At 33.0% G+C, this 72,089-nt stretch overlaps 3 protein-coding genes and 1 long non-coding RNA gene across 4 annotated transcripts in view; all 4 read right to left on the bottom strand.

Annotated features, from left to right (window-relative positions):
• Positions 1–3,460, bottom strand: part of LOC116114066 (putative receptor-like protein kinase At3g47110) — a 3,811-nt gene extending 351 nt beyond the window's left edge. Inside the window, exons 1-4 of the mRNA XM_031400220.1 lie at positions 2,833–3,460; positions 2,364–2,726; positions 284–2,269; positions 1–150 (exon numbers count right to left, since the gene is read on the bottom strand). The exon at positions 1–150 is cut by the window's left edge and continues 351 nt beyond it. Of these exons, the coding sequence (XP_031256080.1) occupies positions 1–150; positions 284–2,269; positions 2,364–2,726; positions 2,833–3,460 (3,127 nt within the window). The remainder of the gene's footprint in view (positions 151–283; positions 2,270–2,363; positions 2,727–2,832) is intronic.
• A 9,305-nt stretch (positions 3,461–12,765) lies between these two features.
• Positions 12,766–14,596, bottom strand: LOC116114041 (flavonoid 3'-monooxygenase-like). The gene has a single exon (XM_031400194.1). The coding sequence runs from the start codon at positions 14,467–14,469 to the stop codon at positions 12,955–12,957; it is 1,515 nt and encodes a 504-aa protein (XP_031256054.1). The 5' UTR covers positions 14,470–14,596; the 3' UTR covers positions 12,766–12,954.
• A 2,930-nt stretch (positions 14,597–17,526) lies between these two features.
• Positions 17,527–60,587, bottom strand: LOC116114040 (receptor kinase-like protein Xa21). Its single transcript, XM_031400193.1, has 3 exons — positions 59,916–60,587; positions 18,363–20,345; positions 17,527–18,229 (listed from the first exon to the last, which is right to left on the bottom strand). The coding sequence occupies exons 1-3, from the start codon at positions 60,544–60,546 to the stop codon at positions 17,850–17,852; spliced, it is 2,994 nt and encodes a 997-aa protein (XP_031256053.1). The 5' UTR covers positions 60,547–60,587; the 3' UTR covers positions 17,527–17,849.
• A 4,120-nt stretch (positions 60,588–64,707) lies between these two features.
• On the bottom strand, positions 64,708–65,543 carry LOC116114043. The gene is made up of 2 exons (XR_004125502.1): positions 65,328–65,543; positions 64,708–65,054 (listed from the first exon to the last, which is right to left on the bottom strand). It is a non-coding gene; the product is annotated as an uncharacterized LOC116114043 (long non-coding RNA).
• Positions 65,544–72,089: the final 6,546 nt, after the last annotated feature.

The following is a 72,089-nucleotide window of genomic DNA, read 5'->3' as shown; positions in this document are numbered from 1 at the left end:
TGCATAATGATTCACCTACCCAACTCCTTAAACTCATATCTTCAGTAAATATTTCGTCCGTTGGCTTCTTCCTTGTAAATGTTTCCATTAGCATGATACCATAGCTGTACACATCTCCTTTTCTAGATACTTTTCCTTCTCTTCCATATTCTGATAGTGATCACATGCACTTTCATTGTTAGACTTATAAATCATTAATTTTGTTTTTCTTCTAGTAAGAAAAATGAAACAGTGCCAAAGACGACGTTTTAATGAAAAAAATAATTAAATTAGAAATGATTACCTGGCGCCATATAACCAATGGTGGCAAGGGTCTGTGTTTGTGTCATAGACTCTTCTTCACCTAAGAGCTTAGTGATGCCAAAATCACTTAAATGTGCAACCATGTTTTCGTCTAGTAGGACGTTGCTTGGCTTTAAGTCACAATGAACAATTGAGAATGAATAACCAAAATGGAGATATTCCAAAGCTGATGCAACATCAATCATTATATTCAACCTCTGTGAAATGTCCAAAACATTGTCGTTAGAATACAAACATTTCTCTAGGCTCCCATTTGGCAGATACTCCAATACCAGTGCTTTAAAATCATCGCTAGAGCAACAAGTGATGATTTTGACAAGATTTCGATGACGAATACGACTCATTACTTCACATTCAACTTCAAAACTAGTAAAAGCTTCTTCAAATTGCAGGTGGAATACTTTTACTGCAAGCTCCATGCCGTCACCAAGTCTTCCTTTGTAAACTGAACCAAAACTCCCCTTGCCGAGTAGGTTGTGCTCATTGAATCCATCTGTTGCTCTCACAAGTTCATGGTAAGAAATTCTTCTCCATGTTTCTTGTGGAGACATATCGATATTACTAGGTAGCTTTTTGTCCTTTTTGCGGCATTTCAGCAACACAAATAAAAGAACTAGCACAACTAATGTGACCGCAATGCTTAGTGACAAGACAATCAATAAGAGAACTTTTGATTTGCGATGAGTGCTACTTTTGCATGGTGGAACTTTTAGTTGGGGATCAAAACCACATAATGCAAGATTCCCCATAAATGAGTCACCCGAAAGATTTGCAAAACATCCTCTTGTAGGAATTTCACCTCTTAATTGGTTGAAAGACAAATTTAGATATTTGAGGTACAAGAGGTTCTCCAAAGACTTTGGAATAACTCCTGAGAGTTTGTTACTAGACAAATCCAAGAATTCTAAGCTTGTCAAGTGATCAAACATTTCAGGAATTGAGCCTGCTAATCTATTATATCCTAAAGAGAGATTTTGTAGATTTTGTAGGCTTCCGATAACAACTGGAATATTTCCAGAAAAAAGATTCCTTGACAAATCTATATTTATCGCAACCTTAAGATTTCCAATGTTTGATGGAAGAGATCCATTGAGATAATTTGACGACAAATCAAAGTACAAGATATCCTCAAGATTCCACAAAGTTGATGGTATAAAAGATGTTAACTTATTTGAACCTAAATACAATTTTCTCAGTGTGGTGAGATTACCTAAGCATGTAGGTATGGTTCCATGGAACTTGTTTCCCCCCAAATGCAACTCAGCCAATTCATTTAATCGACAGAGATTATTTGGGCTGAATCCTTCAAGTTTATTATTTTGAAGATACAAACGTTGGAGATTCTGCAATCCATCGATCGTAACTGGAATTGATCCAGTCAATTCATTGTCTTGTAATTGTAATTCTATCAAGTTGTTTAATTTTCCGATTTCTTTGGGAATGTTGCCACTAATATTGCAATCATTTATGTTAAGATATTCCAAAGAAATAGGCAAATTCCCTATTGAACTTGGAATGATGCTATTTAGTGGATTTTGGCCTAATCTTAGAACTCTTAAACTCTCGCAATTCGCCAAAGATGAAAGAAAGTTCATATCTAGAGTAGAAGATGTGAAGTAATTAGATTTTAAATCTAGTATCTCAAGATTTTTTAAATTACCAATTGTACTAGGAATGAAGCCTGAGAATGAATTATATGATATATCTAGCAAGGAGAGCTTGGAAGCATTGGTGATGAAAGCAGGAAACGACCCACTGAAATTATTACCGAACAAGGGAAGTTGCTCAAGATTTGGCAACTCTGCAGTTGATGGAAGAATTCCCGAGAGTTGATTGCCACACAGTGAAAGTATTTTAATTGTTGAGATGTTGAATATAGCAGCTGGGACAGGGCCAATTAGGTGGTTAAATTGAAGGACCAAACACTCCAGATTATGAAGATTGCCAATTTCGTATGGTACTTCGCCTGAAAATATGATAGCTCAATTAGTGAATTGGATTACAACAAAACGAAATTATTCTATTATAACATAAAAAACTGAGAGAGGTTTATCGTGTACCTATCAAGTGATTCTCACTAAGATATAGGTTCTTGATTAATGTCAAGTTTCCAATTTCTCTTGGAATACGTTCTCCGAATTGGTTATTGGACAACATAACAGAATCAAGCATTCTACATTGCCCCAAACTGTGTGGAATTGGACCAGTGAGTTGATTATAAGACATGTAAAACTCTTCAAGATTAGGAAGATGTTGGCACATGTTATCCAGAAGGCTACCACTTAGGCTATTATTTGAAAAGTCCATGGAAATTAAAGAAGAAAGATTGAAGATAAGCGAAGGAATAGTTCCCATTAAGGAATTATTTGCCAAGGATAATATCTCCAATTCTGAAAGTTTGCCCAGCTCTTTTGGAATTTCTCCTATAAAATCAATATGAAGAAGCAATATAATATGTTGTTTAGAAAATTTCTAAAAAGAAAATTTGTAAAAGCAACTAATCAAAAACAAGGTTCATTTATATCATACCTTGGAGTTTATTGTTATTAAGCAATAGCCGCTTAAGCTGAGTCAAGTTTCTGATTTCTTTGGGAATGACTCCTGTGAAATAATTGAAAGATAGGGACAAGATTTGCAATTTTTTGCATTTTGATAAAGCGGATGGTAATTTGCCCTGGAGCATATTAAAAGGCAAGGAAAAGAATTCCAAATTGGGAAGATTATAAAAAATGCTTTCAGGGAGTCCGCCAGATAATCCATTAAAACCGAAAGAAAGGTATTTCAGTCGATGTAAATGAGCCAACTCCTCAGGGAGAGAGCCATAAAAGCTGTTGTTCTTGATGACCAGCGTTGCAAGGAAAGATAGATTCCCTAGTTGAGGAGGAAGGGTGCCTGTGAGAGCCAAGTTAGAAATATTCAAAGCTGTGACTCTGTGGTGACGGCCAGCACAAGTGATGCCAGTCCAACTACAAACAGAGGTAGTTGTGGACCAATTATTGGCCAATAAATTGCTAGGATCATGGCTTATACGAGCTTTCAGAGCAAGAAGAGCTTGTTTGTCTGTGGAAATGTCGGTTACTTCTGCATTAACAAAGGAAAGTGTTGAAAAAGGAACTAAGAAAGCTAAGACAATGCAAAGGGAAAGGTTTCTCTCCATGAGATTAGAATGTTGTGTGGTTATAGTGCGGGCTTGGCGACATGTACAATTAAACCGGACTGATATTTATAAATATACAACGAGATGATTAATATTCTATTTTGTGTGACAACTTCATGACTAAGACTCTGATTTCAAGATTGAACTCTATTATCTCATTGGCCGAGAAATCAAATTGTTTTTGGTAAAGTGAGTCAATCAAAATTAGCTGTGATCCATCAAGCTATGAGACCGAAGACAATTTTGTTGAAGCCCTTATCAGAAAGGAGCAATCTTGATACAATAAAGAAAAACATTAATAATTCCACATAATTGGCATTGTCTAGTGAGCCAGCTGTTACAAGCTAGTCCCAAATTACATAAAAGAAAAGGGTTGGCGGCGTTGTTCCTGTTTATACATTAAGCAAGTCCCCATCTAATTTTTCTACAATTTGCCGTGGCAGTTAGGGCAAGAAAATATTCAAAACAAGCTGCTCCACGACTGACCGTGGGAATGTGTTGTTAGGTATCATATTTGAAAATTAGAAACTAAGTTGGAAATATTAATTGTACCCTCCAATAAAATTTTATACTTGTTTGATCTTGTGCCGCAACTAGTCAACTTAACAGGGGCCCAATTTGTATTGATGGACGACTATTGACTTGCATTTTATTTGAACTTTCTTTGAGTAGAATAATCTCTTAACTCTTCACTGTTTAGGTGATGACTAATTTGTTTTTCTGGATAACAATTCAACGTATAGCCAGTTGACTGAGTTTCTTTCTTTGCGTAGTTAAAGTCTTGTACTTGTTCATATAACATATTCAAAAAATGTTTAATTTAACCACAATGATATTGATATTGTACCCTATTGTAGAATATCTCTACTGTGGATTCAACTTCTTTCTCTCACTTCAGCATCAGAATTCAAACGACTGACTTATCAATTTCAATTTGACTTCCACTATCAGCGGCATTAGAGGACTGCAAGTTGTAAATACAAAGACTAAAATTAAAAGTGAAAAGAAAAGTGCTACTCTCGAGCGTTATTATTTCTACCATTTGAATTTTGGGGATTATACAGCTTGAATTTTCTATATGCAGCATTTCAGTTTGAGGATAAGTGGAACACATTTGTGTAAGACCTGAAATACATCTTAAAGCTAATTTCCAGCTGATTTAAAAGCTAATTTCTACCAATCACAGCGTCTACAATTTTCCATGTAAAAGCTAATTTCTAGACTTCTTATAAAATTAATCCGTAAACTTATGACTTTGAACACAGACTTATTAAATAGAGATAGTAAAAAGGAATATGCCATATTGATAACATATTACAAATTTGATGTTAAATGCCCCAAGCAAAACAATGAAAAATGCAAAGGCATTAGGGGTAACGTTATTCTTATAGCGTAAGTGATCCCAGACAATAAATGCATGGGTTTAGAGGGCCTTTTCTAATTTGAAAAGAGTTAATGACATTTACCCACCCAAAGTTTGGCAAATCTACAAGTTTCCGCCTGTGGTTTCGTAAATTGCAAATTCAAAACCAGAACTTTCAAGCGTAACGTGTTGATGGAAAGTATTACCTATTAATTGACTGATTGCTTCCTTGTTGATTTGTTAATAAAGATTCAGTCGAAACTGATGCTACTCAATTACATCTACCCAAAGTTGATTTATTTGAAAGCTGGAAAAAACTACAGTATTTCACTATTTTATCAATGGGCAACCATAGGAATTCACACTTTAAAGAGACATTTTTTTTTTTTAATTTTTGTTCTGTTTTCTACGTTTATGTTATGGAATAGTCAACTCCCTTTTCCAGCACCTTTAATGATTCTTTCCATATTCTGTTTTCTGTATTTATGTTATGCAATAGTCATATCCCTTTTCCAGCAGCTTTAATGATTCTTTTCATAAGTTTAAATAAGCTTAAAGCAAAATCCTAAAATTTGAGCTTAATGAGTTGCTGAATGATAATTTTCAATCAAATGCCTGGTGTTATAAAGTTATGTTCTTAGTATGATTATAAAGATGGTCATATAAATGAACACTAATAGAAAAGAAAGTATTCATATAAATTATAAAGATGGTCATCACTCGTCAGACCGAGAATAACTTGGCATATCTCTTGTTTAATTAAAGGTACACAATTCCTAACACAATACATGAATATAAATCCATAAAACACAAGACTCTCAAACTCAGTATTACCATAAACATATTTTGAACGACTTTCTCTCTCAACTTATTCTTGGAGACACAATTTGTTGAGCTACAACCGAATGATATCTCAGCTGGAATTGAATAGAGAATAATTTTACTAAGACCCCACAATATCTCATCTCAATTACGACTTCTCGTCATTGAGGGCTTTGCTATATGGTGGCAGCGGCGGAGGATCCGGCCCTGGATAATTCTGAAGAAGCCGCCTTGCTGCATGCGTGCACCATAAGTTGAAAACATGGTTAATTATTATAATATCAATATATATGAGTGAAATGATAATTTCACAGAGCTTTATTGTAGTATTTGGACTCGAAATTACAATGTTGCGTTTGGAAGTGCAAGAGAGGAGAAAAGTACAGAGAAAAGAGATCGAGGTTGAATTATCAGTGACTTAGTTTTCCTCCTATGCGTATTCTCTTAAACTAGTATGTTGGTTAATAAAAGAAAATTGATAGCAATTACTTACCGAATTTAAGTAGTGGGAGTGTATCATCAAATTCAGAGGCTGCAGAAGCCAACTGAATAGACATCATGAGAAATATGATAGCTACAAAAACTACCACCATTCCAACTTGGGAGGACTTAGCAGGAGCGATTTTTGCCATTGTCAAAATGAAATATAGGCGCAATGTAATTAACAACTCAAGAAAGAGAGGCAAGAAAGGATTGAGAAATGGCGAGTATAACTTGAAGCTCAGTATTTATAGACAACAACAATGTTATATTTTAATCAATAATTATTAATTGAGTAATGCGAGGTTTACTCACTCCTCCTACTCACTTCTTTTACTTACTTTTGTAAATATAAAAAATAGTAAATGTACTATACACATAGTATGAGTATCATATGTCATTTTAACAAAAGTGAGTAGGGAGAGTGAGTAAGACTAGCATTTTTCTTACTAATTAGATGGTGACGCAAATGAGTCTTAGTTAATTTGTTGGTAAAACGACAATATGATTGTATGAAAGTCAGGTGAATAATTTCTAATATACTTCCTTCTAATTTATAATTACTAGAAGATGTTTCGCCCAAACGAAAATTATATAAAACTGCATGATTTATTCCTTGTAATATGTGTGAAATGGCTTAATAAACTTAATTATTTTGGCTTTAACCCAATAATTTACTTAAAACCTCTAGATAAAGTTAAAGGAAAAGGGTAAACATTTCCCTTGTTTCAGTTAATATATATATTGTTGAAATAAAGAAGACTTTGACCTGTTAGAGGAAAAAAAAATTAAGAAACCTTGACATAACAGGGAAATTTTATCGAATTAAAAGAAAAAGGATTACACTTGAAAGAGGGGACGTAATGAAACTTAAAGAAAAATGCATGAGATACATGAAATTATATCAAATCAAAATTGAAAAAAATGATGTATGACATCAAGCAAAAACAAAATCGAAAAATACCCAATCTCATGGCGAAACAAAAACAAGCACAAGAAGAGTCTTGATGATCTCTAAAAATACCTCCACAAGCAGATAAACCAGGATTACCTTTCAAATAAGCCATCAATATGACCTTAATCCAACCTAAAGGGGCATAATGAGAGAAAAAATTTACCTAACTGGCTTTGTCCATTTCAACAAAAATAAAAATAGACTTTTTCTAACGAGAAGACCTAGAAAATTAAGCTGCTACTTTATTACTATTTCATTTTGTCACTACAATTCTTAAAAGGTTGTAATTCTGTCGTAAAGCTTAAGCTAGTGTTGTTATGTCATATTCCAACTCAATTGTAAGGAAAACAGGATACAATTTTGACTATAAAAAGTATTAGTAGTCATCATCAATTTTGCCGGAAAGAGTTGATTAATTTGAACCCATTTTTACTTTTTTATTTATTTTAATATAATACTATTAATATTCTTAGGGTTAATGAAACAAAGGATAAATTTCAACAAAGAAAATATCATAAAGTGTTCTTTGAGATTGAGGTTTTAAATTAAGTAGAAAAGAAATATCCACAGATACTTTAAGATCTGTGTTTAAATATCTTTAAAATGCATTCGATTGTTTATTTTTAAGGGGTTAATTCTATTTTCTAAAGTGTTATTTAATTAATCCCTAGTATGATCTCTTGATTTGCATCCACGAAATCTGATAATTGCTATTATTTTTGGACAAATATTTGCATAACATATATGGTGTTTCAATTTATTTAAAACTTGATAGTGTAATAGGGTGCACTTCCCTGACCAAAGCCCCTTAGAATTACGGAGAAAATTCAATGATTCCTAAATGGGTGCAAAGACCTTGCATAAGCTTTGATGTAATAGCTACTGTATTGTCATATTCCTACTTAATCGTGGAAAGTTACGAAACAATTTTGACTCTCATTTATTTCTTCACCAGCCTCCATCACCATCTCCCTGTTATATATTATTTTTATTTACAATGTCACTATTATTAAAATCACAAATGAGGGACATTAATGAAACAAAGATAACTTCAACCTAGAAAGGTTCATAGACTGCCTTATGTGAGTTGATTGCTATTCTTTTTTTAAAAGTAGAAGGTGACGTTGCCAGTATACCATCTATAGATACTTTAAGACTTGTAAATGTCTTACCAAACGGGGTTTCTTGTTTGTTTTTGTTATTGTGACGTCTTGAAGTGGTGACGTTTTATGATTAAATGAAAACAACGTCGTTTTGAGCAAATGGGGAGTTGATTATGAGCATTGATTAACTGAAGATCCACTGGTTGGAAGAGTCCCTTGGTCAACCATATAAAAGCATACCAACATGGCAAATTGACAACTACATCGTTTATATCTCTTCTTCATCGAGCAAGATTGGGTCTATTGGGTTACGAATTTTGTAGATTGAATCTTGTAACTGGTGATTTAGTGGGGTGGTTTCAGGTCATTTGGGTGTATTAGTATACATGATCATTAGGGATTCCAAGGATAGGTCTCTAGGGTGAGTTACAAATTAGAGAATGATTGAGAGGTTAGATAAATGTGTGTAATCTAAACTGAGTTTTGATAAACTTTAGTGTAGCGAGCTCGCTTGTTTCCCGAGCCCAACGAGATGTAGCTACTCGAACTGAGTAAGTGAACCACGTAAATCTTGGCGTTCTTTTGTGTGTGTGGGTTGTGTGATTTGTTTGGTTCTTAATTTATGTTTGTTTGGGTGTTTAAGGCGTGAGATATAATAGTGGTATTAGAGCTTAGGGACGAGATTTGGGGAAAAAAATCAGGTCTCAAATTCTATCTGAAATTTCTAGGGTTCTCTTGTGGCTATCAAAAATTTCGGGCTTTCTCAATTTTAGGGTTTCGAAATCCAATTGGGAGCTCGTAGTGTGTGAATCCTGATCGAATTAGCTTAGATTTCATAAGGGTAGAAATCTGGGGTTCTCTGATTCTTGAAGTTCAAGAACAGTCCTAAATCCTGTAACTTGTAATCTCACATACAAAACCAAACAATCTACCATGACAAACACCAGCACCGAATGGAAATCTCCCAATATAATATGAAGATCGACTTTGGGAGCTAGAAGAAAAAGATGAAAGCATGCTCTCTCTTAACAAGGTGAAAAATTAAAATCACTATTCATAGACTATCCTAACTCAATCTAGGTTTATTTCATTTTTTTGTTTGTTTTGTTTTTTCTGTGTTCTATTTATTCTGAAAAATGTAAATACTTGTTCAAATATCTTTTTATTTACATAAACAAAATATATATAAAAATTGAAACACACGAAACGTAAAATATTAGTAATTTTTTTTTTTTTTTATGGCACTATACTATGCAAAACAGCCACCAATATAAAATTTGTAAAATGGCAGCAAAAAAAGAGTTAATTATTATTCCCTTTCAGAAGTCGCTTAAGATATAATAAATCCTCTTTCATAAGATTTGGCGAAATCATTATAAAAGTGAAAGGAGGTGGCGAATGATTTATAATAACTTTTGGGTCTTGGTAATATTCTTTAAACCTCATGGGAGGTCAGCAATAAAGCAACCTTGTCTCGACATTATTTTCCAAACGTGTGAAAAAAAATAGAAAAATCTAGAGCCCTTGTTGTGGATGCTGCTTGCTGAGACTAGTGATAAAGATCAAGATTTAATAAAATATATGGATCTTGTTAATATCAAGAAGATCCTTGGACTATGGTCTGATGAACTCTTGAATCATTTTAAATAGAGTGAGAACAAGACATGATGTATTGAGCTCTTGTGATAAATACAAAGAAGCTTTAGACGTCTAAACCAATGTCAACTTAGCGGAGGAGCACTACTTATATTCTCTTTTAGGTACGTAAGGAAGCATGAATGCTAGCAAATGTAATCAACTACGCATTTGCCTTAGTGTGTGGGTATGAGGTAGTTTAACTATTAAGAAGGATTTTTTTTTTTTTTTTTTTTTTTTTTTTTTTTTTTTAACACAGGTGTCCAGGTCAACTTTCTTGTACTTTAACTAATCTCTTGGAGCTTAGAACTGTCGTCGGGTAAGAGCCCTAATGACCACCTTCTTAATACTGGTGGAATCTAACTCAAGAGCTCATGGAATATCTTTTGCTCTTTACCATCAAAGCACCAGTGGTGGTTAACTTATTAAAAAGTTGTACAAAACTTATTGAGATATATTCTGTTCAGACTAATAAGTACGATGAAATTAAGTTTTCTTGAGAGTGAGAGAGAGTTAGGTAAATCCTCTAATGTGGCTACATTGGGTGCAATTCTTCATATAAAATATGGGTAATATTATTCACTTTATTTTTACCATCGAATCAGTCCGTATGCATGCTATCACTTTTTTTTCGAGTTTATTCGATGGTAAAAATCGGGAAGTAAGGTTACATATACTGTAATTATTCCTAAACATTATAAAACGACATAGGACAAAGCAACATTTGTTGATATATAATTTTAGAATGGAAAAAAAATAATATTTTTTAATTACAATTATATCTCACCTAAAGTAAGATAGAGAATATTTTTTTTTTTTTTTGACACAATGAAACTTCCATTCCATAACAAAAATAGCATACATATGAAAGCCATAAGATAGAAACCAAGCAAACTAATCCAAACAGATATTAACATAGCTTATCCTGAAGACAAATTCTCAAGATACTCATTGGGCAAAAAGTCAAACAATTCATAGGTACAAAATCTAATACCAGTAACCCAACAATCTCATGTGTCAACAAATTAGCTTTCCTTCTGGTCTATTGAAAACCAACTGAAGAATAACTGTGGGTTAGGTTGTGAATATCTCTCATAATTCCATCATTTCTCTTGAAAAACCTTTTCCTTCCTGTAAGCCTTAATAAAGATTTGGCTTGCATAATTCGACTTCCACATTTAGCATTTTAACTTGCTGAACTATCTGCATTGGATTATTTTTTCCTCCCCTATCCTTTTCCATATCATTTCCCCTTATTTTGTTACGAAAGCCCAATATATGCGAGTAATTTTGTGAAATGCGTTTATGGACTTCAATGTAAGAAAGCCCAAACAGCTATTGAGGCAATTGGGCCCAATTAGATGGAGAATAGACTTGGGGTAGCAATAATAAAATTTTTTATAACAGTTTGGTTTGATCACCCCATCTAATGATCGCCACGTGTTGATTAGGGTTTCTAGAAGAAGTAATTTGATGTTTTGCTTGATGGATTTTTTACAGGGAACCGAAGTTTATCATAATAATGTACTTTTACCATCACACCATCCAATTGTGGTTAAAATATAGAGTCAACTCTTATTGTTTACATATCTCCAAATTATTTGAAAGTTGATTCAAATCATTATAATAATCTAGGCCCAGTTTTCTTGATTCCTCGCAATAAGTATTTATTAATTAACAAAATTAAATTAATCTTTTCTTATCTTAACATTGCATATATTAATGAGCATACTTGGTTGTAAAAAAAATTAATATTTTTAGGCTTATTCATGTTAATGAAGGTACTAAAATATATCTTAATCAGCAGATGGATACAAATAGATAAATATAATTAGTTTTAATCTAACATAAATTAAAGGAGTTTTGGTGAATTACACATTATGCGTACATATGAAATTAATAATGGATAATTCATAAATTAATGACATTTTTTTTTTCTCTATATATAATTCATAGAGTAATTCAATGTGCACTAATAAATTTGTACTAATCCAAGTACTAATAGTTATAATTTAAATTTTTTTTTTTTAGTTTTTGGGAGGAACTGACATGGCAATAACAGAGGTCTGCCATGTCAGTTAGTACTTAGGTTGTATGGTTTTTGGTTAGTACACATAACATTATTCTAATTCATTACTTCTGGACAGATATTTTGTTAGTGTATTATATGTCTATTGACATGACAATCACTTGGATTGCAGGCATGGACGTAGCCAAAATATACTCAGTGGATCATTACGCCCAAATATACTCAGTTGACCCTACTGAAATTATGAAATTATTAATAATAGGTATGTATTTTATAATAATTAATAATTTTGATCCCATTAAAATTACTCATATTTTATTGATCCCATTATGATATTTTTATATTTTATTGATTTTAGGATTCGAAAATACCCATATTTTTTCTTACGTTTTCTCTCTTCCCTTATTCCTCTCCTTTGAAGGTCATAAGGTAAGATGATGCTTATTTTTATTTATTTTGCTTAAAAAATCTCTTTTTATGTATTTCTTAATTGATAAAATATCAGAAACTATGTTATCCTACCCTTAGTCTATTTTTATCATTTTATACATGTAATTGACATAATTCAATTATGGTGTAACCAAAGTATAATTTGGTATGTATAACTTTTAAAATTAATTTTTTAGATAACATTTTTTTATCCTTATTACTCTAATATATATTTTATTATAAATTTACTGATTTAGATCTTTTGACCCCCTTTGACTAGAAATCTAGACTATGCCTGTAATTGCAAGCATCAATATGCTACTATATAACTTCATTAAATCTGAAAAAGTTTAGAAACTTTTTTGCCTTTTGTTTTTCTTTTTCTCTGAAATGGCAATGGAGGCACAACTTTTCTTTATTATAGAGGACTTGAATCATGATAATATCTTACCCTATGATGCTGCCATTGCCATTTGGGAATTTCTTAAATTGATTTCTACCTCGCTGGAATAATTTTATTTTTTCCTTCTCCTTTATTTGGAAAATAGAGTACAGAAGTAATAGAATACAAAAGTAAGATCTGACCCAACCCTGCAGTGGCTTATTTGGCCTACCAGAAGTAGTATCACAAACTCTACCCTTCATACCACAAGGAAAATGCTAATGCATCTTCTGTCTTCAGTAGTAAAGCTCTGAATTAGACAGTCTTGGAGTTGGAATAGCAATCAAAGGCTGCGATTTCTTTATAACAATCCCAAATTTTTCAGTTAAGTTCAATTCTGCGCCATCTGGTAATTTCCACTCAAACGAGTGCAACAATGTAGCCAATATGAGCATCAAAACCCTCTCTGCTAGAGGAATCCCTGCGCACATTCTCCTTCCAGAACCAAATGGCATATACTTAAAATTGTTTCCCAAGTAATCAAATTTCTCAGGATCATCCAAGAACCTCTCAGGTTTAAATTCCAAAGGATTTTCCCAAAGCGTGGGATCTCTATGGATCGCCCAAACGTTCAACATCACACTCGTGCCTTTTGGTATGGTATAGCCACCGATTGTGCTCGATTGGCTTGGAGAACGAGGTACTAGAAGAGGCAGAGCTGGGTGCAGACGTAATGTCTCTTTCACAACAGCATCTAAATACCTTAATTCCCGCAAGTGAAACTCTTCAACTGAGCTGAACATGCCAACAACTTCTGCTAATTCTTGCTGAACTTTCCTCATTACTTCCTGATGTTGCAGCAGCTCTGCCATTGTCCATTCCACCATCGTTGTTGAGGTGTCTGTTCCTCCCACGATTATATCCATCAGCAATGCCTTCAGTTGGATCATGGTAATGGAGTTTTCTCTATCTTCATGTTCCTTGAGCTCCAAGAGGAATTGCAAGAAGTCCTTTTGTTTATCGTTCACCATATTGGTACGCTGTTCAATAGCAGAATAAACAATCTTTTCAAACCATGAAAGAATATGCTTCGTTTTCCTTTCTATTCCTTGAATATCAAGCCATGAAAGCGCCGGAAAAATGTCTGAAAGATTTGGAGTTCCTAACAACACCATCAATTCTGCAAGCATCTTTCGAAGCTCAACCCCAAGATTTGTCCCTTTCTGTCCCAACTCAAAACTGGCACCCCACAGCATGTTCTCGACTACATTGGTCGAAGTTACAGTTGATAATTCACCAATGTCTACCGCCTTCCCAATTCTGTTGCTATACACATCTCTAATAGTATTCCTAATCTCTCCTTTTCGCAGAGTGTAGCAGGCATCAAGGCTTGCATTACTCATCATCTTGCCCACAAATATTTTGCGCAACTTTCTCCATTTAGCGCCATAGGGGCACCAAGCGATATCGTTTGCATCATGTGTGATCACCCTTGCAGCGATGGATGCATCACGGTTGGCAAAAACTGTATCATTGTCACGAACCACTTCTTTAGCCAGCGATGGCGAGCTCACGACAACACATAATTTGTTTCCGAGCCAAAGCTTGTAGATAGGACCATAGACTTCTCCCAATTCTGTGAATTTCCTGTGAAGATGAGTGCCAAGGAAAGGAAGGTATCCGACTAGAGGCAAGCCACAGGGACCTGGTGGCAGTGTAGCATTAATATTTCTTGATTTCTTGACTTTCCACGACAACCAGATCACAGCCAGCATCCCAACTAAAGAAGTGAGAATTGCCATGAAATCCATCTTAGAATTTAGAATCTGTGAATGAAGAGAAAAATGCCTTGACTATAGAATTGTTTAACTAAAACAAGCTCTTGGCAAAGTAGAAAATGTTCGATAAGAAGGAAGTTTGCTGGTGTGTGGTGACGTCCTGATACTTATCTAGTTTTAATGGTTCACATTAAAACAGCTGTCTTCCTCCAGGAGATATCTTTTCTAGTGGAACGCATTTTGTTTCCTTGATGACCACAATAATTGCCTTTGGCTTTATCATATATGCAAGGTAAAGGAAAATCAATTCAAGCAATTTTCTCTAGATATTTTAAGAAACACTTAATTGACAAACAAAGTATACTCTTCAAGTGAATTACGTATCTATGTTGTGTCTCTTTTTATTGAGTTACGGTATTTTCTGAAAAGGTTTAGAAACTATATATTTTGCCTTTTGTTTATCTTTTCATCTAAAATGGCAGTGGAGACTCACCTTTTCTTTTCTTTTCTTTTCTTTTTAAGAGGACTTGGAGCATGATGCTCTTTAAGTCAATTACCTATTTATGTTTTACCTATGAGAAATAAAACTTTATGTTATGTGCCCTTACAGATTTGCTCAACATGATATATTGAAGAAAGATTAAGAAATGGGTATATCAGTAAAATAAGGTAATTGAGTATGTGCCTTTTGGTATAGTTGAGTTACCAAATTTATTGGGTTCGTTAATTAATTCTATCTTGTTTTCACTTTCAATCTTAATAATATATGTTTTTTGTAAGGATTATTGTCAAGTACTGGCAAACACTAGCTATCTGATAAGGAACCTATACACAAAAGAAAGGTTTTTGCCTTGGAGAAGTTATTAGTTGGTAAAATTCATAAGCAGGCAAAAATAAGAATGTTGTTAAGTACACCCACTCATTTACTAAGTTTCGCTTATTATAAATTTTATTACAATTTTGTCCTTTAAATAGGGCCGACTAATAAAATCAGTGACGTTGGGAAATCTCTTATATATATATAAGGTTACGGGAAATGACTTTTAGCTCCCATCTTCTATTGTAAGTGAGTATATAATTGTATTGAAAAAAATTATTCTTCTTTCTCCATCGTTTGATTTCAAAGTTTTATATTTACAGTTCACGAAATAATAAATGAAATTTAAGTCTATAAGAATTCACAATTTTACAAGTAAATTGAAGCTCATGGTAATTATCAAAATTACTTATAATGTTTTATATCTTAATCCTTTTAGGCCCAAAAGCAAACTAAACTATTGTTGAATCTGCATTTAGAGAGTTCTTTATTAATTTCTTTCTTCTTCTCGTTTCTTTTATAAGTTTTATATTTGAGAAAACTATTACAAATCTCATTGTTTAAATGGAAAACTATTTATGTAACTAAAAAATAACTAGAACTTGAATCATCTAAGTTATTTCAACTAATCCTTTGAGACCTTAAAGTTAACGGTTATATAAGACTTCAGTGGCTACCCTTTATTAGTAGTCATGGAGATTCGAACTTGGGACCTCTTGAATAATACATCAAAGAGTTTCGAGTGAATCGCAAAACTATCCAAAGGTAGTTAATATGTTCATTATTTTACTTTAGATCTGAGTTTGTTTTATGTTTTAGTATCTACAAAGTTGTCAACTTAAAAAACACCTCAAAAACAATATAAATTTTTCGAAAATTTTTGAATATGTATAAGAGCTATTTTAAATACTATTATACCCCTATCTAAGGCTATTTTAAATACTATTATACCCCTATCTAAGGTAAAAGATGGGGGATAAAGACTAATGTATATACATATATAACGTAACCCATGCCATAAATTATTCCCAAATGCCCAATATGAGTAATAAGAGGAAATGGGTTATATGGGCTCAACTCTGAAAATCCGAAGAAAGCCCAAAAGAGGAAATTCACAAGAATTGCAAGAGAGCTCAATATACATGAGCAGTATAAGGTTACTCTCAGAAAGTGTACTTAGGAGTCGGGCTCAATTAAATGGCAGTGGGCTTGGGTCTCCAAATTGATTGGCAATTGGGCTCAATAGAATAATCTTACTATTTTTGTATGATAATGTTAAACACATATTTATTATTAGAAGATAACATATTACAGTGAAGGACAAATCGGAAATTTATTTTAATATGAATATTGTAAAATTTGCATTAAAAAGGGAGCTAATTTTTTTTTTTTTTAAATTTCAAAATTAATACTAATTTAAAATCAGTTTATTATGATATATATTATTTTAAATTGACTAATAAATTTTATTTTTTAAATGTTGACCACCTTGAGGGACGGCTAAGGGTTGGTTACGCCCTTTTTTGAGTGGGTTTAACTTCATAGTTATATAAATATCTACATATTGTATGTTGAAATGATTTTGGACTTAATGAAATGTGTCCCCTAACAAATTTATGAGAAAATAGGACCCTGGAAGTATATTTTCATATAGCTTGGGCATAAGTTAGACACAATTGTGGAGGACCTAAATGCATCTAAAAGCTAATTTTCAGCTGATTTATCTACAAATCATAGTGCCCACAAATTTTCATGTAAAAGCTGATTTCTAGTCTTACTATCAAGGGTCGTTAAATTATAAAATCATGAGAACATTTCTCTTTGTATTGATAGAACAACAACAATAATAACACCATTAGACTTGTACATAATAATAATACATAAACTTATAATGTTGAAAAATAGACTTCTGAAAATAAGACAATAGACAATGAATGCATGGATAGGCCTTTTCAAATTTGAAAACCATCCATGTCCTAAAAAGCCTTGGGCCAATAATGGTGGGCTTTAATCATATTGCATACGTCTTATTGAGAAGTGATAGATCATCACTGGCTATACCATGTACATTAATTTAGTAAGAAATTTGATAGATAGTCTTGTCTTTTAATAGTTTTTTTTTTTATGTTTTCATGGTGAGATAGCTTAATCGGTGTTAAAATCAAAATGAACAAACAATAACGATTATAATATATAGAGGGACTTTTATTGAAAATGATTAGTCATTTTTATTAGCAAAAATAAAAAAAGAAAGTTTAATAAAAGAAAATTAATTCATCTTTATTAGAAATGGGAAACTTTTCAAACCCCTTAAACTTTGTCCTCAGTACATTAAGGTCTATCAAATTCAAAAACTCAATACAAGTGCTTCTTGTCATCATAGGCTTAGAAAAAGTTAAAGGTTGCTTCATCTTTACACATAGCTTCTCTGAAACTCAGGCCGTTCAATTTATGGGCAGTTGGCAGCAAGCTCATCCATTTCTCTCTACAAATCAAAAGAGCCAATAGTTAAATAACATAACATAAGCCCAAAAAAGGTTCAAGGGTATGGCTGATCACCTGAACAGACTTTATTATCAATGACAATAGAAGGACATTAATGTAAATTTAAAACCCTTTTGCCTCTTCTTGTTCCGATTTTTGCAAATTCAACTCTAATTTTGATGAGTCTTGTTCCTACTTCTTTTATGCTCATCCTATCCTCAGGTGACTCTCTTGTACACTCCATAGCCAAACTTAAGATAGATGACATGCATTCCTCCTTGCTAGAGAAATGTTCATCATCCCTTCTTAGCAAATTTGTGTCCAAGACTTGCATCAATGTGCTGCATAATGATTCACCGACCCAATTCCTTAAACTCATATCTTCGGTAAATATTTCGTCCGTTGGCTTCTTCCTTGTAAATGTTTCCATTAGCATGATACCATAGCTGTACACATCTCCTTTTCTAGATATTTTTCCTTCTCTTCCATATTCTGATAGTGATCACATGCACTTTCATTGTTAGACTTATAAATCATTAATTTTGTTTTTCTTCTAGTAAGAAAAATGAAACAATGCCAAAGACGACGTTTTAATGAAAAAAATAATTAAATTAGAAATGATTACCTGGAGCCATATAACCAATGGTGGCAAGGGTCTGTGTTTGTGTCATAGACTGTTCTTCACCTAAGAGCTTAGTGATGCCAAAATCACTTAAATGTGCAACCATGTTTTCGTCTAGGAGGACGTTGCTTGGCTTTAAGTCACAATGAACAATTGAGAATGAATAACCAAAATGGAGATATTCCAAAGCTGATGCAACATCAATCATTATATTCAACCTCTGTGAAATGTCCAAAACATTGTCGTTAGAATACAAACATTTGTCTAGGCTCCCATTTGGCAGATACTCCAATACCAGTGCTTTAAAATCATCGCTAGAGCAACAAGTGATGATTTTGACAAGATTTCGATGACGAATACGACTCATTACTTCACATTCAACTTCAAAACTAGTAAAAGCTTCTTCAAATTGCAGGTGGAATACTTTTACTGCAAGCTCCGTGCCGTCACCAAGTCTTCCTTTGTAAACTGAACCAAAACTCCCTTTGCCGAGTAGGTTGTGCTCATTGAATCCATCTGTTGCTCTCACAAGTTCATGGTAAGAAATTCTTCTCCATGTTTCTTGTGGAGACATATCGATATTACTAGGTAGCTTTTTGTCCTTTTTGCGGCATTTCAGCAACACAAATAAAAGAACTAGCACAACTAATGTGACCGCAATGCTTAGTGACAAGACAATCAATAAGAGAACTTTTGATTTGCGATGAGTGCTACTTTGGCATGGTGGAACTTTTAGTTGGGGATCAAAACCACATAATGCAAGATTGCCCATGAATGAGTCACCCGAAAGATTTGCAAAACATCCTCTTGTAGGAATTTCACCTCTTAATTGGTTGAAAGACAAGTTTAGATATTTGAGGGACAAGAGGTTCTCTAAAGACTTTGGAATAACCCCTGAGAGTTTGTTACTAGACAAATCCAAGAATTCTATGCTTGTCAAGTGATCAAATGTTGTAGGAATTGAGCCTTCTAATCTATTGTATCCTAAAGAGAGATATTGTAGATTTTCTAGGCTTCCAATAACAACTGGAATATTTCCAGAAAAAAGATTCCTCGACAGATCAATATTTATTGCAACCTTAAGATTTCCAATGTTTGATGGAAGAGATCCATTGAGATAATTTGATGACAAATCAAAGTACAAGATATCCTCAAGGTTCCACAAAGTTGATGGTATAACAGACGTTAACTTGTTTGAACCTAAATACAATTTTCTCAGTGTCGTGAGATTACCTAAGCATGTAGGTATGGTTCCATGGAACTTGTTTCCCCCCAAATGCAACTCAGCCAATTTACTTAATTGACAGAGATTATTTGGGCTGAATCCTTCAAGTTTATTATTTTGAAGATACAAACGTTGGAGATTCTGCAATCCATCGATCGTATTTGGAATTGATCCAGTCAGTTCATTGTCTTGTAATTGTAATTCTATCACGTTTAATTTTCCGATTTCTTTGGGAATGTTGCCACTAATGTTGCAATCATTTATGTTAAGATATTCCAAAGAAATAGAGAAATTCCCTATTGAACTTGGAATGATGCTATTTAGTGGATTTTTGCCTAATCTTAGAACTCTTAAAACCTCGCAATTTGCCAAAGATGAAAGAAAGTTCATATCTGGAGTAGAAGATGTGAAGTAATTAGATTTTACATCTAGTATCTCAAGATTTTTTAAATTACCAAGTGTACTAGGAATGAAGCCTGAGAATGAGTTGTCTGACATATCTAGCATGGAGAGCTTGGAAGCATTGGTGATGAAATGAGGAAACGACCCACTGAAATTATTACTCCACAAGACAATTTCCTTAAGATTTGGAAGCTGTGCAGTTGATGAAAGAATTTCGGAGAGTTGATTGTCATACAATGAAAGTGTTTTAATTGTTGAGATGTTCAATATAGCAGCTGAGACAGGGCCAATTAGTTGGTTAGATGGAAGTTCCAAATCCTCCAGATTATGAAGATTGCCAATTTCATATGGTATCTCACCTAAAAATATGATAGTTCAATTAGTGAATTGGATTACGACAAAATGAAATTATTCTATTATAACAAAAAAAATTTGAGAGAGGTATATCTTGTACCTATCAATTTGTTGTCACCAATAAGTAGGTACTTGATTAATGTCAAATTCCCAATTTCTTTCGGAATTTCTCCTGCAAGATCAATATAAAAAAGCAATTGTATTGTTCAGAAAATTTGTAAAAGGAAAATTTGTAAAAACATTTATAAACAAAGTTTCATATAAAATAGCTTGGAGGTTATTGTATCCAAAGATAGATCTCTTTAAGCTAAGTCAAGTTTCCAATTTCTTTCTGAATGGTTCCTATGAAACAATTGAAAACAGGGATAAGCCTTGCAAATTTTTACAATTTGATAAGGAGGATGGAAGGCTACCGCTTAGGCTATTATTTGAAAAGTCCATGAAAATCAAAGAAGAAAGGTTGAAGATAAGCGAAGGAACAGTTCCCATTAAGAAATTATCTGCGAGTGATAATGTCTCCAGTATTTTCAGATTGCCAAGCTCTTTTGGAATCTCTCCTACAAAATCAATATAAACAAGCAATTGAGCTATTTAGAAAATTTCTTAAAACGAAATTAAAAAAAAAAAAAAAAATTGTATAAACAAGATTGCTTTTATCTATACACATAGATATATATAAATATATATACCTTGGAGTTTATTGTCGCAAAGATACATCTCCTTAAGCTGGGTCAAACTTTCGATTTCTTTGGGAATGACACCTGTGAAATAATTGAAAGACAGGGATAAGGATTACAACAAAGAGAAGATTCACTCATAATAGGACTTCTACAATTCATTCATTTAATCTATTTTCTAGCATTGCAGTTTCTTTATTATAATGTTTAAGCACATTAGTTGTTGGGATCAAATGTTTTCTGTTACGTTCGTATTAATATCTTTATTGTAGTGGTAAACTATATTTGACAATTAATTAAATATATATATTGTAACCAGTATCTGTATATATATTTATTTTATAATTAATTATATTTTTTATAAAAAGATTGCATGAGTCATACCTTGGAGATTATTGTTCGAAAGATATAATTGCTCAAGCAGAGTCAACTTTCCGATTTCTTTTGGTATGGCTCCTGTGAATTAATTCAGTTACAACCTCATTTAATTTAACAGAAGAAGATTAAATACACACACAAAGAGAGAGAGAGAGAGAGAGAGAGAGAGTAGTCACAATTAAGAATTAAGATTACACTTTAAATATCAAGTATAATCTTCAACTGTTTAATTTAAATCAACAAATGGGAGTTAATGTAGTAATCGTTTTGTCTATAGAGATGAAACCAATTTACTCAAGATGATACAATCATGTATAACTTTAGTAAGTGATGATATCGAAGAGTATAATTGGACTTGCATATATGATAATACATAGTATACCTTGGAGATTATTGTTGAGAAGGTGCAGAACTCTAAGTTGAATCAACTTTGGAGATTATTGTGGTATTCTAGATTTTTTTTTCTTTAAGCAAATATCTAGTGTGATATGTTTACAGTGCCCATAATCGGTTATCATATTTTAAATAGATAAAATTTTAATCAAACTTTCTTGTGTGGAAAATTATGAAAAATTGTTTTTAACATTACCAAGTTCAGGTAAATAAAAGTTCAATTTTTAAAAATGTGCACTTTCATAATTTTCACACATATATGTGCCTTGAGAAAAATGTAGCAGCTAGGCTAGGCTGTTACGGTTTAAAATGTACCAGTAAGCTGATTATTCCATAAATCTAATCTCTCCAATTGCGTACAATTGCCTAACTCTCCTGGAATTTCTCCTACAAAATCAACATATAAATATATATAAGCACGGTATTATTAATAAAATTTAAAAAAAAACGCAAATCAACATATAGATATATATATATAAGTAATGGTATTATTAACAAAAATTAAAAAAAAAAACGCAATAAATCAATTAATATTTGAGAAGTCATAGTGGTCAAAGAATTATATATTTGAGATTGAGAAAAAAAATTATGCATGCCAATAACTTCTGCATATAAGCCTTAGAGTCTACTGTGTTAATTTTCCAATTTCTTTTGGTATGGCTCCTGTGAAATAATTGTACGATAAGGATAAGGATTGCAAGCTTCTGCATTTTGATAAAGTGGATGGTATTTCGCTTCTGAACATGTTTCTATCCAAAAAAAGTGTTTTCTAACTAGGAAGATAATCAAAAGTAGTTTCATGGAGTCCACTGGATAATCCATTATTACCCACGTCAATAAATAATGACAAAGGCATGTTGAAAAAGATGGAAGGGAAGGAACCAAAGAGTTGGTTATGATATAGACTAAGTAACTGCAGTGAAGATATGTTGAAGATGAAGGTGGGAATGGAACCTGAAAGCTGATTATAATCAATATAAAGTTGTTGTAACGAAGACAAGTTGCCAAGGGACTGAGGGATAGTCCTTGAGAATTTGACTTCATTCAAACCCAATAATGGGATTTGTAAATTGAAGTTATTGTAACTGAAATCAAGGTATTTAAGACGGCGTAATTGAACTAACTCATCAGGAAGAGAGCCATAAAAGCTGTTGTTCTAGAAGCCTAGAATTGTGAGGAAAGAAAGATTTCCCAGTTGAGGAGGAATGGTGCCTGTAAGATTAAAGAAAGAAATATCAAGAAATGTGACTCTATGGTGACGGGCACCACAACGGATGACAATCCAATTGCAAAAAGAGGAAGTCCAATTACATAATTTTAAGTTGAATTAAGTTTCCAATATCTTTTGGTATGGATCCTGCAAAAGAATCGAAGAATAAAATATGTCATATAGTTCATTTCTCTTGAGATCTGACGGAGGCATTGTATGATGATGTTAACAAATGATTAGATGACACTCTTAAATACTTAAAAAAAGAAAAATTAATCAACTTTTTTTGTGAAATTAAAGTTGTATAGCAATTTAGCTGTTTAGAAAATTTCTTAAAATGAAAATTTGTAAAAATTATTATAAACAAGATTGCTTTCGTCTATACATACACATATATGTCTATACATACCTTGGAGTTTATTTTCGCCAAGATACATCCACTTAAGCTGGGTCAAGTTTCCGATTTCTTTCGGAATGGCTCCTGTGAAATAATTGACACCCAGGGATAAGCATTGTAATTTTTTGCATTTTGATAGAGTGGATGGTAATTTGCCCTGGAGCATATTATAAGACAAGTAAAGCAATTCCAAATGGGGAAGATTATCAAAAATGCTTTCAGGGAGTTCGCCAGATAATCTATTACGACTTAAACGAAGGGTTTTCAGTCGTCGTAAGTGAGCCAACTCCTCAGGGAGAGAGCCATAAAAGCTGTTGTTCCTGATGGCCAGCGTTGCAAGGAAAGATAGATTTCCTAGTTGAGGAGGAAGGGTGCCTGTGAGACCCAAGTTAGAAATATTCAAAGTCGTGACTCTATGGTGACGGCCCGCACAAGCGATGCCAGTCCAACTACAAACAGAGGTAGTTGTGGACCAATTTTTGGTCAATATATTGCTAGGATCATCGCTTATACGAGCTTTCAGAGCAAGAAGAGCTTGTTTGTCTGTGGAAATGTCGGTTACTTCCGCATTAACAAAGGAAAGTGTTGAAAAAGGAACTAAGAAAACTAAGACAAAGCAAAGGGAAAGGTTTCTCTCCATGTGGGGGGGAGATTAGAATGTTGCGTAGTTTTAGTGTGGGCTTGGTGACATGTACAATTGCAGAAGACTGATACTTATAAATAAACAACGAGATTATTATTTCCAAAACCCAACTTCAATGTGTCCCCATCTGTCTTAATACTTACTCTTGAACATCATTACTTTTACTATGGAGTTAAAGACACAGGCCCCTTGAGACCTGATATAATAACATAAATCATACTGAAAGATTTGAAATTACAAAACTCTCCCTATTGTTAGTATGCCCGGTTTTGAACATATACTTTTATGAGTTGATGAATATTTATCGAATTACCATCTTACCATATATTTTAACACCTAATACCTAACACAAGGGGATTTCTATTATTTCAGAAATCTCAGGGTGATATTTGTTATTCAATCAAACCTAAAGGGATTATAATTATTAACTTTTTATATTAATTAGTATATAGGTTCGCATGTTTATAAAATTGAGAGGACTAAGACTTATAAATATGAGATGTGAGAATTACCATCTTACCAAGACTTCCATTTGCTAGTAATATGAGATGTGATAATAAATCTTTTTTATGGCTAAGATGATGAAACAACGAGAGGCACAAATATTCTTTAGCAGTGACAAAAGTTGAGTGACCAGTGACCATAACAGGGCCTTAATTTGGATTGATGGAAGACTATTGACTTGTATTTTGTTTGAAGTTTCCTTTGAGTAGAATAATCTCTTATCTCTTCACTGTTTAAGTGGTCTTTCTACAGGTCAGTTGACTGAGCCTCTTTCTACAAGCCCTGGCAGCTAGTGTAAGTCCTTTTCATGTAGCAGCTGGGTATGTCTTTCTTTAGGTATCATATTTATGAATGTTTTTCAATTTAGATATTAAGTTGAGAAACCTTAATTACCTCAATAAAATAGTAAATGACAGAGATTGAGTAAAAAACATATACCAAAACAGAGGAAAACAGAGCCAAAACATGAGCAAGTTTATGTATATACCATGAATGTGCACATTATTAAATATTTGGAAATACCATAAGTGCGACAAATCATTGACCATTTGGGTGTGCGGGAGCTAAGCTAGAATCCCAAACTTGAAACAACAGTTTTTCACCAAAATACTTTCACTGAGTTGAGTGGACCCAGAACTTATAAATTGGCCTAGAACTTCATTAACTAGTAATATGAAATGTGACAGTAAGTTTTTTTCATCACAGCAAGTTGCACAAATAGTCTTTGGCAGTGATGAAATAGTCACAATAAGAGGGCACTAATAGTCTTTGAGCACAATAATCTCTTATCTCTTCAGTGTTTTGGGTGGTTCTCATTAACAACAAGTCAAGGTTTAGTCAGTTGACTAAGTTACTGTCTAAAAGTTGCCCTGGCAGCTAGGGTACGTCTTATAGATATATCATGGTCAAAAATCGTTTCCGAAGGGCAAGAAATATTCCAAACAAGTTGCCCCGGCATTGACAACTGGGAATGTCTTGTTTAAAAAATCTTTTTCAAATTAGATACTGAGTTGGAAAGTTAGCATAGCAGTAAACTAGTAAATGAAAGAGATTGAATAAAGATCATAGGCCAAACCAGAGTTAAAGAAGAGCAATGTAGAATAATTATCAATGAAAAGAGAAAAGAAATTAACTTAAATTTTATAGCTTTCTATCTCTTGCTGTTACCATATTTGCTAGAAATGTTACTCTATTTTTTGAAGAGTCTGATTACTGCTTCTTTAATGTTCATCCTCTCCTCATTTTAAATATATACGGTGAATTTGAACATTATTAAATTTATATGAATTAAACTTGAAAGGGTCAAGAAAATTTGAACATTATTATTTTTATTAATTGATATTTGGGCTCACGCTATTGTTCTCATACGTCTTCTATATTGAGAAGACCAAGACTTATAAACTTACCCAGACTTTCATTCGCTAGCAGTATAATAGTACGAGATGGGCAATAAGTCTTGTTTATGGCTCACGATGCACAAACAGTCTTTAGCAGTGAGAAAAGTAGAGTGACTGTTGACTCAGTTTTTTTTAGAAGAATTTTCTCTTACCTCTTCCGGAGGTGTTGGGTGGTTCTCATTTGTTTCCCTGGACAAGCAATCAAGCTATAGTCAGTTGACTCAGCTTCTTTCTACAAGTCACCATGGCAGCTAGTGTAAGTCTTGTTCATATATCATATTCAAAAATCGTTTCCAAAGGGCAAGAAAATGTTGCAAACAAGAAAATCCTTTTTAACTTAGATTAAGTTGAGAAACGTTTATCACCTCAATAAATAGTAACTGACAGAGATAAGTAATGAACATAGACCAAAACAGAGGAAACAGAGCTAAACATTAGCAAGGTTATATATATACCATGAATGTGCGCATCATTAAATACATACTGATTAAATTAAGTGTTAAAGATTAAATGGAAAAGAAAAGTTCTACTCTTCAAGCATATATACCATGAAAATCTTTTCTTGTTTCAGTTCGCATTTAAATCAAGTTGCCATTCACGTTGTGTTTAAATTAACCACAATGATATTGTTATTGTACATCAGAGGAATGACTTTGAAAATAATTTAATATATACCAAGAATTTCCACAGTATTAAATATAAACTAATTAAACTTAATACCTACTCTTGAGCCCCATAATTATAATGGCAATTGATTGAACAGTTGGTGTGCGGGAGCTAAACTAGAATCCCAAACTTGAAACAACTGTTTCCAAACCCAGGATTACAAACCATCAACTATGTAGAGAAGCAAACAATTAATTGACTTAAATTCCATAGTAAAGGACATAGATTAAATAAAGAACATAGTAAATGACAAAAAAGAAGAAACAATTAACAACATGATTATTTCCAAAGCCCCAACTTGAATTTGTCCCCATCTCTCTTACCACTACCTCTCTAATTTACCACTTCCAAGACGTTTGGCCCCACTCACAAAAAAGAGGTCAAGCATCTAAACCAAAATTCCACCAAGTAATGCACTCCGACAAGGATATATAATAATAATTTTGCTATTCTGGTGGGTTTATAAAGTTCACCCTTCCAAGACGTTTTGCAAAATAAATCAAGCCTCTTAACCTTCAATGACGTTTTGCAAAAGAAGTCAAGCATCCAAACCAAAATTCAACAAAGATATATGATTTGCTAAGCTGGTGGGTTTATAAAGTTCTCCCTCCCAAGACGTTTTGCAAAATAAATCAAGCCTCTAGACCTTCCAATACGTTCTGCAAAAGAAGTCAAGCATCGAAATCAAAATTCCACCAAGTAATGCACTCCGACAAGGATATATAACCTTGCTAATCTGGTGGGTTTACAAAGTTCACCCTTAAAACACGTTTTGCAAAATAACTCAAGCCTCTAAACCTTCCAAGACGTTTTGCAAAAGGAGTCAAGCATCTAAACCAAAATTCAACAAGGATATATGATTTGCTAAGCTGGCGGGTTTATAAAGTTCTCCCTCCCAAGACGTTTTGCAGAATAAATCAAGCCTCTGAACCTTCCAATACGTTCTGCAAAAGAAGTCAAGCATCGAAATCAAAATTCCACCAAGTAATGAACTCCGACAAGGATATATAACCTTGCTAATCTGGTGGGTTTACAAAGTTCACCCTTAAAAAACGTTTTACAAAATAAATCAAGCCTCTAAACCTTCCAAGACGTTTTGCAAAAGGAGTCAAGCATCTAAACCAAAATTCAACAAGGATATATGATTTGCTAAGCTGGCGGGTTTATAAAGTTCTCCCTCCCAAGACGTTTTGCAGAATAAATCAAGCCTCTGAACCTTCCAAAAAATTCTGCAAAAGAAGTCAAGCATCGAAATCAAAATTCCACCAAGTAATGAACTCCGACAAGGATATATAACCTTGCTAATCTGGTGGGTTTACAAAGTTTACCCTTCCAAGACGTTTTGCAAAATAAATCAAGTCTCTAAACCTTCCAAGACGTACTGCAAAAGGAGTCAAGCATCTAAGCCAAATCAAAATTCAACAAGGATATGTAATAACTGAAGAATTGGACTTTAATAAGAAAATTGGATCTTGGAAGTAGGTAGATAGGTCCTTTTTGTTAATTTGAGGATAAGTTGGAAGTATTTGTGGAGGACCTGAAATGCATTAAAAGCTGATTTCCTGCCAATTTTTCTACAAATCACAGTGCCCACAAATTTCCACGTAAAAGCTGATTTGTAGTCTAATTTTCACGGGCTGTCAAATTATATATGGAATCATGGGATCATTTTTCTTTGTATTGATATCATATATAACAACAGCAACAGTAGGCTGGTACATAATATTAATCCATAAACTTATAACATGGAACAATATAATTCTAAAATACAAATCACAAAATGGAACATGTCATATTGGGTAACATATTACAAAATTTGATGTTAAAGATCCGTATCAAAGTAAAGAAAAATGCTAAGTCATTATTAGGGGTGACATTATTGTATTACTGTAAATGACACGATACAGTAAATGCATGCGCGTAGGACATTTCAAATTATCAAGGGTCTGTTTGGTTTATTATTTTATACCCTATTCCCGATCTTATTCCCAAAATAATTGTTTATTTAATTATTTAGGAAATACTATTATATTATATTTAATTATTTTAGACCCCTTAAGTTTATTAATTTAATTAAACACCCCCAGAAAAAAGTTTAAAAATTAACAAAAACACCCCTATCCACCCATAGTTGCTAGATTTCGACAACCACCATCGGTGATAGCCGGAATCTGTCACAATGACGTAGAAACGATAGGAATTGGTCTGTAATTCACCGACTTAGCCGTCAGCGACGACCATATCTTTGGCCGTCGCTAATGGCCAGATCTGGCCTTTTGCGGCCGTCGACGACCAGATCTGGCCGAAAAAGGCCAGATCTATGCACGACCGGCCAGATCCGACAGGTTTGTGTCGTAAAGCCATTTTCCGGCCAGATTCTGACAGTAGTGGCCGGAATCTGGCACTGTAGGTGAGTGGGAGTGTTTTTGTAATTTTTCAAAAATTTTATATATTGGGGTGTTTAGTTAAATTAGCAAACCTATGAGGCTTTTTGTTAATTTCTAAATTTTACCTTGTAATAATCACCCTATTCAACTACCCAATACTATTTCCAAAATAACAAACCAAACGGACTCCAAATTATCCATGTATTAGAAAGCCTTGGGTGGTGGTGGGCTTTACCATGTGCATATTATAACAACAAAACTAAAAGGCAAAATGGAAAATTTTACCCATGATCATAAAATATATAGTTATTTTATTTAACGGACAGAATTTGGCGTTTATTGGTATTAAATTCTTGATTGAGTCATCCTTATTATAATATTGTACTGCTTCACTTGATTTTTGAGTTAAATAAACATAACAGCCAAAAAAAAAAAAAAATTATTAACAAAGAAAATATAATTCAGCTCTATTAAGAACGAAAATTCTACAAAGAAAATATAATTATACAGCTTAAATTTTCTATATGCAGCATTTCGGTTTGAGGATAAGTTAAAGCTAATTTCCAGCTGATTTAAAAGCTAATTTCTACCAATCACAGTGCCTACAATTTTCCATGTCAAAGCTAATTTCTAGACTTATATTTTTCTTTGTATTGATAGAATAGTAATGATAATAGTGGACTTATAAAATTAATCCGTAAACTTATAACTTTGAACAATAGACTTATAAAATAAAGATAGTAAAAAGGAATATGCCATATTGATAACATATTACAAATTTGATGTTAGATGCCCCAAGCAAAACAATGAAAAATGCAAAGGCATTAGGGGTAATGTTATTCTTGTAGTGTAAATGATCCCATACAATAAATGCATGGGCTTAAAGGGCCATTTCTAATTTGAAAAGAGTAAAGGACATTTACCCACCTAAGGTTTGGTGAATCTATAAGTTTCCACATGTGGTTTCATAAATTGCAAATTCAAAATCAGAACTTGCAAGCGTAACCAAAGGGGTGTTGATAGAAAGTATTATCTATTAATTGACTGATTGCTTCCTTGTTGACTTGTTAATAAAGATTCAGTCTTATTTGTAACTGACGCTACTCAATTGCATGTTTACGGTGTGCCTAGCTTGTTTATTTGAAAGCTGGAATCAATGGGCAACAATAAGAATTCACACTTGAAAGAGTTATTTATTTATTTATTTATTTTTCCCGTTTTCTATATTTATGTTATGGAATAGTCAAATCCCTTATCTGGCGGCTTTAATCTAAAATTTGAGCTTAATGAGTTTCTGAATGATAATTTGCAAAAAGTATCTTTAATTCGATCAAATGCCGGATGATATAAAGTTCTGTTTTTAGTATGATACGGCCAAAAGGAACACTAACAGAAAAGAAAGTATTCATATAAATTATAAAGACAGTCATCACTCGTCAAACCAAGAATAACTTGGCATATCTCTTGTTTAATTAAAAGTACACAATACATGAACATAAATCCATAAAACATGACTCTCAAACTCAGTATTACCATAAACATATTTTGAACGACTAGTCTCTCAACTTATTCTTGGCGACACAATTTGTTGAGCTAGAACCGAATGATATCTCAGCAGCAATTGAATAAAGAATAATTTTACTAAGACCTCACAATATCTCATCTCACTTACGGCTTCTCATCATTGAGGGCTTTGCTATATGGTGACCATGGCAGCTTGGGAGCCTTCTGCATCGCCGGATAAGTCGGACAAAGCCACCTTGCTGCATGCGTGCACCATATGTTGAAAACATGGTTAATTATTATAATATCAATATATATGAGTGAAATGATAATTTCACAAAGCTTTATTGTAGTACTTGGGCTATTCCATCTTGATACGAAATTAGAGGTCGCGTTTGGAAATGCAAGAGAGGAGAAAAGAGATCGAGGTTGAATTATCAGTGACTTAGTTTTCCTCCTACACAAATTCTCTTAAGCTAGTATGTTGGTTAATAAAAGAAAATTGATAGCAATTACTGACCGAATTTAAGTAGTGGGAGTGTGTCATCAAATTCAGAGGCTGCAGAAGCCAACTAAATAGACATCATAAGAAATATGATAGCTACAAAAACTACCACAATTCCAACTTGGGAGGACTTAGCAGGAACGATTTTTGCCATTGTCAAAATGAAATATATATAGGAGCAATGTAATTAACAACTCAAGAAAGAGAGGCAAGAAAGGATTGAGAAATGACGAGTACTGTTTGAAGCTCAGTATTTATAGACAACAACAATGTTATATTTTAATCAATAATTACTAATTAGATGGTGACGCAAATGAGTCTTAGTTAATTTGTTGGTAAAACGACAATATGACTGTATGAAAGTCAGGTGAATAATTTCTAATACACTTCCTTCTAATTTCTAATTACTATAAGATTTTTCGCCCAAACAAAAATTATATAAAACTACATGATGTTATTCCTTGTAATATGTGTGAAATGGCTTAATAAACTTAATTATTTTGGCTTTAACCCAATAATTTACTTAAAACCTCTAGACAAAGTTAAAGGGAAAGGGTAAACATTTCCCTTGTTTCAGTTAATATATATATTGTTGAAATAAAGAAGACTTTGACCTGTTAGAGAAAAAAAAAAAAAAAAAAATTAAGAAACCTCAACATAACAAGGAAATTTTATCGAATTAAAAGAAAAAAGGATTACACCTAACAGAGGGGACGTAATGAAACTTAAAGGAAAATGTATGAGATATATGATATCAAGCAAAAACAAAATCGAAAAATACCCAATCTCATGGCGAAACAAGAACGACCACAAGAAGAGCCTTGATGATCTCTAAAAATACCTCCACAAGCAGATAAACCATGATTACCTTTTGTTGAAGTGAATGATTGAAACATCACCGTATTGGAGATTAGTGGAGTGCTGTCGTTTTGGTTTAAACTTAAGTCAAATCCTGACCATTGCTTCAACATAAATCCGACGGCTAGTGTTCGTTCTATGGGTCAACGATATAAAAGGGGCAGAAAATTTTAGTTCACCCCAAATTTGTTCTGAAATCGATTGTAACTTGAATGATTCTTGAGTGATTTGTGTTAATCATTCAATGAAGAGTGAGATAGCTCTTATTCTAAGGATTCCAAGGGTTAGAGTCTCTCTAGGGTCAGGTTACGGGTAGTATTTCATAAGGAGCAAGAGGGGGACCTTGAGCGTGTTCTCGAATAAGGCCGAAATTGTTGATTCGTTATTAATAGTAGTGTAGCGAGCTTCCCATTTCCGAAGCTCAACGTAGACGTAACTTACTCAAATATTGAGCAAGTGAACCATAGTAAATCTTGGTGTTTGTGTGCCTGTTTCTTTGATTATTGCGTGATTGTTACAGGTTGATTTATGTTTTTTTATCATAACACCTTTCAATAACCCATCAATATTAACCTTAATCCAACCTAAAGGAGCATAATGAGAGAAAACATTTACCTAACTAGCTTTGTCCATTCCAACACAAATAAAAATTAAGACTTTTTCTAACGAAAAGACCTAGAAAATTAAGCTAGCTACTTTATTACTATTTCATTTTGTTCACGACAATTCTTAAAAGTTTGTAAACTCTGTCGTAAAGCTTAAGCTAGTAGTTGTTATGTCATATTCCTACTCAATTGTAAGGAAAATAAGATACAATTTTGACTATAAAAAGTACTAGTAGTCATCATCAATTTTGCCGGAAAGAGTTGATTAATTTGAACCCATTTCTTTACTTTATTTTATTTTTATTTTTATTTTAATTATAATACTATTAATATTACTTAGGGTTAAAGAAACAAAAGATAAATTTTCAATAAAGAAAATATCATAAAGTGCTTCTTTGAGATTTTAGGGTTTTAAATTTAAGTAGAAAGATAAATATCCACAGATACTTTAAGATCTGTGTTTAAATATCTTTTAAAATGCATTCGATTGTTTATTTTTAAGGGGTTAATTTCTATTTTCTTAAGTGTTATTTAATTAATCCCTAGTATATGATCTCTTGATTTGCATCCACGAAATCTGATAATTGCTATTATTTTTGGACAAATATTTGCATAAACATAATATGGTGTTTCAATCTATTTAAAACTTGGTCGTGTAATAGACTGCACCTTTTCCTTAACCAAACACCCTTTTAGAATCATCGGAGAAAATTCAGTGATTCCTAAATGTGTGCAAAGACCTTGCATAAGCTTTTTGATGATAATAGCTAGCTGTATTGTCATTTTCCTACTTAATCGTGGGAAAGATACGAAACAATTTTGGTTCTCATTTATTTCTTCACCAGCCTCCATCACCATCTCCATTTTATATATTTATTTTTAATTACAATGTCACTATTATTAAAATCACAAATGAGGGACATTTTTGAAACAAAGATAAACTTCAACATAGAAAGGTTCATAGAGTGCCTTATGTGAGTTGATTGCTGTTCTTATTTAAAGGTTCATAGAGTGCCTTATGCCAAAGTAGGAAGGCGACATTGCCAGATACCCACCTCTAGATACTTTAAGACTTGTAAATGTCTTACCAAATGGATTATCTTGTTTGATTTTTTATCCTAATCCAATTCTAATTTGGTTAATTAGATCCTTATAATAATAGGTCTAATCTAAAAGTTAGATTTGAAACAAGTGTAGTTCTACAATTCCCTCGCTATCTAAATAAAAAAGTCATTTTTTTAAATATTATCTATGTTCATTTAATAACATCTTAATTGAATTCCATACTCGATCAGCCGAAATATTAATATGAAGGGGTTTTATATATAATTTAGTTGGAACTAAAATACCTTAATCTAGTGTTGAAAAAATACATACTAGAATTATTGAGCTCCTTCCTAGAAACATTAAAGAATATTTTTTTTCCCCTCGAAGATAGTTGAAAATTTGCACTAATCTAATTAATAAAAGCTGACAGTAGTTTTGTTTATAAATACTACTAGCTTATCTTTGAAGGTGGAGCATACGATTTAATCACTTTATGCTAATGTTAGATCCAGGTACATAGCACTGCTAGAAAAACTTCCTTTCTTGGTCAAATGAGTTAACAGGTTTTCTTGACTATTCTATTGAATCTACTCAACTTTTTACAAAAATTTTAAAAAAAAAAAAAAAAGTCTTTATATTTTATGAAATTTACAATTTTAACCTTACTTAAATTCATACTGAATCCACTAAAACTTTGGAGAAAAAAAAAAAAAAGCATTATATTTTATAATAGTTACAATTTTGACTATACTTAGAATTCATATTAGCCTCACAAAATTTTATTGTAAATTTATCAACTTAAATATTTTGAACCCACTCACTAAAAAGTCTGGCTACATCCCTAGTTAGATCCAAGAATTTACTTGGGCATACGGATAAATTTAAGTTTGGTGCCTCGACAATTATTGTGAATAAATTTAACTTCATGCTTAATTACTATCATATGTTCCTAATAATGCATGCAGGGGCATATATGCATATCATTATTGCATGTTCGCATATCAATATTTACCTTCCACGTTGTTATAAAGTTGTACTATAGTAACCTAATTTTCCAAGTTTTTTTTTTTTTTTTTGGTTGAAATCTAAAAGTAATGAGAACGTAATTAACCTAGTTAAATCAACCTTATGGACGTTCATTTCTGTCAACAACAGTTGACCCTGTCTTCAATAAGGGAATATATTATCAATCTTTGATTTTTTTATTTTTTATTTTTTGCTATTTTTTCTTTCCTTTTTATTCCCATAATCAAAACGCAATTACTTGATTCTTAGTGGCTCAACCCATTTAGAAAATTATAAGTGGAGTAAATATTTTAATATATTATTACATTTCTAGTTTTTTTTTTAATTGTTTTTTAGTTGACTCATTCTGGAAGAACAATTTCTAATGAAGTAATTGTTGGTGAGGGAAGTAATATAAATCTATTAATACTTCTTTATTTATAGTGACAAACTACTTGTATCAAATGATGTGATATTATTATGCAATTGTCACAATATCCGTTATAATTGTTGTGCAAATTGCACATATTGGCTAATTAAAAATATTGTTGGATTAAACCCATTATCAAAGCCTAAGTACGGTCCAAAAAGTGAGTTAACTCAAATACTTTAAATAATTGATGGAGATTTGGCCAAGTGAAATGTATGGCTATAATTCACTCTTGAAGGCTATAAATAGTGTGTATTGGTTAGAGTTTTATGTATCCCAAAGAAAAAAGAGTAGAGTATCCAAAAGAGAAGAAAATTAAAAAGTTTTATGTTAAGCTTTGAGTTAGAGGATTTGCGTGGAAAATTCTCTTGGGTGTAATTATTCTCTTGTGTGAAATTATTCTTTTTGTTTTTGGGTGAGGGAAAGTTTACTGGAAGTGTGAGTGATTGTAATCTTTTTCACATGATGAATTTTCTTAAGTTGTCTTCGGCAACGACGGTTGTTCTTTTCCAGTTTTGGAATTTCCACTTAATTCTTATGTTGTGAGATTGTGTTCTTGATTCTCTAATTTCTATTTCTCTATATTGTGTGACATTTTTTTTTCTTAAAAATAATCTTTTTTTTTTAAATAGTAACCACTATTTTTTAATAAATAAAATAGATTATAATGATCTCTTTAATTTATTACTAATTTTCACTTATTCCAAGTCTTGATATGGAACTGGTTTCCCAATTAGTATTCTTCACAGAAATAAAATAAACTAAAAATTAGAATATATATAGATGGGACTTTTGTTCATAATGGAAAATAGTTGCGAGGAATTTCTATATTTTCTCTAAAACGTACATATAAAACATATTTTTATTTTCTCAAATCATGTTTTTTCCCCTAACGGTTTTTTATATGTTTTTAAAATTTTAAAATTAAAGATTTATGTAAATTTTATACTTCATAAAATTTAAATTTAATGAGTTTATCTAAATAATTTTTTTTAAAAGTTATACATACTGCTAGTCTTATTTCATGTGATACACATATCTCATAATGAAGGTTGTAGACTTTCGAATCAATTAGTGGCTATTTTATCTAATCAATTTAACAAAAATATTATAAATAAATATGTTTTTATGTTGATCATTTCATTTTTTTTAGAAATAAAGCTCGAGCAAATTTTACACAAGATAATAACATGTTTTCTATAAAGATATATGAAAGTACCCCCAATTTTCAAGTCAATTACTTTAATTTGTTGAAGTCTTAAAGTGGTGAGAAAGTAATTAACCTAATTAATTTAACCTTAAAGGCATTACTTTCACTCTATATTTAAATTTTAATTGTTAAATTTTCCAAGGATGTTAATAGTTAAATTCACCTGTTTTTTTCTTTCTTTGAAATAATGCATGGAAAGTTGTTGGATGCAACCCATGTAAGAAGTTATAAGTGGAGATAATATCTTAATAGATTGTTCTATGTCTGGTTTATTTGTTTTTCGGTTTACTTATTCTAGAAAAAGGCAATTTAGTTGGTGAAAATAAATAAAATAAAATTATAGAATAATGCGAAGTTGTTGAATCCAACCCGTATAACAAGTTCTAAGTATAGACAATATATTATTATGTAGTTGGATATTTAATTACAATTTAGATTTTACTTAAATTTATATTGACCCTATAAAATTTTATTGTAAATTTATCAATTTAAATGTTTTGAATTCATTCACTAAAAAACTATGGCTACATCCTTAGTTAAATCCAAGAATTTACTTGGGGATACGGATAAATTTATGTTTGATGCCTCTACAATTATTGTGAATAAATCTAACTTCATGCTTAGTTACTATCATATATTCCTAATAATCCATGCAGGGGCATGTATGCATATGATTAATGCATGTTACCGTGTACAACTTTTACATAATGTGACAACAAATGCTAGCTTTTTTTTTTTTTTCCCAGGGCTGCACGTTAGAAAAGTCTCTTGGGTCGGTTTGTTTTATTATTTTGGATAGGATTTTGGGAATAATATTGGATAGTTGAATAGGGGAGTATTACGAGGTAAAATTTAAAAAATTATAAAAAAACCCCTAGGTTTTCTAATTTAACTAAACACCCCAATATATAAAAATTTTGTAAAATAACCAAAACACCCCCACCAGCCGCAATGCCAGATTCAGACCACCACCGCCGGAATTTGACCGAAAAATTGTGTAACGACACATACTAGTTGGATCTGGCGGGTATGGCGTTGATATGGTCTTTTGCGGCCAGATCCACCACGGATCTGGCCAGATCTATGACCAGATGTGGCCATCAACGACCGCAAAAGTCCATCTTTAGCTGTCGTTGTCGGTCAACGATGGCCATTTCTTTGGCCGTCAGATCTAGGCTTTTCTGGCCAAATCCACTATGGATCGGAAAAGGCTAGATCGGTGAATTACCGGCCAGTTCTGGTCATGGTGTAGGCCGTTGTGACAGATTCAGGGTACCACCGACGATTGTTGCCAAAATTTGGTAAGTATGAGTCGATGGGGGTATTTTTGTTAGTTTTTAAACTTTTTTTTGAGGGTATTTAATAAAATTAATAAACTTAAAAGGTCTAAAAGTAATTAAAAAATATAGTAATATTTCTTAAATAATATGCCAAATAATATTTAGAGAATAAGATTGGGAATATGGATAGAAATATGAAACCAAACACACTTAATTTTTCTAGGACAAACCCCGTTAGCAAAATATTTCTCTCACAGAGGTCAAAGTCTTCTTTATTTCAATGACATGACACCACTATTGCTATGGTTATCATGAAACTTTGGCACTAGAGGATTTCTGCGGTAACCCTTGAAACAAGGGAAATATTTACCTTTTTCTTCCTATTAAATAAAATTTTTCAACATGATACGACAGGGCCACTTTCATAAGGTCCTTTGATTCATTATTCTATAGTTTTTAGAATAATATTTAAAAAAAAATTAAATTAAGTGGGTATTACAATTTAAGATTTGAAAATTAACAAAAATATCTCCTATGTTTATTTATTTACTAAACACTCTTATAAAATAAAATATTAAAAGTTAATAAAAATACCCCTAACCCACCCATTAAATACGAACAGATGGCCATCACCGTCGGAGGGTGGCCGGAGTGTTTTTGCAATTTCTAAAAAAAATATTTTGCAGTGTTTAGTTAAATTAACAAATTTAGAAGGGTTTAAAAGAAATTAAAAAATATAGAATAATATTTTGAGAATAATGACATTTTACTATTTAACTTTATTGGGAATACTATTATTAATAGTATTCTCAATAGCGTAACAAACAGAGCCTAATCTTTCCAGTTTTTCCCTTTTATATGGAGATATGAATTATAAAATAAGTATTAGTTTAAGAGTAATACTATACATACATCATTTTCATACAATATTTCCCATACAATATTATGTGGCAAGATATGATTGACTAATTTAAAGTTAAAATTAAACTTTTACCCAATTATATTTTATCACATAATGTTGTATGAAAAATGTTGTATGAGAATTATATATGTATAGTATTATTCTTGGTTTAAATGAAGGACAGATCACAAACATCAATCCCTGCAAAGTTTTGGATTAGTTTCGGGCTTCAGGGAAACATAATATTTAAGCCCCACTCAATTTATTTCAAAGTCTTAATAATATTTTTTTGAAAAAGTATACATTTTTTTAACTTATAATTACCAATACAAGGTATTTAATATTTTAATACACCCTAAATATTAAAAAAAAAAATCTCTAATAGACTCCAATGATTAGTTGAGGTGTGTGTAAACTAGCTTGAATACGTCGGTGATTAAAAAAAAAAACACTTAGTATCATAAATTCGTTAACTTACAAATTTAGAATGATTTGTTTACGGTAACACAACTTCAAAGTTCTTACAATTAAGTAATCACTTTGAAATCCCGCCTTGATAGATAAAAAAATATGGTTTAATACCCATTAAAACTAAACACCTTATCATAAATTCGTTATCATACAAATATGAATTAATTTATTTATGGAAATCATAACCTTAAAACTCTTAGAATCAAGTAATCACTTTTAAATGTCACCTTAATAGAAGAAAAACATGGTTTAATATCCATTAAAACAAAACACCATGTCTCAAAAATCTCCATTGCGGAAATTTTGTGTATTATTGTTAATTATGATTTATTTAATTTACTTTGAATATTTTAGAGCTGTAAATACAAAGCTTTGAAGTGAAAAACTAGAGGAAGAATAATAAAATATATTACTACAATTATAACCTCACTTAAAATGGAATTTAGGGTCAAAGAGAAAAATAGTACGGGCTTATAATAACCCGGCGTTTGGTTCAGGAATGTTAGATTACTGGGAATGTTGGATTACTGGAAAGATAGATTACCTTGAAAGATTACTAGGAATCTTTAAGAAAATGTGTTTAGTTAGTTGGTGGGTATGTTATATTAATATGGTTGGTTATAGGGAATAAAATGGTGGGTATGTTATTTAAATTACTAAATTGTCCCCTTTACAAATATTAATATAATATTATTTTTATTATTAATTTTTGAATAATTTCTTTTAACCCCCAATATTTCAGATTTAGTTAAAACACCCCTGTTTATATAAAACTTTAATTTATTACGAAATCACCCCCGCCTCCTGCCGCCACCGCAGACCACCGCCGGAAGTCTCCGAAAGTCCCCATCAGCAACTCACCATGACCAAGAGGCTTCGATATGGCCTTTTTCGGCCATATTGATAGCCGAAAACGGCCATATCAGGCCAGATCTGGCTGTTAATGGCCCAGATCTAGCCGATAATGGCCAGGGATCTGGCCGTTAACGACCAGGTCCGTGGCCGTTAATGGCCAGATCTCGCCCAGATCTGGCCTGATATGGTCGTTTTGGCCATCAATATGGCCGAAAACGGCCATAGCGATGACTCCTGGAGCCTCCCACCGAAACTCGTTCTTTTTTAAGGACTCCGGTGAGTTTTTCGAGGCGGTCCGTGGTGGTTGGCCACTGTAGGCAGTGGTGGCTGAGTGGCAGTGGTTTGTAAATTGTTTTAAATTCAAGGACATTATTGTCCAAAATTTTAGTTAAATAAGGGTAAAATTGAAATAGGATATTAATGTAAATTTATTTTAAAATGAGGGCATTATTATCCAAAATTTTTATTAATAAGGGATAAAATTGTAACAAAAAAGGATAACCCTGGTAATCTCAAAATACCTAAGAAAATGGAGGTAATCAGATTACCTCCAATATTACCAATAGTAATTACTATTAGTATTTGAAGATTACCGAAATCTTATATTACTTGACAACCAAACATAATAATCAAGTAATATCAGATGATATTACCCCAATAATCTGACATTAACGCCAAGCAAACGCCCCCTTTATGTAATCTATAATATTTACATTGTTGGGCTGTCTGTTGCTCCATGTGGGCTTTGACACCAAAAATCGGCTTCAAGTTCAAATCAATTATTTTATTCATGTAGTCGGTTTCTTGAGCCTTGGTTGAACTAGTCCTATCAAGAGACATTTTCTAAAATATAATGTTATGTTGTTTGTAGCATCATTGTTTGTATTGGCCTTAATTTTATTCTTCTTTCTCCATCCTTTAATTTCAAAGTTTTATAACCGAAAAATTAAATGAAATTTAAGTAAATAATAATTCATAATTTTACAAGTAAATTGAAGCTCACGGTACAATCACTTCCCTCAACCCCATACCAAACTATTCCAAAAGGCTCAATGTGAGCAATATATATGGGCCCAACTCTATAAATCCCAAGAAAGCCCAAAAGTGGAATTCACAAGGATTGCAAGAGAGCTCAATATATATGAACAGTATAAGGTTACTCCCAGACGAGTGTATTTAGCAATTGGGCTAAATGAAATGGCAATAGGCTTGAGTCTCCAAATTAAATGGAAATTGGGCTCAATTAGATGGCAATAGGTTATATAATAATGTCACATTATTGTTCGAAGATAACATATCATAGTGCAGGACAAAATCAGAAATTTATTTTAATAAAAATTTTAAATATAATTGTAATATGAATATTGTAAAATTTGCATTAAAAAATTACTAATTTTTTTTTTTTTTTTTTAAAAACGATTGCATTAACTTTAAAACTAGTATGTTCTAATTACTAATTTAAAATCAGTTTACCATGATAGTTTTTCGTTTTTTAAAACAAAAATTGACTAATATATATATATTTTAAATTTTGACCACCCTGGGTGATGGCTAATGGTTGCTTATGCCCCTTTTCGAGTGGGTTTAACTTCATAATTATATAAATATCTACATATTGTATGTTGAAATGATTTTGGACTCAATGAAATGTGTTCTCCAAACAATTTAAGAGAAAATAGGACCTTGGAAGTAGATGGATCATTTTCATATAGTTTGACAATAAGTTAGATTCAATTGTAGAGGACCTGAAATGCATCTAAAACCTAATTTCTAGTTGATTTATCAACAAATCATAGTGCCTACAAATTTTCATGTAAAAGTTGATTTTTTTAGTCTTACTATCAAGAGTCGTCAGATTATAAAATAGAACATTTCTCTTTGTATTGATAGAATAATAAATAATAATAATAGACTTATGCAAAATAATAATACGTACGCCTATAATGTTGAGCAATAGACTTATGAAAATAGAGGTAATAACCAATGTTTTAATGCAAAGAGAAAGATTTTTCTTCATGAGATCAGAACTTAGATTTGTTGGGCTTGATGACATGTATAAGTGCACAAAATGATACTTATAAAGAAACAATTAACAACATGATTAAAATTAAAATTCCACTGAGTGATGTTCTTTGAGAAGGATATATAAGAACTTTGCTGAGCTGTTGGGTTTATAAATTTCTTCCTTTCAAGACGTTTTGCAAAAGAAATCAGACATTTAAACATAAATTCAACAAGGGTATAACACTAGTCTTTTAGCTTGACCTGCACGGATTTTGCCTTTGAGTTTCATGCAATCGTCCTTAACACAAAGCACATCTACTAAGTTGAGGAGAACTAAAGCTTATAACCTGGGTATCTAACGTCAAGAGAATATAGACTTATATAGTACACATACATGTTAGAGATCAAATGAAGCTTGGATAATCATATCTAATCATAACTTAATAATCATTCCAAATGTATTTAACTCATGGTTATTATGTTTAATTACATTTTAGTTTATTAATGATATTACTTTTGAATATGAGAAACTACATAATAACAAAGCCCAAAACAGAGCTAATTATAAGAGTAAGGTATTAAGAAAAAAAAAAAAATATTATCAATGAAGAGAAAAAGAAAATTAACTTAAATCTCATAGCTTTCTATCTCTTCCCTTTTCTATATGTCCAAGAAAATTGACAAAAGTACGTGTGATCCATGAAGCTCTAGGGCAATCTTGATACATTAAAGAAAAGAAAAGGATTGGTGGCCTTGTTCCAGTGTATACACTAAAGCACGGGGCATTGTGCCCCAAGAGGTGGACCTTGACGCTGGAATCCCTCAGTTATAACCTCACTTAAAATGGAATTTAGGGTCAAAGAGAAAAATAGTACGGGCTTATAATAACCCGGCGTTTGGTTCAGGAATGTAGATTACTGGGATGTTGGATTATGGAAAGATAGATTACCTTGAAAGATTACTAGGAATCTTTAAGAAAATGTGTTTAGTTAGTTGGTGGGTATGTATATTAATATGGTTGGTTATAGGGAATAAAATGGTGGGTATGTTATTTAAATTACTAAATTGTCCCCTTTACAATAATATAATATTATTTTATTATTATTTTGAATAATTTCTTTAACCCCCAATATTTCAGATTTAGTTAAAAACCCCTGTTTATATAAAACTTTAATTATTACGAAATCACCCGCCTCCTGCCGCCACCGCAGACCACGCCGGAAGTCTCGAAAGTCCCCATCAGAACTCACCATGACCCAGAGGCTTCGATATGGCCTTTTTCGGCCATATTGATAGCCGAAAACGGCCATATCAGGCCAGATCTTGGCTGTTAATGCCCAGATCTAGCCGAAATGGCCGGGATCTGGCCGTTAACGACCAGGTCCGTGGCCGTTAATGGCCAGATCTCGCCAGATCTGGCCTGATATGGTCGTTTTGGCCATAATATGGCCGAAAACGGCCATAGCGATGACTCCTGGAGCCTCCACCGAAACTCGTTCTTTTTTAAGGACTCGGTGAGTTTTTCGAGGCGGTCCGTGGTGGTTGGCCACTGTAGCAGTGGTGGCTGAGTGGCAGTGGTTTGTAAATTGTTTTAAATTCAAGGACATTATCCAAGAATTTACTTGGGGATACGGATAAATTTATGTTTGATGCCTCTACAATTATTCTGAATAAATCTAACTTCATGCTTAATTACTATCATATGTTCCTAATAATGCATGCAGGGGCATATATGCATATGATTAATGCATGTCACCATGTACAACTTTTACATAATGTGACAACAAATGCTAGCTTTTTTTTTTTTTTTTTTCCAGGGCTGCATGTTAGAAAAGTCTCTTGGGTCAGTTTGTTTTATTATTTTGGATAGGATTTTGAGAATAATATTGGGTAGTTGAATAGGGGTATTACGAGGTAAAATTTAAAAATTTATAAAAAACCCCCTAGGTTTGCTAATTTAACTAAACACCCCAATATATAAAATTTTTGTAAAATGACCAAAACACCCCCACTACCCGCAGTGCCAGATTCCAGCCACCACTGTTGGAATTTGACCGAAAAATTGTGTAACGACACATATTGGTTGGATCTGACGGGTATGGCGTCGATATGGCCTTTTCCGGCCAGATTCACCATGGATCTGGCCATATCTACGACCAGATGTGATTGTCGACGGTCGCAAAAGTCCATCTTTGGCTGTCGTTGTCGGTCAACAATGGCCATTTCTTTGGCTGTCGCTGACGGCCAGATCTGACATTTTCTGGCCAAATCCACCGTGGATCGGAAAAGGCCAGATCGGTGAATTACCGGCCAGTTCCGGTCATGGTGTAGGCTGTTGTGACATATTCTGGGTATCACCGATGGTTGTTGCCGGAATTTGGCAAGTATGGGTCGGTGGAGGGTGTTTTGTTAGTTTTTAAACTTTTTTCTAGGGGTATTTAATGAAATTAATAAACTTAAAAGGTCTAAAAGTAATTAAAAATATATAGTAATATTTCTCAAATAATGTGCCAAACAATATTTGAGGAATAAGATTGAGAATATGGGTAGAAATATGAAACCAAACGCACTTAATTTTTCCAGGACAAACCCAGTTAGCAAAATATCTCTCACAGAGGTCAAAGTCTTCTTTATTTCAATGACATGACACTACTATTGCTATGGTTATCATGAAACTTCGACACTAGCGGGATTTCTGCGGTAACCCTTGAAACAAGGGAAATATTTACCTTTTTCTTCCTAATAAAAAAAATTTTCAACATGATACGACAGGGCCACTTTCATAGGGTCCATTTGGTTCATTATTCTGATAGTATTTAGAATAATATTTTGAAAAAAGTTAAATTAGACGGGTATTACGATGTAGGATTTGAAAATTAACAAAAATATCCCTTATGTTTGTTTATTTACTACACCCCTATAATAAAATATTAAAAGTTAACAAAAATACCCCCAACCCACCCATTAAATACGAACAACCGGCCATCACCGCCGGAGGGTGGCTAGAGTGTTTTTGCAATTTCTAAAAAAAATATTTTGGGGTGTTTAGTTAAATTAACAAATTTAGGAGGGTTTAAAAGAAATTAAAAAATATAGAATAATATTTTGAGAATAATGACATTTTACTGTTTAACTTTAGCGTAACAAACGGAGCTGTAGTCTTTCCAGTTTTTCCCTTTTATATGGAGATATTAATTATAAAATAAGTATTAGTTTAAGAGTAATACTGCACATACATCATTTTCATACAACATTATGTGGCAAGATATGATTGGCTAATTTAAAGTTAAAATTAAACTTTCACCCAATCACATCTTGCTATATAATGTTGTATGAGAAATGTTGTATGGAATTTATGTATGTGTAGTATTATTCTTAGTTTAAATGAAGGACAGATCACAAACATCAATCCCTACAAAGTTTTGGATTAGTTTCGGGCTTCAGGGAAACATAATATTTAAGCCCCACTCAATTTATTTCAAAGTCTTAATAATATTTTTTTTGAAAAAGTATACATTTTTTAAACTTATAATTACTAATACAAGGTATTTAATATTTTAATACACCCCAAATATTAAAAAAAAAAAAAAAAATCTCTAATAGACTCCGGGGATTAGTTGAGGTGTGCGTAAACTGGTTTGAATGCCCGGTGATTAAAAAAAAAAAAACACTTAGTATCATAAATTGGTTATCTTACAAATTTAGAATGATTTGTTTACGGTAACACAACTTCAAAGTTCTTACAATTAAGTAATCACTTTGAAATCCCACCTTGATAGATAAAAAAATATGGTTTAATACCCATTAAAAAAAAACACCTACTATCATAAATTGGTTATCATACAAATATGAATTAATTTATTTATGGAAATCATAACCTTAAGACTCTTAGAATCAAGTAATCACTTTTAAATCTCACCTTAATAGAAGAAAAACATGGTTTAATATCCATTAAAACAAAACACCATGTCTCAAAAATCTCCATTGCCGAAATTTTGTGTATTATTGTTAATTATGATTTATTTTACTTTGAATATTTTAGAGCTGTAAATACAAAGCTTTGAAGTGAAAAAATGGAGGAAGAATAATAAAATATATTACTACAATTATAACCTCACTTCAAATGGAATTTAGGGTCAAAGAGAAAAATAGTATGAGCTTATAATAACCCTTTATGTAATCTATAATGTTTACATTGTTGGGCTGTCTGTTGCTCCATGTGGGCTTTGACACCAAAAATCGGCTTCAAGTTCAAATCAATTATTTTATTCATGTAGTCGGTTTCTTGAGCCTTGGTTGAACTAGTCCTATCAAGAGACATTTTCTAAAATATAATGTTATGTTGTTTGTAGCATCATTGTTTGTATTGGCCTTAATTTTATTCTTCTTTCTCCATCCTTTAATTTCAAAGTTTTATAACCGAAAAATTAAATGAAATTTAAGTAAATAATAATTCATAATTTTACAAGTAAATTGAAGCTCACGGTACAATCACTTCCCTCAACCCCTCCCAATACCAAAGTATTCCAAAAGGTCAATGTGAGCAATATATATGGGCTCAACTCTAGAAATCCCAAGAAAGCCCAAAAGTGGAATTCACAAGATTGCAAGAGAGCTCAAATATATGAACAGTATAAGGTTACTCCCAGACGCGTGTATTTAGCAATTGGGCTCAAATAAATGGCAATCGGCTTGAGTCTCCAAATTAAATGGAAATTGGGCTCAATTAGATGGCAAGGTTATATAATGATGTCCATTATGTTCAAAGATACATATCATATATCATAGTGCAGGACAAAATCAGAAATTTATTTTAATAAAAATTTTAAATATAATTGTAATTTGAATATTGTAAAATTTGCATTAAAAAATTACTAATTTTTTTTTTTTAAAAAAAAGATTGCATTAACTTTAAAACTAGTATGTTCTAATTACAAGTTTAAAATCAGTTTAATGATAGTTTTGTTTTTTAAAACAAAAAATGACTAATAATATTTTTTAATTTTGGACCACCTGGGCAAGGCTAATGGTTCTTATGCCCTTTTCAGGGGTTTAACTTCATAATTATAAAATATCTACATATTGTATGTTGAAATGATTTTGGACTCAATGAAATGTGTTCTCCAAAAATTAAGAGAAAATAGGACTTGGAAGAGATGGATCATTTCAATAGTTTGAGGATAAGTTAGATACAATTGTGAGTGACTCTGAAATGCATCAAAAACTAATTTTAGTGATTTATACAAATCATAGTGCCACACAATTCATGTAAAAGTTGATTTAGTCTTACTCAAGGATCGTAATTTAAAATACGTAACATTTCGCTTGGTATGATGAATACAAAATATAATAATAACATAATTAATAATAATAATAATATGTAAAGTTATAATGTTGACAATAGACTTTAAAATAGAGGTCATAACCAATGTTTTAATGCAAAGAGAAAGATTTTTTCATGAGATCACAACTTAGATTTGTGTGGGCTTGTGACATGTAAGTGCACAAAATGATACTTATAAAGAAACAATTAACAGCACAGTTAAAATAAAATTCCACTAGTGATGTTCTTTGAGAAGGATATATAAGAACTTTGCTGAGCTGTTGGGTTATAAATTTCTTCCTCAAGACGTTTGCAAAAGAATCGATTTAAACTAAATTAACAATATACACAGCTTTTAGCTTGACTGCACGGATGCAGTTAGATGTTAATACTATGCATCTGTATATCGGTATGCTTTATAGACAATGTAGAGATCAAATGAAGCTTGGATAATCTATATAATCATAACTTAATAATCATTCCAAATGTATTTAACTCATGGTATTAGTGTTTAATTACATTTTAGTATTATAATATATTATTGAATATGAGAAACTACATAATAACAAAGCCCAAACGAGATAATTATAAGAGTAAGGTATTAAGAAAAAAAATAATATATTATCAATGAAGAGAAAAAGAAAATTAACTTAAATTCATAGCTTTCTATCTCTTCCCTTTCCTAGTGTGCAAGAAAATTACAAAAGTAGGAGTGATCCATGAAGCTCTAGGGCAATCTTGATACATTAAAGAAAAGAAAAGGATTGGTGGCCTTGTTCCAGTGTATACACTAAAGCACGGCATTGTGCCCCAAGAGTGGACCTTGACGCTGGCATCCCTCAGTCTCTTTTTTCTTATAACTGGCATGAAAATATTAAAAAAAAAAAATAATAATAATAAAAAAAAACCTTGAAATAATATAGATGAATCATTTTCATATAGTTAAGATAAGTTGGACACATTTGTGGAGGACTTGAAATGCATCCAAGAACTAATTTCAGTGATTGTTGGTCAAAGGGCGAAAACTGGCAAAACAATTCAAAATAGACAGAGGCATTGTAATTCTGCAATACGATGTCGTTTTTGCGTCAGTTTATAAGATAGTTGTAAAATACACTTTACCTCTTTACTTTTCGTTCTTGTGCTGTTATATAAAGCAGTACAGTAATCTTCACTGTAGCTTGTGAAATGAATCATTTCAAATACGAAAAGTTAAACATTTTCTCTGTGTTTCTTATGTTTCATTGCAAACCTAAGCTAAATTCATATGGTATCAGAGCGCTGACTAACGTCGATGGCTCAGATCATTGCTATCTTCAGCGCTTAACAGCACACGGGAAGAATGATGTCTGAATGCAGAAAGACGGATACTCCGTTTCTTGCTTCGAGCTTACAAGTAATAATCCCAAGCTGACGAGGAACAATTATCGGTTTTTGAGCTACTCAGATTTCTCTTTGACGTTGGTACATGAGGAAGAAGATCATCTGTGGGTAAAAGACCTTGTCTCCACCTATTTTGATTAGTGATTCTGAGTTGAACTGGAGTAGTAGTAGCTTGGCGAAAGTTTAAATCCAGCCATATATACGTGGAAAAGACTGATAAAATGTTTAGTGATGTTGTTACAGCTGCATGTGAAGCATGTATGTGTTGTGTCTAAGTGTAGTTTTGCCAATGAAATCTGCTACGCCGTTAGAACGTGAGTTTGTAACAGACTCAAAAGCTAGAGCTTACAATGTGAAAAATTTATTTCAAACTACTATAAAGGAGCATTAGTTAGTGACCTGGTGAAGAAAAATGCAAGAAACTGCAGAAAGCATAGGCAAGGGATTGATTATCTCTGATTGGAAGACTTACTACAGTATGTTATGAGATGGTTAGGGCCTGAATAGGATACAGCAGTAAATGACACTCACTCTAGACTAAGAATCAAAAGGGATACTGTAACTATCCAAGAGGCACAAAATTCTGTTGCACAAAAGTATGAAATTCGTTTGAGAAGAAGTTTAATACACCAGAACCTTACAACAATGTCAGCAAAATATAGCCTCCCATAACAAAATCTGGTTGCTATAATGTGTATGGTATGTTTACCCACTCAATCCTTTCTGTCAAAACCATGAAAGTGAACAGCAACATACCTCTATAAGTCTCTTGGAAACACCACACGTCACAAAACTATGTACAAACTTACCCTCCTATTAAACTCACCATGACTCAAGCCCCTTGCTCAAGCGTCAAACTTCATCTTGCCTTCAAACCACAACGCAAACCTTTCTCTCATGGTCCTGTTGCTAACGCACAATTATCTACAACATATGCCCTTTAACCAGATCCTATTGGTTTAACACCATAGGAAAGAGAAGGTAGAGGCTAGGCAGAGATTTGTCAAGTGTGCAATAAAGCGGGTGGACTCAGCCATACAGTGTCTATCCATAGATATAAAACTCAACCTATAAGTGGAAGTTTTCCTAGGTCATACAGTCATATCGTACCACAAACAAATCACACAAACTTTCCTACAGAACCAGTACAATAACCTCCTAATCTTGGTACCTGTCACCACTCGATAGTATGTTTCAAACAACAGCAACCACACATATAATCCAAGCAGTCACAGTGCAATCAGTACAGCACAACACTTATCACTCATAACCGCCAAATACACTGAGAACTCTAAGATGTATTTTCTAGTCACTCCAACAAACTTTTTGGAGTTCTAGTCTCAGATGGGGCTCAGGTCAAGCAAAATTAGTCACACTAGGTACAACTCAATGGTATATCCTGAAGTAAGTAATACTATTTCAGACCATAATTGCACAAACCACTTTACACCAACATACACAAGCCTCTGGCTCACTACTCAGGTGATCCAACATGGTAATGGGACTCCGGGGCAACCGACCAATGCACTTCCAACCCTATCCAGCTGACCATTAGCAAGAACTATGAAGCGTGAGGATAACTTCAGGTTGGCAATGGTGAGTACCTTCACATTTCTCATACTGGCACATTCCTTTTATTCCAGCAGTCTTCATTCTAATGCTCTTTACTTAAAAACTACTTTTGTGTTCTAAAATTACAAAAAATCTACTGAGATTTCTAGGTGTTACCAGGGGACAACTATGTGTTGTGGATTTTGATGCTAACTCTGATTGTTACAGGACAATGTCAAACCAAGGCCAGTGACTACAAGGGGTCTTAAGAAGGACTTTATTCTCAGCTGGAATTCCATCAAAACAATGATCTTCAAAACGTGTGCTTTTATCATCAACCGGTCTGAATACAACAAATACAGCATATCTGTCCCAAAACTTGGCAGCCACATGCTCATTCTATGAGTCTTCCATTCAAAAGATTCTATCTCAGCCCTTAATAAACTTGTGACCAATCCTTCTATGTCAAACCAAAATCTGAGTTAGTTGGAAACTGTCCCCCCAAAAAAAATTCGACTGTAGTTCGATGATAGCTACAATAAAGATGCTGTGTTATCAACCACAGTGTAGTGTTTCTTGTTCAGGCAAATAATCAAAATGTATTATGTTAATTCTCATACTGTTCTACTGCAATACTAATGAAATACAGCTGATGCATTCACATTTGAGTCTCCTGCATCAATGTGTTCCATTTTTTACTCATCCTGTTAATATTGTTCTACTGTTCATATAATAAAGTACATGATAATGAAATACATGCTGATGCATTCACATTTGAGTCTCCTGGCATCAATGGTGGACAATTATTTTAATCATCCGTTACTATTTGTTATATGGTTCATACAGTAAAGTACATGATGATAAAAACAATGTTAAATGTGTTGTTAATGAAACAACTGTCCACTCAATTGCTTGACTGTTGACAAACACTCATCTATAACACATGATTTGGCATAAAGATTAGGGCATCCTAACCCTACTGCATTGCATAAAATCTGTTACACTTCCCAAATCTGTCTCTCTTACTGAAAATCTGAGTCTGCCTACCAAAGTGTCTAGTTTTTGTGTGCTTGTCAACTAGGAAAGTACATCAAAACAGGTTTCCTTGTCCCAATCAATGCCACAGAACCCTTAGCTCTTGTCACAGTGATGGTGTGGGGTCCTGCCCCAGTCACTTCAGTAGAAGGATTTTAGTATTATGTGCAGTTTCTAGACGATTTTAGTCGGTCACCTGGCTGTTTACTCTTAGGACTAAAGCTGAAGTTAAATTACCTTTACAAGTTCATCCCTTGCTGAGAGGCATTTGGAACTAAGCTAAAGTGTCTTCAGTCAGATCAAGGAGAGTGAGTACAAGCTCCTTACTTCTATCTGATTGAAAATGTATTCAACCTAGGTATCATGTGCTTATGTCCACCAGCAAAATGGCAGCAGGAGTGAGAGGGAAACATAGACATATATTGAAACAGGACTTACCTTATTAGCCCATGCATCCATGCCCTTAAAATATTGGTGGACTGGCTTGAAACAGCAGCCTTTATCATCAACGACTGCCCCACTATGCTTGAATAAACACTCCCTATTATCTCTTTTAATAAATATCCTGTGTATGATAGTCTTAAAGTGTTTGGATTGTGCTTTTTCCCTTTCTTGAAATTTTCAGAATCCAAGTTTGATTTCCATTCCTCAAAGTGTGTATTTGTTGGGTATAGTTTTACTTCACAAAGGTTATAAATGTCTAAGGGCTGAGTGGGAAGATCTTTTACTCTAGTGTTAAGTTTAATGAAAATGACGTTCCATATTCTCTAGAGCTTAATAAAGCTTCCTAATCAACCTAGCACTGATCCTTCAGCAACCAATCTATACTTATTCCAGTAATATATATCCACTACATATACAGTTTCCAGTATAATCCATCCTCAGCAGCCTTGATCCCCAAGTGGTAACTGGCTCTCGAGACTATCATAACAATCCAGCAGTTGGCACTTACTCTTCACAGCGAAGGTACATCTCTTTACAATGACTGATTCATCTTACCTACTATCTCTAAAGTTGCCAGAACAATCTGATTTTTCCATTACACATAGTCAATCGAATCTAATTCCTGCAGCTTTAATCCAGTGTCTCAATTACCTGTTATTTCTTCCTCCTACAATTTGCCAACAGTCATATTGAAGTTGATCTGATACCTCAATACAGCCTGTGATCCTACGTCTAGTTGCAAGGTTCCTAATTCTAATCCACATCTAAAGGCACACTCTGAAGACAGTTCTGGTACATCTTTGCAACACTGCTCAATTCAAACTAGTATGTCTTGTTCTTCTCATCTCCATTACCTACCAGTCATCATTAGGTACTTACAAAAATGCCAACTTGAAGTTGACCTATACCATTCACAGTTCCCTAATGCTCAACTACCTATCAAAACTTAATTCCATCCTATGGTTACAAGAGCCAAAGCGCTGCGGTCATGTTAATTCCACATGTGGTCTTTGGATAATGCTGTTTACTCTCACAGACAGTCAGGCCCATTATAATATAGAACCTGTGTCAGTTGCTGAAGCTTTGAAAAGAGTTGGAAAGAGGCTATGCAGGCAGAGTTGATGTCTTGTTAGGAACAAACCTGGACCCTTTGTGTCTACTCCCTGTTTCCTATGCAGACATGAATATTGTGGCAATAAATGGGTTTTCAGAGCAAAATTTGAATGCTGATGGTACTTTGCAGAAGTGACAAAGCCAGGCTGCGAGTAGTAAGGGTTTCAACAAACTCCTGGTTTGGACTATTTTGAGAGTTAGTCCAGTTATCAAACAATCCACAATCAGAATAGTCTCACTTTAGCAGTAAGAATGCAGGGATGTTCAACAATTGATGTCAACAATGCGTTTCTTAACGGTACTTTAAGTGAGCTAGTGTTTAGCAGCAACCAAGTGGATTGAATCAGCTGCTCACCCGTCATATGTGTGCAAATTAAACAAGGCACTATATGGCCTTAAACAAGGCCCCTAGGGCATGGTTTGATAAATCAAGGCTGCTCTCCAAGCCAAAGGCTTTCAAATCTACGTTTCAGATGGAGTTTATTTGTTCTTAAGAAATCAGCAGGACTAATCTATGTTCTGTTTATGTAGATGATATTTTAATCACTGGTTCTGATGCAGCCATATAACTCAGTGTTGGAAGATTTAATGAGCAATTTGCTTGAAAACTCTAGGATCACTCAAATATTTTTTGGGCATAGAAGCAGTTAGGACAGCAGCTGGTTTACATCTCAAAGCAGCCAATATGCCTCAGACTTGCTGTCAAAACCAGAATGATGGATGCTCACCATGCTCTACACCAATGGCTGTTGGTACTAGACTGAGTACTGATGATAGTGAGTTTGGAAAGCCCTACCTTATATCGCAGTACAATAGGAGCTTTGCAGTACCTAAATGACCTAGACCAGATATTAGTTTCACAGTTAATCGTCTTAGTCAGTTTTACAAGCTCCAACGAGTACAATGGCAAGCATGCAAGCGAGAGTCCTTCGATATGTTAAAGGGACACGAACACTATGGCGTTTTTTTTTTGTTTTTGTTGCAGCGCTCTTTTTCTTTTTTTTGTTTTTTTTTTTTTTTTTTTTTTTTTTTTTTTTTTTTTTTTTTTTGTTTTTTTTTTTTTTTTTTTTTTTTTGTGTTTTTTTTTTTTTTTTCTTTTTTTTTTTTTTTTTTTTTTTTTTTTTTTTTTTTGTTTTTTTTTTTTTTTTTTAATTTTTTTTTTTTTTTTTTGTTTCTTTTTTTTTTTTTTTTTTTTTTTTTTTTTTTTTTTTTTTTTTTTTTTTTTTTTTTTTTTTTTTTATTTTTTTTTTTTTTTTTTTTTTTTTTTTTTTTTTTTTTTTTTTTCGTTTTTTTTTTTCTTTTTTTTTTTTTTTTACATCTCACTTTTTTTTTTTTTTTGTTTTTTTTTTTTTTTTTTTTTTATTTTTTTTTTTTTTTAAACAAGCAAAGTTCTCTAAAACATTGCGGCTATGCTGATGCGGAATGGGGTAGTAAGGTTGAAGACTAGGAGGTCTACTAGGGGTACTTGTGGCTATCTGGCCTAATCTAATTAAGTGGAGCTCTAGGAAACAAAAAGTTTTTGCGTTTCATCCACTGAAAGCTGAACAAAACAAAAAAAAAATACCAGGGGCATTAGCACAAACTGCTACAGAGGGTTCATGGCTTAAGAGTATGGTTATGACTCAATTCACCTGCCCGAAACCTGTCATTGGTGTGACAAACAAAAGTCTGGAGCATTGGCTTTCAAAACCCAGTGTTCAAGCAAGAACAATGCATATAGAATAGATGCTCACATATTAGGGAGCAAGGTATTGCCAAGAATTTGGACAGTTAAAGTATTACCATCGAAATTGCAGATTGCGGATGTGTGACAAAGCGTTATTGCTGCTGCAATTTACGGAGCTGAAGGCGAAGAAGAACTAAATGTGGTTGCCAGTTTCTTGTAATCTGGACTGATTCTTATCATTTCTGTAATGAGGAAGAAGATCAAAATGCAGTCTGGAAAGTGGTTGAATTGAAATCTGCTTGTTGAAAAATGGTTGAAAAAATGCAAGTCTATTAATGTATGAGTCTCAATGTCATTACGATTACTGATTTCTATGTATGTGCTACTAGGTTCGTAGTACAGAAAGTGACAGAGTTTTTGAAGGAAAATTATGGTAGAGTATAGAGGGCGGTGGCAGAGTGAGTGACAGATGGGGTGGTTTGTAAGTAGTGGCAGATTTTTTTTTTTGTATGATTTTGAGATAGTTTACATAAATGAGAAGAATTGGGTGTAGAGTTGTTAAACTGGAGGTTGTGGTTGAACTGTATGATTGAGATAGGAGTTGTTAAGTTGAGTAGTTGAGATATTGTTAAGTTGAGTAGTTGAGATATTGTTTTTTTTTTTAGGAGTTGTTAAGTTGCGTTGCTGAGATATTGTTTTGAGCTGGTTGGTTTATTCTTGGTATTGATTAATTGAAGTTAGTTAGTTTCACTGAAAATGTGCCACTGATAAGTTGATTACTAATGAGTTGATTACTGATGAGTTGATCTACTGAAAGTTGAAATTGCTGAAACTAGAATTGCAGAGTTGTTTTTGCATTGGTGTTGTTTTTCTTGCAACTGGAAATGTGCTGCTGCAGAGTGATCAGTTGAAGTTAAAACTAGTGAAACAAAAAAATTGCAGTGCAACTGGAAATGTTTTGCATTGGTGTTGTTTTTTGCATTAGTGTTGTTTTACTGAAAATGTGCCACTGATGAGTTGATTTACTGAAAGTTGAAATTGCTGAAACTAGAATTGCAGAGTTGTTTTTTGCATTGGTGTTGTTTCCTTGCAATTGGAAATGTGCTGCTGCAGAGTGATCAGTTGAAGTTAAAACTGGTGAAACAAAAATTGCAGAGTAGTTTTTGAGCTGGATTATGTTCTTCTTGTTGTTTTTTTGCAACTGAAAATATGCTGCTGAAGAGTGATCAGTTGAAATTAAAACTGAGTGATCAGTTGAGTGAAAAGCTGCTCATCTTAAACTGACAATACGTATGGGGAACTGAAGTTGAGCTACTTATCTTGAGTAACTAAGTAGCTGAAATTGAAGAAGTTGAGTGTGTGTTACCTCAAGGGGTTATATGAACACAAAGGTATCAGACAGATACTTTAGTTTCAGAAGGGGTGTTAGTAAAAGAACCAATAAATTTGGAATGCTAGTAGAAGAAAGATTGCTGAAGCAGCAGAAGGAAGATGTCTAGTTTGAGAGGGGATGTTGGTCAAAGGACGAAAACTGCAAACAATTCAAATAGCAGGAGGACATTGTAATTCTGCAATACGATGTCGTTTTTGCTTTCAGTAAAGATAGTTGTAAAATACACTTTACCTCTTTACTTTTCGTTCTTGTGTCTGTATATAAAGAGTAAAGTAACTCTTCACTGTAGCTTGTGAAATTGAATCATTCAAATACGAAGTTAAACATTTATCTCTGTTTTTCTTCTGTTTCATTTGCAAACCCTAAGCTAAATTCACAGATTTATCTACCGATCACAATGCCCACAAATTTCCATGTAAAAGCTTATTTCTAGTCTTATTATCAAGTGTTGTCAAATTATATAATCGTTCTTTGTACATATTCATATCATAATAACAATAACAATAGGTTTATATATAGGACAACATTACATTTACAATTTAATCTCACAATCCCGACGTGACAGCTCGCATTTGGTTTCTAATGAATTTTCGTATTTGACTAATAGCGAGCTGTCACGTCTGGATTGTAAAAGAGAGTTTGTAAGATTGGATTGTGAGCTAATCTTTTATTGTTATACATGACACTATCCCATCAATTTATAATATTAAACAATAAATATGTAAATATAAACAACATAACATGGAATATGTCATATTGGAAACATGTTATAAATTTGATGCAAAACATCCGTATCAAAACAATAAAAAAGCATCCACGTCTTTGAAAGCCTTGGGGCAATAGTGGTGGGCTTTGCACATGGTGCATATTCTCATTGGAGAGTGATAGGCTGCTAGCTGTAGCATGTGAACATTAATAACCACAAAACTAAAAGGAGAATGGGAAGGTAATACTAATAGGATTATGAAATATATAGTATTTTTCCTTGACGGATAAAATTTTGTGGTTTTTTATTCGAGAAAAGTTTAACTGAAATTTAGATTTTCGGCTTTTAGTGATGACCAAACTATTAACTAGTTCAAGATATAGATATCTAGTCTTTTTTTTTTTTTTTTTTTTTTTGGGTCTCCAGAGGGTGTTCGGGCCAGCTGCACATACCTAACTAGTCCTCAAGACTTTGAAGGTAAGGGTTAGGTAAGCTCCAATAGATACCTTATTGGTTAGTCGAGTCGTGAGGATTTGAACTTCGACATTTAAGTAATACATCTAAGAGTCCCAAGGAATCGCCCAAACTATTAGAGGTAGTTGATTATAATAATAGTCATTCCCTCAATTTTGTGATTTCCATAGTGAGACATTTGACAGATAATCTATCTTTGGTTTTTTTTTTTTTATCACGAGAAAGCTTACTCTAGTATTGTAAAGAGAATGATATTGAAACTGTTGAGTCATTTTTATGTCAATTGTACTCTTCATTTGGTTTTGGTTTAAATGCATATTGCAACCAAAAAAAGGGAAATATAATTCATCTTTATTAGAAATAGGAAATTCTACAAACCCCCAATACTTGTCTTAGTTATTAAGGTCTATCAAATTACAAAAAAAAAAAAAAAAATAAAAAAAAAAAAAAAAAAAAAATTACAAGTACTTTTAGCAAAGTTGACCATAAATTATGAACTTGTCATCGAAGACGAGAACAAGAATGTTGTTTCACACATAACCTCACTGACATGAGGCCTTGATCATGCGGTCTACAAATTAACTCATTCATCTCATATACGATAAGTAATAGAATTAGAACTAAAGTCAAAGGTACAATGACAATAAAAAGTGAGAAAACTAACCTGAATTTGATAGCTGTGCATCATTGACTTTAAAATTTGCAAATTCGACTCTAATATTGATGAGTCTTGTTGATACTCTTTTATGCCACCTTTCGAGGTGATTTCTTGTCATTCATAGCCAAACTCAAGTAGATGACACAAGTTCCTCCTTGCTAGAGAAATGGTCATCATCCTTCTTAGCAAATTGTGTCCAAGACTTGCACACGTGTGCTCATAATGATTCACCAACCCACTCCTCAAGCTCATTTCTTCAAAAATTTCATCTGTTGGTTCTTCCTGTAATGTTTCCATAGCATGATACCATAGTGTACACATCTCCTTCGGATAATTTTCCTTCTCTTCCATGTTCTGATAGTGATCACATTCACTTTATGTTGAAATATAAATCATAATTTTCTTTTTTTTCTAGAAAGAAAAAAAAAAAGTAACAAAGAGTTTTAATAAAAAAAATTAAATTAGAAAAAATACCTGGCGCAAAACCAATGGTGGCAAGGGTCTGTGTTTGAGTCATAGATCTTCTCACCTAAGAGCTTAGTGATGCCAAAATCACTCAAGTGCAACCATATTTATCAGCAAGACGTTGCTTGGCTCAAGTCACAATGAAAATGGGGGTTGAAAAACCAAAATGGAGATATTCTAAAGCTAATGCAATCGATCATTATGGTCAACCCTGTGAGATATCCAAAACATTGTCGTTAGAATACAAACATTTCTCAGGCTCCCATTGGGCATATACTCCAATACTAGTGCTTTAAAATCATGGCTAGAAACAACAAGTGATGATTTGACAAGATTTCGATGACAATACGACTCATTACTTCACATTCAACTTCAAAACTAGTAAAAGCTTCTTCAATTGCAGGTGAATACTTTACTGCAACTCCATGCCGTCACCAAGTTCCTTTGTAAACTGAACCAAAAAAAACCCCTTGCCAGTAGGTTGTGCTCATAATCCATCTGTTGCTCTCACAAGTTCATGTAAGAAATTCTTCTCCATGTCTTGTGGCGACATATCAAGAATACTAAGTAGCTTTGTGTTTTTTGCGGCATTTCCAACACAAATAAAGAACAGCACAGCTAATGTGACTGCGTTGCGTATGACAGAATCAATAAGAGAACTTTTGTTTTCGATGAGTGCTACTTTTGCATGGTGGAACTTTTAGTTTGGATTAAAACCACATAATGCAAGATTCCCCATAAACACATGAAGAAGATTTGCAAAAATCCTCTTGTAGGAATTTCACCTCTAATTGGTTGAAAGACAAGTTTAGATATTTGAGGTAAGAGATTCTCAAAGACTTTGGAATAACTCCTGAAGTTTGTATGGACAAATCCAAGTTCTAGTTTCAAGATCAAACGTTTCAGGAATTAGCCTTTAATCTGTTGTCCTAAAGAGAGAGATTGTAGATTTTCTAGGCTTCCGATAACAACAGGAATTTCCAGAAAAAAGATTCCTGACATCTATATTTCGCAACCTTCAATTTCCAATCTCTAAGGAAGAGATCCATTCAGGGAATTTGATGACAAATTAAAGTACAAGATATCCTTAAGGTTCCACAAGGTGAGGGTATGAAAGAAGTTACATGTTGAAACCTAATGACATCGTTTTAGTGTAGTAAGATTACCTAAGCATGAGGTATGGTCCAAAATTTGTTCCATCCAAGTACAACTCAACCAATATCAATGACAAAGATTATTTGGGATAATCCTTCTAGTTTATTATTTTGAAGATAGACCTTGGAGTTTCTGTAGTCCACCCAGTGAAATGGGAAGATCCAGTCATTCATTTCCAACAAATTAGTGTCATCAACATTTTTAACTTCAATCTTCGGGAATGTGCCACTAATGTTGCAAAACTTTGGATAACAATTCCAAAGAATAGAAAGGTTCCCTATGGAATTTGGAAGGATGCCATTAAATGGATTTCATCCAACCATAGAACTCTTAATTCTTGCAATTTGCCAAAGATGAAAGAAAGTTCATATGGGAGAGAAGATGTGAAGTAGTTACTATCACAGTAAATTTCTCAAAGATTTTTTAAATTACCAATTGTACTTGGAATGATGCCCGAGAATGAGTTGGTTCCTAATTCCAAATAAGGAGGTTGGAAGCATTGTGATGAAACGGGAAATGGTCCACTGAAATTATTTTTCACAAATAAAGCAACTCAAGATTGGAAGCTCAGCAGTTGATGGAAGACTCCCTGAGAGTGTGCTTGTCAAGTAGTGAAAGTATATATGTTGAGATGTGAATATAGCAGCGGGACAGGACCAATTAGGTGGTTAATGCAAGTTCCAAACCCTCAGATTATGAAGATTGCCAATTTCTATGGTATCTACACTGACAAAAATATGTGAATCCTCAATTAGTGAATTGGATTACAGCAAAATGATATTTTCCATAATAATATAAAATTTGAGGTTAGTATACCTACCCCCCCACATACTATTATATATATATATATAAAGAGAGAGAGAGAGAGAGAGAGAGATCATACCTTGGAGTTTATTGCTTCCAAGATCTATCAACTTAAGCTGAGTCAAGTTTCCGATTTCTTTTGGAATGGCTCCTATGAAATTATTGGATGACAAACCTAACTGTTGCAAGTGTTTGCATTTTGATAAAGTGGATGGTATTTTTCCCTTGAACATGTTTGAATGCAAAGAAAAGAATTCCAAATTGAGAAGATTATCAAAAATGCTTTCAGGCAGTCCAGCAGAAAATCTATTATAACCTAAATTTAAGTATTTCAATGAACGTAACTGATACAACTCGTCAGGCAAAGAGCCATGAAAGCTGTTGTTTCTGATGGATAGAGTTACAAGGAAAGATAGATTTCCTATTTGAGGAGGAAGGGTGCCTGTAAGACCCAAGTTAGAAATATCTAAAGCTATCACTCTTTGGTGATGGGCACCGCCACAAGTGACACCAATCCAATCACAAAAAAAGCTACTTATGGACCAATTGTTGGCCAATAAGTTGCTAGGATCATGGCTTATACAAGATTTCAAGGCAAGAAGAGCTTGTTTATCTGTGGAAATGTCGGTCACTTCCGCATTAACAAAGGAAAGTGTCGAAAAATGAACTAAGAAAGCTAAGAATATGCAAAGAGAAAAAATTCTCCCCATGATATCAGGATGTTGCGTGGTTTTAGTGTGGGATTGGCGACATGAACAAGTGCACAAGAGTGATATAAATAAAAGCCAAACTTGAAAGTGGTCCCATCTCTCTTGATATTGATTGAAGGAGAAACGCTTGCCTCATATTACATTTTATATACTGTAAAAATCTTGATACCATTAATTATAGGAAAAAAATCTAAAATACAATAAAGGTATTACCACCCTCTTGTAAATTTATGCCATTTGTCAATTTTTTCTATTTCCTAAATTTTTAAATTAATTCTTATTGGTAGTTATTAAATATAATAACCATTTGACACGTATGCATTATTTTGTGGTACATACCATGTTAAAAATACCACTGTGGTACCATACACTTTCTTTTAATTATATCCCATTCGCCTAAAGCTGTACTGGTAAAAAAAGAGGGTAAGTTACAGATTTCTTTATGGGCTCATGCAACTTTTTTTCCTCACAATTATTAAGCTGAGGGGACCCAAGGCTTAAAAGCTGACCAAACTTTCAGTCAGTAGCAACTTGAGATGTAACAATAAGTCTTGTTCATGGCCAAGACAAGGAAACAACGAGCCCACCCATGGGTGCCCTAACGGTAAGGGTGAACCAAGGGGATTGTGAATAGCAAACCTATAATCCCAGGTTCGATTCCCCACTAGGACAAAGGTAGAACCTTTGCCCATGACTTACTTAGAAGGCCGCGGCAATGGATTGTTATAGGATAGCTCTTCCTAAGGATTAGCCAAGGTGTACGTAAACCGACTTAAACACCTCAATAAAAAAAAAAAAAAAAAAATGTAATAGCCAGATGCACAAATAATTAATCTTTAGTAGTGACAAAATTAGAGTGACCAGTCACAATCACAACGCCCAAATTTGACTGATGGAAGGCTATTGACTTGTTTTTTTAATTTGGAGTTTCTTTGGGGAGATTAATCTCTTATCTCTTCAGTGTTTGGGTGGTTCTCATTTGTTTCCCAGGACAAGTTGACTGAGTTTTTTTCCTACAATTTGCCCTGGCAGCTAGGGCAAGAAAATATTCCAAACTAGTTGCTCCACACCTAACTGTGGGAATGTGTTGTTTAGGTATCATATGTAAAAATCTTTTTCAAATAGAAACTGGGTTGGAAATATTAATTAACCCTCCATTAAAATTTTACGCTTGGATGAAATCAGGCTCGAATAGTTTAATCTTGTGTACGAGAGAATAGCTTGATACTGGTTGAATAACAAAACAAAAAACTTAAAAAATCTTTTAAAATATGTCTGCATTTTAGTATCCAGTGCCAGTTAACTAACAAAATCACTGATAAGACAAAAGAGCCTGTAGCATAGAAATAAACTAGTAAAATGAATGTGATTGAATATAGAACATCTGCCAATAAAGAGCATAGGCCAAAAATTTTACAGCTTTCTATCTCTTGCCATTACTCTATTTGCTAGAAATTTTACTCTATAATTTTGAAGAGTCTGATTACTACTTTAACGTTCATCCTCTCCTATTTATGAAATATATTCTGTTAATGTGCACATTATGATGCATATACTAATTAAACTTAGAAGGGAAAAGAAACATAGTACTCTCAAACATTATTATTCTTCAATTTTAATAAGTTGAGAGGGCCCGAAACTGTAAACAATTTCTATATCATATTCAAAAATGGGTCTCCAAAGGGCAAGAAAATATTGTAAACAAGCTGTCGACGTCTGGCAGCTGGGTCTGGTTTTTTTAGGTATCATATTTAAAAATCTTATACGGCTTAGATATTAAGTTGAGAAACCTTTACAACTTGGTTTGTGGTGGCTGTGCTGAAGTTTCTGTAGTACAAAATTGACCAGAAATTATTATCTAATAGTGTACAAATTATTCAAACCCGAAGTACAATTTTTAAACAACTCCTAACATAATTGTATGTTTGAATTAGAATGATGAACACAATCTAGTGCAGGATTGGTTTGAATTAATTAAGTTCGATTTTTTGACCATCAATTTTCATGTGGAGAAAACAATTAATCTGGTGTTGGTGGCGGGATTGCACGTTAGTTAATAATTCCAGTTTATATAAAAAAAAAAAAATCTATGAATTGACCAAGTTAAGACTGCATGTTCTTCATTTTGATCAACTGTTTAAAAGAAAAATGTGAATCGGACATGTAAACTAAGCTATTCTTAATTTCTCACTACAATTACCTCAAATTGCTTTTATACATTAGAAATAAACACAAATCGAAATTGAATAATGAAAATCTTTTGAGTGTATTTGTATCGTGTAGTGTATGTGTAATGCGTAGTATGAGAACATAAAATCTTAGTAGAAGGATTGATGTTTAGAAGAAAAAGACTTAATTGCATAATTTGCATTGCATTTGTATAAAATAAGTAATGAATTGAGTCTTGACCAAAGAATAATAAATATGCACGTCTTGGGCCAAGAGGCAAGAGATTAAGTCCTCGACATTGAGAGACAGCAGATGAGACATGAGATGACCGATGTTATGCTATTGAGTAATACTACACCTACAATATTTAAATACAAACTTTCTCTCACAAACTCATGTGATAAAAGATGATTGAGTGACTTTAAATTTAAAATAAATTTTCACTCGATCATCTTTTAACGTATAAATTTATGAGAAAAAATTTATATAAAAAGATTGTATGTGTAGTATTATTGTATGCTATTTCATATGATTGATGAAATCATGATATGCTACTTGCACTTGATGATGATGAATGATTTTATGCTACTTGACTTAAACTTATTATCACTCTGATATTTGTATTTATTATCTAATGATTTGATATGAGTTAGTCTGCAAATTCACAACAAATTTAGATGGTAAACCTGTCATTGTCTACTGGGTTTTTTTGAGATTTTTTTTTTACCAACTTGAGCTTGAAAGCTCAATTAACCGAGCTAGAGTATCACTTTAAGGTACCAAGTTCGAGTTCAAGCTCGATTCATTAGGCTCGAGCTCGAGCTCGAACTTAGTACTGTAGCAATCAAGCCCAGCTCGAGTAGTCAGATACTCAACTCGACTCGACTCGATTTCACCCTTAGTTTGAGGATAAGTTGGACACAATTTTGGAGGACCTGAAATGCATCCAAAAGCTAATATCCAGTTGACTTATCTACAAATCATAGTGCCCACAAATTTCTATGTAAAAGTTGATTTCTAGTCTTACCATCAAAGGTCGTCAAATTATAAAATTGTGGGAACATTTCTCTTTGTATTGATAGAATAACAATAATAATGATAATAATAACACAACTAGACTTGTACACAATAATAATACGTAAACTTATAATGTTGAACAATAGACTTCTAAAAACAGAGGTCATAACCAATGTTTTAATACCCAACTTAGGGATTGATCCGACCAAGGGGCCGATTCCCAGGTTGGACTAATGATGTCATCATATCTAGCAAGTTTGAAATCTAGCAAACACAACCCTAAGAAATTTAAATCAATCTTTGCATGTTTGAAATCTAGCAAACAGAACCCCGCAATTTGGGCATGAAACCCCAAACTCTTGCCCTTGACAAGAATAATAAGTTGACAAATAATTTGATTTTGGATAAGATTGCTGGAAGAGTACTGCCATTAACTTGTCCATTTTTGCCATAAAACTTTCAGTCAAAGCAGATACATAAATTAAATATCAACTGATCAGAAAAAAAAAAAAAAAAATCTGGTCTCAAGTTCAATTGTGTAATGGCCAGTGTTGATCATTGAGGCAACAAATTTATATTATTCAAAATCATAACTTGCAAGCGTAACCAGAGTTGATAGAAAGTATTATTTATTAATTGACCGATTGCTTCCTTGTTGATTTGAAAATAAAGATTTAGTCTTATTTTTGCTGTAATTGATGCTACTCAATTTCACGTTTGTTTATGGTGTGCCTAGCTCGTTCAAATTAACCACTTGTTCACCCTTTTGGAACAGCTGTAATGATTCTTTCCATAAGTTCAAAGAAGCTGAAAAAGAGCTTAAAGGAAAATCCTAAAATTTGAGCTTCTTTTTAGAAATATAACTTGTAAAATAATTTATTTAACTATCCATAAGTTTCTGAATGATATAAAATTCCGTTCTTAGTATGATATGGCCAGAAGGAACACTAACAGAAAAGAAAGTATTCATTTAAATAATAAAGATAGTCGTCAGACCAATAACAACTTGACATGTCTCTTATTTAATTAAAATTACACAATTCCTTACACATCTTACACAATACAAGAACATAAATCCAATAAACACATGACTCTAAAACTCCGTATTACCATAAACATATTTTGAACGACTTGTCTCTCAACTTATTCTTGGGGACACAATTTGTTGAGCTAGAACCGAATGATATCTCAGCAGGAATTGAATAGAGAATAATTTTGCTAAGACCCCAAAATATCTCATCTCACTTACGGCTTCTCATCATTGAGGGCTTTGCTCCATGGCGTCACTGGTCCCCCATAGGACACCTGAAGAAGCCGCCTGCCTGCATGCGTGCACCATATGTTGAAAACATGGTTAATTATTATAATATCAAGACATATGAGTGAAATGATAATTTCACAAAGCTTTATTGTAGTATTTCGACTATTCCATCCTGATATGAAATTACGATGTCGCATTTGGAAGTGCAAGAGAGGAGAAAAGTACAGAGAAAAGAGATCGAGGTTGAATTATCAGTGACTTAGTTTTCCTCCTACGCATATTCTCTTAAATTAGTATGTTGATTAATAAAAGAAAATTGATAGCAATTACTTACCGAATTTAAATACTGGGAGTGTGTCATCAGATTCAGAGGCTGCAGAAGCCAACTGAATAGACATCATGAGAAATATGACAGCTACAAAAACTACCACCATTCCAACTTGGGAGGACTTAGCAGGACCCATTTTTGCCATAGTCAAAATGAAATATAGGAACAATGTAATTAACAACTCAAGAAAGGATTGAGAAATGAAGAGTATTGTTTGAAGCTCAGTATTTATAGACAACAACAATGTTAACATCATGTACCCACAGACTCCACACTTAATTTTGTCCACATATGAATAGTTTTAAATAAATATCTAACGAAAAGTAAAAGCTAAGCGCATTAATTGGATATTCCACATCTTTCTAACTTCATCGACCAGTCAATATAATGTTGCCACATTAATTGACTGGAAATACAACTAGAAATTTTAGAAAAAATTTCATATTAAAAATTATAAAATGTTTTGTAATAGAGATGGAGGAGTCACCATTTGGCTTGGGTGGTTCATTCGTTAACTAGGAAGGTTATAATAAATTTTATAAAGAAATAAATCATTTTATTTTTAATCGGCCACCCAAAGTAGTTATAAACACTAAATCACAGTCCTGCACTTTTACACTAGCTATTCATCCATCTAATTACCACATGAGCATTTCTTTGTTTCTTCAACGCTTGGGTTTCTTATGAAGTTAACCTGAAACTTTTATCATGTTTACCTAGTTGGTTAGATTTACATTTCAAACCTAGTTGGTTAGTTCCTATTCATACCTCCAAGGAAATGTCATGATCCTTCTAGGTATGTGCACTGGATTACATTTTGGGATCAGCTGGTCGAGAATTAACTCTCTAAAATTACTGATTTACATTGACAAAGATGGATCACTTCATTCATTCAACTATGAGAAATGATCACCATGGATTATTCATATACAAGTTGTACATGTTAACATGCATTATGCATATATGCCCCTACATGCATTATTGGGAACATATGATAGAAATTAAAACTTCTGAGCAAAGATAAAATGAATACGTAACATGCATACATAATAACATTAATATTTTAGAGTTCCTGCACAAGCTTATATTGCTTAATCCTCTTTGTATCGTTCATAGACATGTATTAGACGTTGTTGGCTACACACAGGAATTCTCTTCCTTCTTTGATTGCCTTATATATGTGTATTTTGTTTCTTTGAATCCAAAGCTTATTCAAAAGTTTGCATGGAACTGTTGTATGATGTATGTTATATGTCCTATGTTGGAATATTGTGGCTCGTTTTCCTATTTATTCTCACGTAAAATTGTATGTATTTAGAAAAACCATTTAATAAATAATACAATTGTAAATAGGAATAAAATTATAATAGTCCTATTAAGAATTCAAATATGAGTCTTATTAGAAATAGAATGTCTCATATACTATTTTGGGGAGAGCGGCTCTGTGTACCCTATATTTTTCGGGGGAACCGGAACTTGAAATGCAGGTTCGGGTTCCTTATCCGGGTACCCTATAAAAAATCAATTACCCCCCATTAGTTTATAAAATGACAAAAATACCTTAAAAGTTTACAAATACTCCCCTAACAAATTTTGATTACTCATTCATTTGTGTCCAATGTGACTCATAAATCTTCTAATCTCTAGGCAACACTTGAATTCAATCAATTAATTAAATAATGTTATAAAATTATAATTATTTAAGTAATCATTTAACTATGTAATGTTATAATTAATTAAGTAATTATTTAACTATAATGTAATGTTTTAATTAATTAAATTTCTAATCATTTAATTAATTACTAATGTTTATAATGTGATGTTATAAATTTATAATTAATTAAGTAATCATTTATGNGAGCAAGGTTATATATATACCATGAATGTGCACATTATTAAATACATAATAATTAAAATTAAAAGGGAATAGAAAAGTACTAATCAAATTTCCATTCATGTTGTGTTTAAATTAACGGCACAATGATATTAATACTGTACCCTAGAGGAAATGACATTGAAAATGATAGGTGATTTCTATTATCACATTGAACTACAAGGGGAAAAATGCTTATTACAATGGAAATATTAGCCTCTGTAGTTATAATATGCGAGCATGTCAAGAAACCCCATAAGAAGTTTATCCTTGTATTATTAGTAGTTTCCATCCATAAACGTTAATCCTTGTAGACCAAGTTGTTTCAAGTTTGCAAAAACCATAAGCGCGGCAAATCATTGAACATTTGGGTGAGCGAAGCTAAACTAGAATCCCAAACTTGAAACAACAGTTTTTCACCAAAATACTTTTACTGAGTTGAGTGGACCCAAAACTTATAAATTGGCCTAGAACTTCATTAACTAGTAATATGAAATGTGACAGGAAGTTTTTTTCATCACAGCAAGATGCACAAATAGTCTTTGACAGTGATGACATAGTCACCATAAGAGGGCACTAATAGTCTTTGAGTACAATAATCTCTTATCTCTTCAGTGTTTTGGGTGGTTCTCATTAACAGCAAGTCAAGGTTTAGTCAGTTGACTAAGTTACAGTCTACAAGTTGCCCTAGCAGCTAGGGTACGTCTTATAGATATATCATGTTCAAAAATCGTTTCCGAAGGGCAAGAAATATTCCAAACAAGTTGCTCCGGCATTGACAACTGGGAATGTCTTGTTTAAAAAATCTTTTTCAAATTAGATACTGAGTTGGAAAGTTAGCATAGCAGTAAACTATTAAATGAAAGAGATTGAATAAACAACATAGGCCAAACCAGAGTTAGAGAAGAGCAATGTAGAATAATTATCAATGAAAAGAGAAAAGAAATTAACTTAAATTTTATAGCTTTCTATCTGTTGCTGTTACCATATTTGGTAGAAATGTTACTCTATTTTTTGAAGAGTCTGATTACTACTTCTTTAATGTTCATCCTCTCCTCATTTTAAATATATACCGTGAATTTGAACATTATTAAATTTATATTAATTAAACTTGAAAGGGTTAAGAAAATTTAAACATTATTATTTTTATTAATTAATATTTGGGCTCACCGTACTGTTCTCATACGCCTTCTATATTGAGAAGACCAAAACTTGTGAACTTACCCAGACTTTCATTGGCTAGCAGTACGAGATGTGGCAGTAAACGACGTAGGTTAAATAAATTCCATAGTTCCTCTCTAATTAACAACATGATTATTTCCAAAGCCCCAACTTGACTTCGTCCCCATCTCTCTTGCCACTTCCTCTCTAATTTACCACTTCCAAGACGTTTGGCCCCACTTACAAAAAAGAAGTCAAGCATCTAAACCAAAATTCCACCAAGTAATGCACTCCGACAAGGATATATAATAATAATTTTGCTAATCCGGTGGGTTTATAAAGTTCTCCCTCCCAACACGTTTTGGAAAATAAATCAAGCCTCTAAACCTTCCAAGACGTTTTGCAAAATAAATCAAGCCCCTTAACCTTCCATGACCTTTTGCAAAAGAAGTCAAGCATCTAAACCAAAATTCAACAAAGATATATGATTTGCTAAGCTGGTGGGTTTATAAAGTTCTCCCTCCCAAGACGTTTTGCAAAATAAATCAAGCCTCTGAACCTTCCAAGACGTTTCTGCAAAGGAAGTCAAGCATCGAAATCAAAATTCCACCAAGTAATGCACTCCGACAAGGATATATAACCTTGCTAATCTGGTGGGTTTACAAAGTTCACCCTTCCAGGACGTTTTTCAAAATAAATCAAGCCTCTAAACCTTCCAAGACGTTTTGCAAAAGGAGTCAAGCATCTAAACCAAAATTCAACAAGGATATATGATTTGCTAAGCTGGCGGGTTTATAAAGTTCTCCCTCCCAAGACGTTTTGCAGAATAAATCAAGCCTCTGAACCTTCCAAGAAATTCTGCAAAAGAAGTCAAGCATCGAAATCAAAATTCCACCAAGTAATGCACTCCGACAAGGATGTATAACCTTGCTAATCTGGTGGGTTTACAAAGTTTACCCTTCCAAGACGTTTTGCAAAATAAATCAAGTCTCTAAACCTTCCAAGACGTACTGCAAAAGGAGTCAAGCATCTAAGCCAAATCAAAATTCAACAAGGATATGTAATAACTGAAGAATTGGACTTTAATAAGAAAATTGGATCTTGGAAGTAGGTAGATAGGTCCTTNGAATGTTCATCCTCTCCTCATTTTAAATATATACCATGAATTTCAACATTATTCAAATATATAATAATTAAATTTGAAAGGGTCAAGAAAATTTGAAAATTATTGTTTTTGTTAATTAATATTTGGGCTCACGCTACTGTTCTCATACGTCTTCTATACTGAGAAGACCAAGACTGATAAACTTACCTATACTTTCATTCGCTAGCAGTATAATAGTACGAGATGGGCAATAAGTCTTGTTTATGGCTCACGATGCACAAACAGTCTTTAGCTATGAGAAAAGTAGAGTGACTATTGACTCAGTTTTTTTTAGAAGAATTTTCTCTTATCTCTTCAGTAGGTGTTAGGTGGCTCTCATTTTTTCCCTGGACAAGCAATCAAGCTATAGTCAGTTGACTCAGCTTCTTTCTACAAGTCACCATGGCACCTAGTGTAAGTCTTCTTCATATATCATATTCAAAAGTCGTTTCCAAAGGGCAAGAAAAATCCTTTTCAACTTAGATATTAAGAAACGTTTATCACCTCAATGAAATAGTAACTGATAGAGATTAACTAATGATCATAGACAAAACAGAGGAAACAGAGCTAAACATTAGCAAGGTTATATATATACCATGAATGTGCACATTATTAAATACATACTGATTAAATTAAAGGGAAAAGAAAAGTACTACTCTTGAAGATTATATGACACGAATTTCTCTTTTTGTTTCAGTTCGTATTTAACTCAAGTTGTCATTCGCGTTGTGTTTAAATTAACCACAATGATATTGTTATTGTACATTAGAGGAATGACTTTGAAAATAATAGGTCAGTTATATTATCACATTGAACTGCATCTTACGAAAAAGGGGAAAAAATGCTTATTATAATGCAAATATTCGTCTACTAATTATAATATAGGAACATGTCATATTTTGCGTGAGCGATTAGGAGGGCAAAGTGTGGGGATGGTTTTGGTGGCATTGCCATCCCTCAAATGGACCCTCATTTTGTGGCTTTACTGCTCATAAGTCTATGCAAAATCCCAAGCTGGAGTTGTGAAGATAAGAGAGGTAAGTGGGTGAGAGAGACTAATCATTGTCCCTCTTAAGAGCTGGCTGACAATTTCAAAACTCTAATTATTTTAATATGATACATCAATTGCAACTCACATGATCTTGAAGTTGATATTTTAATTAGTTTAAGTTTAGTTGCTATCTAGTTAACAAAAGTGGTTAAATGCTTTAGGGCTACTTTTTATGGTTGTTTTGGTCCTAATTGGAAGCTTTATNTATTGAGATTACCCAAGCATGCAGGTATGGATCCATAAATCTTATTACCATATAGTTTCAAGTCAACTAATTGATTCAAATGACACAGATGATCCGGGATAGATCCTTCTAATTTATTATTTCCAAGGTTCAAACCCTGGAGTTTTTGTAGCCCACCAAGTGTAACTGGGATAGACCCAATCAATTCATTGTTTTGTAGCTGTATATCTATCAAGTTGTTTAAGTTTTTGATTTCTTTGGGAATGTTGCCACTAATATTGCAATCATTCATGTAAACATATTTCAAAGAAGTAGAGAGATTCCCTATGGAACTCGGAAGGATGCCATTCAACGGATTTCCTTCTACCAGTAGATGTTTTAAATTGTTGCAATTTGTCAAAGAGGAAAGAAAGCTCAAATTTGGTGTATAAGATGTCAAGAAATTATCCGACAAATTAAGCCACTCAAGATTTCTTAAATTGCCAATTGTAATAGGAATGAAACCTGAGAATGAGTTTCCTGCAATATCTAGAATGGAGAGCTTGGATAAGTTGGTGATGAAGTTGGGAAGTGTCCCACTAAAATCATTAGCCCCCAAGTAAAGTTCCTCGAGATTTGGAAATTCAATGTTTGATGGAAGAATCATTCCTCTGAGTTTATTTTGGGTAATTCCAAGTACTACCATCGTTGAGATATTGAAGACAGTTGTTGGGACCAAACCAACTAAGTTGTTAAAACCAAGCAACAAAACTTGCAGATTATGATGATTACCAATTTCACTTGGTATCTCACCTGAAATTATATATGAGAGAGCTCATCATTTGTTGGATTAGATTACAACAAAGAGAAGATTCACTAATAATAGGACTTCTACACGTCATTCATTTAATCTCTTTTCTGGTGTTGCAGTTTCTTTATTATAATGTTTGAGCACATTAGTTGTTAGGATCAAATGTTTTATGTTATGTTTGTATTNTGCAATTGATTGAACAGTTGGTGTGTGGGAGCTAAACTCGAATCCCAAACTTGAAACAACTGCTTCCAGACCCAAGATTACTAACAATCAACTATGTAGATAAGCAAACAACGCAATAAGAACACACAAGCAAGAGAACCATATACATGGTTCGACAAAACAGCAAATGTGTACAAGTGATAATGTTCGATTGAGGAAATACAAGCAGACTTAGATTCAGTCCCACATCGCTAGAAATGGCTTTGCATGTGGGTTACTAACCACCTGGACACTCTCTTATTACAAGCAGGTTTTTGGAATTGAATTTTATTAGAATAATCTCTTATCTCTTCGATGCTTGGGTGGTTCTTATTTGTTTGCCTAGGCAGCAAAGCAAGGT

The sequence above is a fragment of the Pistacia vera genome, unplaced genomic scaffold (assembly GCF_008641045.1).
Source record: "Pistacia vera cultivar Batoury unplaced genomic scaffold, PisVer_v2 Contig7, whole genome shotgun sequence".
NCBI classification, from domain to species: Eukaryota; Viridiplantae; Streptophyta; class Magnoliopsida; order Sapindales; family Anacardiaceae; genus Pistacia; species Pistacia vera.
The sequence above is the reverse complement of the archived record's forward strand: the minus strand, read 5'-3'. Positions and strand labels throughout refer to the sequence as shown.

Excerpts from the sequence above, each read along its gene's own strand:
- LOC116114041 (XM_031400194.1), bottom strand. The coding sequence starts at position 14,469 with ATGGATTTCATGGCAATTCTCACTTCTTTAGTTGGGATGCTGGCTGTG.
- LOC116114040 (XM_031400193.1), bottom strand. The coding sequence starts at position 60,546 with ATGGGGAGAATTTTTTCTCTTTGCATATTCTTAGCTTTCTTAGTTCAT. Across the intron at positions 20,346-59,915 it reads TGGAAGCAATAAACTCCAAG|GTGAGATACCATATGAAATT; the intron begins GTATGATCTCTC and ends TCATATTTTTAG. Across the intron at positions 18,230-18,362 it reads CATTGGTTATATGGCTCCAG|AATATGGAAGAGAAGGAAAA; the intron begins GTAATCATTTCT and ends GATCACTATCAG.